Source organism: Cervus canadensis, chromosome 5 (genome assembly GCF_019320065.1).
Source record: "Cervus canadensis isolate Bull #8, Minnesota chromosome 5, ASM1932006v1, whole genome shotgun sequence".
Classification (NCBI taxonomy): Eukaryota; Metazoa; Chordata; class Mammalia; order Artiodactyla; family Cervidae; genus Cervus; species Cervus canadensis.
The window spans coordinates 57,034,608-57,106,156 of record NC_057390.1 but is presented as its reverse complement, the minus strand read 5'-3'; the positions used below and the strand labels follow the sequence as shown (position 1 = coordinate 57,106,156).

Below are 71,549 nucleotides of genomic sequence, written 5' to 3'. Positions count from 1 at the left end.
GACAAACTGGGTCCCCAGGGTGACCCCGAGGGGAAGAGCTGCCTTGCAGGTTCCTCTCTTGTCTCCTGACCTTGTCACGACCTGGGCATGTCCTGGTGGCTCCCGACAGCAGAGTACATCATGAGAAATGCTGGGCTAGAGGAAGCACAAGCTGGAATCAAGATTGCCAGGAGAAATATCAATAACCTCAGGTATGCAGATGACACCACCCTTATGGCAGAAAGTGAAGAACTAAAGAGCCTTTTGATGAAAGTGAAAGAGGAGAGTGAAAAAGTTGGCTTAAAACTCAGCATTCAGAAAACTAAGATCATGGCATCTGGTCCCATCACTTCATGGCAAATAGATGAGGAAACAGTGGCAGACTTTATTTTGGGGGACTCCAAAATCACTGCAGATGGTGAGTGTAGCCATGAAATTAAAAATACACTTGGTCCTTAGAAGAAAAGCTATGACCAACCTAGATAGCATATTAAAAGCAGAGACATTATCTTGCCAACAAAGGTCCATCTAGTCAAAGCTATGGTTTTTCCAGTAGTCATGTATGGATATAAGATAAAGAAAGCTGAGTGCCGAAAAATTGATGCTTTGAACTGTGGTATTGAAGAATACTCTTAAGAGTCCCTTGGACTGCAAGGAGATCAAACCAGTCACTCCTAAAGGAAATCAGTCCTGAATATTCATAGCAAGGACTGATGTTGAAGCTGAAACTCCAATACTTTGGCCACTTGATTCGAAGAATGGATTCATTGGAAATGACCCTGATGCTGGGAAAGATTGAAGGCAGGAGAAGGGGACGACAGAGGATGAGATGGTTGGATGGCATCTCCGACTGGATGGATATGAGTTTGAGCATGCTCCAGGAGTTGGTGATGGAAAGGGAAGCCTAGTGTACTGCAGTCCATGAGGTCGCAGAGTCGTTCACAACTGAGTGACTGAACTGAACTGATACAGCAGAAATGGAACTCAAGCCAGAATTTTGAGCTCCCAAATTAATGCTATTTCCATCGTCCTCATCATACTTGTTTGCATCATACTACACTAGTTGTTTTTTAACAAATAATCATAGCATGTTTGAGGCTGCTGCTGCTGCTGTTGCTAAGTCCCTTCAGTCGTGTCCAACTCTGTGCGACCCCATAGATGGCAGCCCACCAGGCTCCTTTGTCCCCAGGATTCTCCAGGCAAGAACACTGGAGTGAGTTGCCATTTCCTTCTCCAATGCATGAAAGTGAAAAGTGAAAGGGAAGTCGCTCAGTCATGTCTGACTCTTAGAGACCCCGTAGACTGCAGCCTACCAGGCCGCTCCGTCCATAGGATTTTCCAGGCAAGAACACTGGAGTGGGTTGCCATTGCCTTCTCTGATGTTTGAGGCTACACAGACATAATCTGATCCTTTGAAGAGAAATCAACCCTAGACTTATAGATCATGGAACACCTAAGAAGCTTCATTTTCTAGGGCCAGTGTCCTGAGTGAGACTAAAATCTCCTAAGGATCACAGGATTTAAGAACTACGAAAAATTATCACTGAATCTATTGCTCAGGTAACCATCACTTTGTGGATGCTAAGAAATTATTTGTGAACAAATATTGAAAGAACTTCACCTGCATAATCTAAAATACAGAAGTAAAAAAAGCCCAGCATTGTAGCTTATAACCTCTGAAGTTGCTCTATTGGAATACTGCTTCCATTTATTTACAGGTTTACCTTGGGATTCAGGTCTCTTCGTGCTTCATTCCCTTGTCTCCTAACAAAAAAAGATAAAGGCATTTACTTCATAGGATTGTTGAGAGTATTACATGAGATGAAATGTGTAAAGGGTTTAGCACTGCAACTAGCACATTAGCACATAACTGAGCTAATAACTGATTGTTACTAAAATGTTCAGGCTCCCAAAGAGTCAGTGCCTATGTTATGCAGGAGAAGCTACTGTAAAACAAAGGCACTGTATTAACTGCACAGGAAGTCCTGACTTGGCAGGCAATCACAGGTCCAAAAATTTTAAGATTCTTTGGTATTTAACCAGTTGTGTATTTAAATATCTAACTGCTACCTAGTATCAATCAATATAGAACAATCAACTGAAACATCTAAATCAAAGAAAAGCAGTCACAAAGCAACAAAAGTGAAGAAAAAAAAAACCCACAAAACACCAAATGGGACTTAATTAAACTTAAAAGCTTTTGCACATGACTGCCTGGTGGTACAGTGGCTAAGAATTCACCTGCCAATGCTGGAGATATGGGTTCGATCTCTGGTCCTGGAAGATTCCACAGTCTGAGCAGCAACTAAGCCCATGTGCCACAACTTCTGGGCCCAGGCCCTAGAGCCAGCAAGTACCTACTGAGCCTGCATGTTGCAACTACTGAACCCCGTCTGCCTAGAGCCTGTGCTTCACAACAAAAGAAGCCACTACAGTTAGATTTCCACACACCTGCTCTCTGGAACTAGAGAAAGCACATGCACAGCAACAAAAATCAAATGCAACCAAAAAAATTAAAATTATTTTAATTAATTAAAAAAAAAAAAAAAGCTTTTGCACCACAAAGGAAATCAACACTCTACTGAATGGGAGAAAATATTCGGAAATTATATGACCAATTTAGGGCAGAAGACCTGACTAAACATTCTTTCAAAAAAGACAAATAAATGATCAACAAGCACAAGAAAATATGTTCAACATCGCAGGGGCCTCCTGGTGTCTCAGATGGTAAAGAATCTGCCTGCAATGCAGGAAACCTGGGTTCAATCCCTGGGTCAGAAAGATCCCCTGAAGAAGGAAATAGCAACCCACTCCAGTATTCTTGTCTAGAGAATTCCATGGACAGAGGAGCCTGATAGGCTACAGTCCATGAGATCACAAAGAGTCAGACACTACTGAGTGACTAATCATCAGAGAAAGGCACACTAATCATCAGAAATATGCCAACCAAAACCACAACGAGCTATCATCCCATACCTATCAGAAAGCTAGCAGTAAAAAGAACACAAATAACATTCGCAAAAATATTGCTGAGAAGGTAAACTGGTATAGCCACTGTCGAAAACACCATGGAAGATTCCAAAAAATGAAAAAATAGAACTACTGTATGAGCCAGCAATTCCATTCCTCAGTATATATCTGAAAAAACTGAAAACACTAACTCCAAAAGATATATGCACCCCAATGTTTATAGTAGCATTATTTACAACAGTCAAGATATGGAAGCAACCTAAGTGTCCATCAACAGATAAATGGATTAAGAAAAGGTGGTATATACACACAATGGAATCATACTCAGCCATAGGAAGAATGAAATTCCCTCATTTGCAACAATATGGATGGATCCAGAGAATATCATGCTAAGTGAAATTAGTCAGAGAAAGATAAATACTATATGTTATCACTTATATGAGGGACTCTAAAAAATAAAACTGGTGAATGAAATAATAAAGAAACAGACTCATAAATATAGGAGGGGAAAAAAACTAGTGGTTACTACTGCAGAGAGGGAAATGGGCTGGGAAGAGAGGCAAGACAGGGGTGTTGCTGTTCAGTCACTCAGTTGCATTCAATTCTTTGTAACCTCATGGACTGCAGCATGCCAGGCTTCCCTGTCCATCACCAATTCCCAGAGCTTGCTCAAATTCAGGTCCATCCAGTCAGTGATGCCATCCTACCATCCCATCCTTTCTTGTTCTCTTCTCCTGCCTTCAATCTTTAAGGGACTTAAAAAGCTACACGGATTATGTTATACATACACTGAAGAATAGCAAGGAGAGATAAGAAAGCCTTCCTCAGTGATTAATTCAAAGAAATAGAGGAAAACAATAGACTGGGAAAGACTAGAGATCTCTTCAAGAAAATTAGAGATACCAAGGGAACATTTCATGCAAAGATGGACACAATAAAGGACAGAAACAGTATGGAACTAACAGAAGCAGAAGATACAAAGAAGAGGTGGCAAAAATACACAGAAGAACTACACACAAAAAAAAATCTTCATGATCCAGATAATCACTATGGTGTAATCACTCACCTAGAGCCAGACATTCTGGAATGTGAAGTCAAATGGGCCTTAGGAAGCATCATTATGAACAAAGCTAGTGGAGGTGATGGAATTCCAGTTGAGCTATTTCTTTCTTTCTTTTTTTTTTTTTCATTTATTTTTTATTAGTTGGAGGCTAATTACTTTACAATATTGTAGTGGTTTTTGCCATACATTGACATGAATCAGCCATGGATTTACATGTGTTCCCCATCCTGATTCCCCCTCCCACCTCCCTCCCCATCCCATCCCTCTGGGTCTTCCCAGTGCACCAGTCCTGAGCAACAGATGTATAGAACAGACTTTTGGACTCTGTGGGAGAAGGCGAGGGTGGGATGATCTGAGAGACTAGCACTGAAACATGTATATTATCAAGTGTGAAACAGGTCACCAGCCCAGGTTGGATGCATGAGACAAGTGCTCAGGGCAGTTGAGCTAGTTCAAATCCTAAAAGATGATGCTGTGAAAGTGCTGCACTCAATATGTCAGCAAATTTGGAAAACTCAGCAATGGCCACAGGACTGGAAAATGTCAGTTTTCATTCCAATCCCAAAGAAGGGCGATGCCAAAGAATGTCTAAACTACTGCACAATTGCACTCATCTCACACACTAGTAAAGTAACGCTCAAAATTCTCCAAGCCAGGCTTCAACAGTACGTGAACCATGAACTTTCAAATGTTCAAGCTGGATTTAGAAAAGGCAGAGGAACCAGAGATCAAATTGCCAACATCTGGTGGATCATTGAAAAAGCAAGAGAGGTCCAGAAAAACTTCTGCTTTATTGATTACACCAAAGCCTTTGACTGTGTGGATCACACAAATTGTGGAAAATTCTTAAAGAGATGGGAATACCAGACCACCTGACCTACCTCCTGAGAAATCTGTATGCAGGTCAAGTAACAACAGAGAATCTGACATGGTACAACAGGCTGGTTCCAAATGGGGAAGAGTATGTCAAGGCTGTATATCGTCACCCCCTTTTTTTTTTTTTTTTTTTTTGATCGTCACCCTTCTTATTTTACTTATGTGTAGAGTGCATTATATGAAATGCTGGACTGAAAGAAGCACAAGTTGGAATCAAGATTGCCCGGTGAAATATCAATAACCTCAGATATGCAGATGACACCACACTTATGGTAGAAAGCAAAGAACTAAAGAGCCTCTTGATGAAAGTGAAAGCGCAGAGTGAAAATGTTGGCCTAAAACTCAACATTCAGAAAACTAAGATCATGGCATCTGGTCCCATCACGTCATGGCAAATAGATAGGGAAACAATGTAAAGAGTGACAAAATTTTATTTTGGGGGGCTCCAAAATCACTGTAGACGGTGACAGCAGCCATGAAATTAAAAGACGCTTGTTTATTGGAAGAAAAGTTATTACCAACCTAGACAGCATATTAAAAGGTAGAGACATTACTTTGCCAACCAAGGTCCCTCTCTTCAAAGCTATGGTGTGTCCAGTACTCATGTATGGATGTGAGAGTGGACTATAAAGAAAGCCGAGTGCAGAAAAACTGATGCTTTTGAACTGTGGTGTTGGCAAAGACTCTAGCGAGTCCCTTGGACTCTCTGATGCCGGGAGAGATTGAAGAAGGAAGGAGAAGGGGACGACAGAAGATGAGATGGTTGGATAGCATCACCGACTCAATGGGACTGAGTTTGAGTAAACTCCGGGAGTTGGTGATGGACAGGGAGGCCTGGTGTGCTGCAGTCCATGGGGTCCCAAAGTATCGGACACGACTGAGCGACTGAACTGAACTGCCCAATCTCTTTTCCGACTCGCTTTCAAACGAATAAAACTGAATAAAATACAGGTCTCTGCTCAGTCGTGTCCGACCCTGCGACCCCATGGACTGTAACCCACCAGGCTCCCCTGTCCATGGATTTTCTCCAAGTAAGAATACTGGATTGGGTCGCCATTTCCTTCGCTAAAAATACAGGTCTACCGCCGACAAAAACCCAACCCACCCGGGAGTGACACTTCCAACTGCAGTTAACAGAGGGGTCCTCAGGTCCGAGGAGTGGTTAGTGGGGACATGAGGTGTCCCGCCACCAGCCTTTACAATCGCAGGTGGGCCTTTCTGCCTCCCCGGAGCTCGCTCTGCGCGCCCCCGCCCCAAAGGACCCCGAACCAAGAGCCCCGGCCAGTGGCCAGCTCCTCGGCGCTGGCCCCCTCACCCGGCGCGCGGCGGGCAGCCTGTGACGTCACGGCGGCGCCGCGCCTCCAGGAAGGACCCCTTCCCCGGCTCCTCCTTCTCCCGGCGCCGGCGCCGCTTTCTGGAAGCTTCGTGAAGGCGGTGGACGCTTACGGTTGGTCGCTGGTCAGCCGCAATCCGCGTCCATCCGTCCTTCCCAAGCTCACGCAGACCCATCTACGGTTGCCATGCCCGAGAACGTAGCCCCCCGGACCGGGCCGCCCGCCGGGGCTGCCGGGGCTGCCGGCGGCCGCGGGAAGAGCGCCTATCAGGACCGCGATAAGCCGGCCCAGATCCGCTTCAGCAACATCTCAGCAGCCAAAGGTATCGCTCCCCGGCCTGAGCCGCTGCCCTCCGGGCCTGCCTGTGCACTCTCACCCCCATCCTTGGGTGGGCTGTTCGTTCAGGTGACCCGCTTTGGGCCTCTCATAGAATAAGCTCAGTGCAGGGTTCCTTTCCTGTCCGCCGTTATTCCCGACCCCGAGCATGGAAGCCTTTGGACTGGCCCCGTTATGCGTCTTAGATGCCCATAATTTGCCGTCCCGGGGCGTGCTGCTTTCATCTTACTTAAGCAGCCGGGGCCCTCATGCAGCGGTCTATTGGTATAATGTTTGCATAATACTTTTCAGCCTTTTTGTTTTTATTAAAATAGGGAAATACTTTCTGGGTGCAGCTATTGAATTCGGGTAAACTCTCCTCACCTTAAATTGGGCCTGGGTCCATTGTACTGGGAGCTGGGAAACCGACCGACCCACCTTGTTTGAGAATAATTACGAGGCTGCGTTGTGCTTTGATTTCCTCTCTGCACGTACAGCCAGCAAATGGAGAAGAGTTTGACTTTTGGTGGCATTCAAGAAGTCCTGGGTTTCGTTCAGTTACTTTACTTCGTGGCTTTGTGAACTTTAACCAAAATTTTTTTTTTTAACCAAGGTTTTCTTCCGTATAAAATTGAGGATGGAAAAGTTCGCGTAAAAAAAAAAAGTTGTGAGGATTAAGAGACGTCGGGTTGAATTAGAAGAGTCTAGAAGCAAAAGTGAGAACAGAGGCTTAGAGTTCTTGTCCGTTATGTGTTTGAGTACAGGCAGTATTTCATTTGAGTTAGAGCATCAGGTGCCTGAAGAAATGACAAGTGACATCGGAAAGGTAGAGTGGGGCCAGGTTCTAAAGGCCTAGTGTCCTTTGTTGTTCTGTAGAGGGTTTAACACGACTCCCGCAGCTGCAGATTGTTTTTCAGTTTGATGGGATAATAGCTACCTTGGAGGGGTGCTGTAAGGTTTAAATAAGAGCATATGAGGAGCCAGGTGTATATGTATGTATACATACAGTACAGCCTTACATATATTTGAGTTATCTGTCCAGGGGACTGAGGGTATGGTGCTGCTACTGCTGGGAGAAACCAGGTACACTGAAGGAAGGATGGTGGAAGAAAAGAGAATAGATTCTGGTTCGGGCTTAAGTGAGTTGAGGACGTCAGAATGACTAAATGGTAAATTTAGGAGTCGTTTGAAAGTTCAAGAGTCTTTACACGGAAATGAAAGTTGTTTGATAGTTATCTAGAGAGCATAATTGAGGCCTAGATTTATTTCATTAGAAACAAGGTGTTAGATAAATTCTGGGGCCATGTTGGGGGGCCGGAAAAGCTATAGAATGCGGTAGATTTTCAACAAACAAGATAACAAGATGGGATGTTTACTTGGGCAAATTTGGAAACATCCCTGCACAGAGAATTGAAATTGGACAAGAGAGGTATGCATATAGGAAGAAAAGGCCACCTACTTGTAAACGTGACCCTCACATCTTAAGTGAGGAGAGCTCCTGGAACAGAGGGGCGCTACTAGACTGTCCGAGTCAGACAGAGCCCTGCAGACTGGTGGGAGAACTGTTGCCAGATGCATCTTCAGTGTAATTCACGGAGCCAGTTTTTTCTTTTGTTGACGATGTCAAAAGAACACACACACAGGTAGCTGTGGTAGTTGTAGTACTATTCAGCACAAGTCGTTTAACAGATAATACTGTGTACTTCAAACACTTTTGAGGAGGTAATCAGCAAAAAAAAATTTATTTTTTGAATAGTGTGTCTTTCTAGAGGCTTCCTGGAGATGACTGTAAGGGTGTTCTTAAAGTGAATTGGTCTGCTTGTAGAATCGTTGCCTTGTGGGTCCACTAAAATCACCTGAAAGGGTAATTAATGATGGCTGAATAAATAGGAAATGCAGCCCCCAATTATGAAATAATTAAGTAGAACTTAATTTTTTAAACTATACCAAATATTTTCTCTTATGCTTTTTAAGATTATTTATTGTTAACACAACCCACTGAAAGCATTATTCTAGTTGTGGAATATACAAAAGCAAATAGGGCCGTAGAATGTGCTAGGAGATCTAGCTTGTCCTGTTAACTGCTGCTTGTTTTGTTTCAGAGGATGGGGAAGTTAATGCAGTCCTCATTCAGAGCACATGACTGAAGTTATATTGATACTTATAGGAGGATTAGGTGGCTTCAAAATTTATTCTGCCATGTGCAGGGTACAAATGCTATGTATAGTGACTTTAGCAACAAAAAGTGAAGTGTCATACAATTAAAGGAGTAAAATAATTATTTCTGTCTTCAGTAGATTTTTAGGTATAGAATTTTCTTTAGCAAACACAGTGAATTGTTATGCACCTTATTCTAACTAGGACAAAATGATCATTTGAGGGTAGAAGAAATGCTTTTCTCTTTAAAGAGTCTTTTTTTTTTTTTTCTATTTACAGCTGTTGCTGATGCTATTAGAACAAGCCTTGGACCAAAAGGAATGGATAAAATGGTAAAAGGTTCAATCATTCATTACTTGCTGAGTGCTACTGCAAGCTCTCTAGAGAGGTTAAGATGTGCCGTTTAAAAAGTAAAGTGTTAGGCTTTGAGAGTTCAGAAAGAGATAGATTACTTTGGGATGAACGGGACCTAGTTATAATTCATGTTTTATGATGATTCTTTATAATATCTTTTGTATCCCTTTTTTAGTGTCTCAGTTCCTTCACTTTTAAGTAGGAAAAAACCCAGATATTTCACCTGTAAACTTGAACTGTTACTGCATGTTCTTAAATCATTACACCAGGGTAAGGGAAAACAATTTGAAATAAAGCATTATGCAAACATAAGTTAACTTCTGTACAAGAAGTATTAAAATTAGTAGAGCTTTTAGGGTTTCACATTAAAACTGGATAAAGAAAAAATTTTTTTTTGAAATACAACCTTTAAAAAACTATACTTTGCAGATTCAAGATGGAAAAGGTGATGTGACCATTACAAATGATGGTGCCACCATTCTGAAACAAATGCAGGTGTTACATCCAGCAGCCAGAATGGTAAGTGTAATTTTTAGGTGAGAGTTTTTTGGTTTTCTTTAAGTGTGTTATTTGATACTAGGTAAACAGTTAAATTTGTTTTATTTGATCACATGGTAAGTTTAAACATGGTGAAAGTTTTTCTTTTTTATGCTAATCAGGCATGTTTTTAGGATATGTTGTATGCCTAGCATTATGTTCTTCATTGAAAATCAGAACAAAACATGATACTCCTTTTCCACAGCAACGTGCCACACACATAAGGAAGAGAGAAAAACATTGTACTGTTAAAAAAAAAATTTGTACCAATTATTAGTTCAGTGGTTGTTAGCTGAAAGTAGAATTTTAATTGTTTGCAAAATAAATCTTGTGTTTAAACTTTCCCTGATACTTATTTTTAAAAACAACTTTTAATTCAACTACAAATCATAATGGTGATTCTAGTGTCAAGTGAGGAGTCAAAATATCAGCAAAAACAAATTCCTTAGAAATTCCTGTTAAAAAAATCCCTTTTGATTAGGCAAAGGTGACTGAAAATGAGTCAGGTTGTGCTTCATACAGGGTCAGTTTAGATAAACTTGGCCAAGGATTTCAAACTAACAATCTCCTCTTATCTGAATCCTGCACTTCATAGCTTCTGAATCTACAGAGTGCCCCTAGTTCTTGTAAGTAAAGGGGAAGAAAAACAACCTGTAGTCTGAACTGTAAATCATAGCTTCTTATAAAGTGTGTAAGTAGAATTTTGCATGCCACAAATATATAGGTCATCATTTTTAAAGGAAACCAAGGTGGACAAAAAATCAGAAGAAAAGTGTATTGACTCTTACAGTGCTGATAAACAAGGTCTATAAGTGAACATGATGGTGAGTGTCACTGATGTTGTGGAGTTAGAGATGTTACTGGGTTCTCATGAACCAGTTCTTACTGAGCAACTTGACATGTTCTGTTCACCCAGTTGGTGGAGCTGTCCAAGGCTCAGGATATAGAAGCAGGAGATGGCACCACATCAGTGGTCATTATTGCTGGCTCTCTCTTGGATTCCTGTACCAAGCTTCTTCAGAAAGGTGGGTAGGACATAAGACATGCTTTATTACTGAATAAAGGCAAAACTTATTAAGTAATATGAGATTGACAATTTAATTTGAAACAGCTAATTTTGCTGTGTTTATTATGTGGATTAAAAATTTTTTTGCTTCTGGGTCTCCCCCCACCCCTGGCTTTCCTTCTTTCCTTTTGAATGGAACGTCATAAAATTTTGCTTTTGAAAAATGCCTGGTTGGTGGTGTTACTAAACAGGCTATAGATGAGAAATGGGAGAGAACTTAGGATAGAAAGTAAGGATTCTTGTTTTGGTACATACTGCCTAAATGTAGTTTTGATTCCCCAGTCACTTACTATTATGTAGATTTGTAGAATCTTTGTAAAGTAAAAAGGTTTTAGTCTTAAAACACATAGTATGTAATTTTATCTATTTCAAATTAAATAGAAATAAATTATTAGACATATTGGCAGTTAAAGTTATTCAAACCATTATTAAGAATAATTTAAAATTTGACTGCTTTGATGTTGCAATGAACAAAGAAATTTTAAGTCATGTCAAGTATGAAGTTTATCTGTTATTATTAATTAACTACCCTTTCACAAATGACAGGGATTCATCCCACCATCATTTCTGAGTCATTCCAGAAGGCTTTGGAAAAGGGCATTGAAATCTTGACTGATATGTCGCGACCTGTGGAACTGAGTGACAGAGAAACTTTGTTAAATAGTGCGGCCACTTCATTGAACTCAAAGGTGAGACAAGCACAATGGGATCATTGTAAAAGTACAGTTAAGTTCATCAGGAACTGCAACTCTTATTCTGTGGTTTTTGATGCTGTTTAGTTCATAAATATTAACTCAAGAGTGGGTAGCTAAACTAATTTGCATAACTGAATTAGTTCAGGTAAAACTAACTCAGGTCAAGGCTTTTAGGTAAGTTGATTTTACAGATGGGAAAAGAAAGTGAAGTTAACTAACTTATCCAAGACCCACTAATGAGAGGTAGAGATGAGACTTGAACCCCAGATAGGGCTGCCCATCATGGTCCATCTTTTAACCATGTTGCTGTTTTTTCTTATCAAATATAAAGCATTAATGTTATTTTCCATTTCTCGGAAGTTCGTGTCACCTATTCTCTGTTATGTTGTGTGTCACATGCCCACTCCGTTCTTTTTCCTATTCATCAGTATTTTTTGAATGTTAAATGGAAATCTAGATCGTATTAGTGATATTAAGTTATAGTGTTGATAAATGTCCCCAGAACTAATTTAGACAGAATATCATAATGGTTACAAGCATTGGTCATAGAGCCTAGACTGCTTGGGTTCAGTGCCAGCTCCACTTAATTAAGCTGTATGGTTTAGATTTTTCATCGGAAGATTGAGTATATGAATGTAAAGTGTTAAAGCTACTGCATGACATAAAATTCATGCTCAATATGTTCTAACCATTACCTATTTTTATCAGCTCCTCAGCAATAGGGGTTCACATACATAACATCTGATCATAAATTCATTTTAAATATGAAACCTCAGCATAAAATTGTTCTTCTGGATTTCCTGTTGAATTACTAGTAATCTAGTCAGTCCTGACTATTAATAAAAGAGGAATGCAAACATATATTTTTATATGGTGACAGTCAAACTTGAGTAGAAAAGATAGTTTATATGTACTGTTTTCTTACATGTACTCCATGTGTATGCTAAGTCACCTCAGTTGTGTCTGACCCTTTATGTTCTCCACCCCACCCAAAAAAGTAATTGATATTACTTCTTGAATATCTTTATCATTAAAGAACTAGGACTTTCTCTTACAACGTTTTATGACACTAACTTTTTTTTCTTTTTAATGCTAGGTTGTGTCTCAGTATTCAAGTCTCCTTTCTCCAATGAGTGTAGATGCGGTGATGAAAGTGATTGACCCAGCCACAGCTACTAGTGTAGATCTTAGAGATATTAAAATAGTTAAGAAGCTTGGGTAAGCATCTCTAATTATAACTTTAATAAAAATTAATTTTCAAAGTAAACATAAGCTGTTTCTAAAATAGTTAAATGAAAAATGTAGATGAAAGTCATGTAAGTTTAGTTGTTTTATTTTCATCACAGCTTATATTAATGTGGAAATTTCAAGAATTAGTTTATATTCCCTAGTGATGGCAGACCAGTGGTGTGATCAGAGAGGTTCAGGAATGGGCCATTAATAAATATGAGTGAGGTTGAAGCACATTTTATCAGACTGATGATTTTTAATTTGTTTTTAGTCTGTTAAACTTGGAGATTTCCCTCCCCTCTTAACTGTCTCTTCATTTTTTTTTTTCTTAGTGGGACAATTGATGACTGTGAGTTGGTGGAAGGTCTGGTTCTTACTCAAAAGGTAGCAAATTCTGGCATAACCAGAGTTGAAAAGGCTAAGATTGGGCTTATTCAGTTCTGCTTATCTGCTCCCAAAACAGATGTAAGTAAAACAAAATGAAGTTATTCCTTAGGTGTTTGACTTTCTAATAACAAAGATTTTTGCTGATTATTATAAAAATAGAAAATGCGGATATTAATACTAGTGATAGAAAGCAAGGATTTAAAAATAATTAGTAAAATCAAGACAAAAGTATAAAATATTGGATGCCACATGTGATAAATTCAGTTTCAGTTGGCTCTTTATTGAAATTGAGTATTGACTTCTCAAATGAAGACAAATAATGATAAGGATATGTATGAAACAGTAAAATTCCGCTATGTGAAAGTGGGAGTGTAAGGGGGATTTCCAGATTCTTTGTCTTTATGTTTGCATAGTGGAACTTTTAAACCAGTTTGTTGTTTTTATCCCAAAAAGGTGATTTTTTTTTATTTAACATATTCCCATATCTCTTAGTGATAAGTACCATTCCCTAAAGGAGTGACTGATCTTTGTCACCTGATTCAGGTTTGCTCTTATTTCATTTTGTATTAGCATATAGGTTCCTGTTGAGTCATTTGTTTTGCAAATTTTAACCCGTATAAAAATCAGTGTTCTTTTATAGGTCTTAAATATAATAGTACTTGTCTTTAGTAATTGCTTTCAGCATATCAATATTTTTTAACCAGAGTCAAAGGGACGCAATTGAAGTTATTTCAGTAACATGTAAATTTTTATGAGAATTGACATATCCATGAAATAGGGTATCATTTTTACATATAATGATTTCCAAAACATTGTAAAAAATACCAGTAAGGTGTATAGATAAAAGTAAAAAACCTGAGTTATGTTTCAATGTATATTCACTTTTCTAGACTTTTTCTGTGTGTGTCTATGTAATCTCTAGTTTGGGGTGATTTTCATTGGATTTATACTATGCATAATATTTTCATTAAAATTCCCAGTTTTTTCTTAAGAACTCTTAAAATTCAAATTATTAATATGTTCTTTTTCTGAACAGATGGACAATCAAATAGTGGTTTCTGACTATGTTCAGATGGATCGAGTGCTAAGAGAAGAGAGAGCTTATATTCTAAATTTAGTGAAGCAAATTAAAAAAACAGGATGTAATGTTCTTCTCATACAGAAGTCTATTCTAAGGTATGGGGCATATTATTTTGTTCACCTGTTAATAATTGATTTTGGATCCCTTCTAGCAGTTTTTTAAGAAGCATTAGGGGTGGGTTAAACCACTAGAAATCTGGAACAGATCTGCATTTTAGGGCATTGTTGTATTCTGGTAAATGATCTAAAGTGAATTCCCTTCTTGTTACGATGATCTAAGTGTGGGATATAGGTCCTTCTTGACCAAGATCCTTACTATCAAGTAAAAAGCTACCTAATATAGCTAAAATTTTAGAGGTATTTATTTAAGCCATGCAATAGTTTGCCTTGAAATTTTAGAAGTTCTTTTGGGGGAAATTCTGGATAGTCCATGGATTGAAAGAATTCTCCAAAGTTTGAACTGATGCCTTCTTGAAGAAACTGATGTTTCAGTGTTTTCTTCTAATAGGTAGACACATTCTCATGTACTCTATATGTTATGCCAGAAAGTATTGTGGATCTCTTGATATAGACACCTTGTTGAAGAGTTGGAATACCTGGTTCTAAATTCAAGTTACATAATAGCTAGTAACCTCAAGTAAATTGCTCTCAAAACTCAGTTTACTTATCTGTAAAACAAGGGTACTGATATCTACCTTTCAGTATCAGAGGGTTGTTGGGGTGCGGGGGTCATTCCAGATAGTTTGTGTAAAAGTGTAAATTTGTGGGTCTTAAACATAATTTAGCATCATACTTAATTCTAAATTCATGAAGTATCAATTGTTAACTATCAGAACAATGATGACAATTACTTTTGTGTGTGTTATAAGTAGTGTCATTGGGGTACATTTTAAATATTATCCTTTAGAAATCTTATTTAAAAACTTTGAGCTCATAAACTTGGTCAAGCTGTTTAAAGCATCTCCTTTCACAAATAATTAAATAATTAGCCACTTAAACAATACGAAAACCCTAAGGAATTAAATAGCAAAATTTCTGTTCTAAACCAGTGTTGACGTAATCACTGTTTCTGTATTATAGAGATGCTCTTAGTGATCTTGCATTACATTTCCTGAACAAAATGAAGATTATGGTGGTAAAGGATATTGAAAGAGAAGACATTGAATTCATTTGTAAGGTAAAATATTCCTAATATCTGTATATGTGAAAATGTTCACTAGTCAGACATCTGAGTTTGTGAATGTGACTATTATTCCTAGACGATTGGAACCAAACCAGTTGCTCATGTTGACCAGTTCACTGCTGACATGCTGGGATCTGCCGAATTAGCTGAGGAGGTCAGCTTAAATGGTTCTGGCAAACTGATCAAGGTAACTATTAAAATTAAGTTTCTAGTTGCTTGGGATTTGGGGGTGTTTTTTTTAATCCTTCAAATAACCTAATTCCAGAGTTTGTTTACTAAAGATTACAGGCTGTGCAAGCCCTGGAAAAACAGTTACAATTGTTGTTCGTGGTTCTAACAAATTGGTGATTGAAGAAGCTGAGCGTTCCATCCATGATGCTCTCTGCGTTATTCGCTGTTTAGTGAAGAAGAGGTAATATTAAATTACTAAGTAATGTTTTGATCATTAAAACTTCCATATTTTGATTATTAAGATTTTAAAGATTTTTAGTATTATTGAAACTTTAAAGATTATTAAGCTTTTAAATAAATTATTATTTCTGTTGGATGAAATAAGCTAAAAATACATTTGTGAATTTCAGAGCCCTTATTGCAGGAGGTGGTGCTCCAGAAATAGAGTTGGCCCTACGGCTAACTGAATACTCACGAACATTGAGTGGTATGGAATCCTACTGCATTCGTGCTTTTGCAGATGCTATGGAAGTCATTCCATCTACACTAGCTGAAAACGCTGGCCTGAATCCCATTTCTACTGTAACAGAACTAAGAAACCGGCATGCCCAAGGAGAAAAAACTACAGGCATTAATGTCCGAAAGGTAATTTAGACTTTAGTTACTGCAGAAAATGTTGATTAATATAAAATACTAAAAGCTTCATAATTGTCTGTGGAATGAAGGGCTTTGTAATTAGAGTAACCTTCAATTTGGATACAAAACCCACAGGTTATTTAGTGTATGCTAGTAAGTGAAAATGAAGATGATGCCTTGAGTGAGAAGTAGTATTTTGTTCATTAACCCTGCCATTTTATGATTGTACAACTTTAAATCTGTGCTTCCGTTTTCTTGGTTGTAAAAACAGGGACTATTACTAGTTCCCTCATGGGCCTGTGAGGATTAAATGGATTACTAAACAGAAAGTTCTTAACAAAGATGCCTGGTGTGTAGTTAACCATTGCTTCTGTTGTGAGCACCAGCCTGGTGTAGTTACCTAGGGTAAACACACAGAACAGTAGTGATTTCTCCTGTTGTATTGTTTTACTAACGTCTCCTTTTGTTGAGAAGACAGGTAACATGTAATGGGAAAAAACAATGCAAGGTGATTTTTTTTTTTTTTTAATGGTAGAAGCACGTAGAACTCGAGGGCACTACCTGGTTAGGGAAAGTTTTAGGAAGCTCTAACTTTGGTTTGGTAAGGGAAAAAAAAGTTTCAGATGGGGAAGCAGTGATTTTCAGGTAAGAGGGACCAAAAAGTTAATTCATTTTGTCTAGAGAGGAGGGGATGTGTTGATCATATAATGGACTTTAAGATTGGAAAGACTGGATAAAAGCTAAAATGAAGAGTCTCTTGAGTTGTTGATGAATGGGTGGGGTGGCTGGGTGTTTGTTTTTTAATTCCAGTAGTTGGGAGTTTTTGTTTTTTGTGTGTGTTTAAACCAAGAGGATAAGGTGATGAAAAGAGTATCATTTAAGGAGGGTAGAAAGGAGACAGGATTGCCTATTAAGACCATCAGCAGTAATCGGTAGGATAAAGGTGAGGGAATAGTGGCAGTAAGAGTCTAAAAGTGGAAAGTGAGGATGATGTAAAGACCAGGTAGATTAGACTTGGCCAAATTCAGAATTAGCAATCAGATGATTTAAAACCTCATAACTTTTTTCTTTAATTGAGATAGTTGATTTAGAGTGTTAGTTTTGAGAGCTTCCCTGGTGGCTCAGTGGTAAAGAATCTGCCTGCCAATGCAGGAGACATGGATTCAATCCCTGGGTTGGGAAGATCCCCTGATGAAGGGAATGACAACCCACTCCAGTATTCTTGCCTGGAGAATCCCATGGACAGAGAAGCCTGACAGGCTATAGTCCATGGGGTCGCAAAGTGTCAGACAAGACTGAGCAACTCAATAACTATCTGTTTAATTTTTGCTAGTAATTTTTAAATAAAAGATACAAGGAATTGTTTTGGAGTTCAGATTGGGAGAGTCCAGCATTAATTGAGTTTTTCCAGATTTTAGTTGAAAAACAGCCTATAACTTAGGGAAATGCTTAGTAGAGAGGATCTGACTCTTGACTAGACTACAGGAAAACTAAGTTTGAAAGGCTTTGAGGTTTACTGGTAACCGTGTAGTTGGTGATGTGTATCATTATAAACACTAACAGCAGCTTGTACTGGCTTGCAGGGTGGCATTTCCAACATACTGGAGGAACTGGTTGTCCAGCCTCTGCTGGTGTCAGTCAGTGCGCTGACTCTGGCAACTGAAACTGTCCGGAGCATTCTGAAAATTGATGATGTGGTAAGTATATACAGGCTGTGAATTTCCTACAAGGGCAGAAAGGCATATTTTTGAGGAGTTGGGATGGGGGCAGTAAATGTTAGTTTGCTAGTCATCAGGGTGAAAACAGTTCATACTTCTAGTATTTTCTCGCCTATAAAAATAAGGAAGTTTGGATAACCACTGTAAACATCTTCCATCCTTAAAATTGTGTCCTTACAGGTTTTGACATTTTTCTCTTTTCAGGTAAACACTCGGTAATCTGGTTAACACTGGCTGACTGGCACGTGGCCACTAGTGGTGCAGCTGGAGTGAAAGAGCACCTTGGCATTCCTTGTTGTTTCTAAGATTGTTTCTTTTATGAATTTCTGGGCCTGGTCTTCCAGTTGGCATTTGCTTGAAATTGTATTGACACAGTTTAATGAAAATATTAAATATATGGTTTCAAAAAGCAGGTTAATTTATTGCTGTCTACTCTGCATTATTCCCACTCTCTCCCAACATTCTGTTATTTCTGATTCACTTGAGAAATCTGTGTGAGGAGGGAAAAAAGGAGTTAACATTTGTCTGTTAAATTCTTAAGGACTTAATGCTGGGTACTTTTAAGTTTTATGTTAGATTGTGGTTTTTGTTGTTTTTCTCCTTTTTGGCTGCGTGGCATGTGGGATCTTACTTCCCCGACCAGGGATCAAACCCACACCCCCTGCATGGGCAGCACAGAATCTTAAACACTGGACTGCCAGGGAAGTCTCCAGTTTTGTGTTCTTTAATAGAAATATTGAGAAGGAATAATGGCCCAATATGCTCATCACCCTGATAAACCCCCATTTTCAGTAATATATATGCTGTTTGAAAAGTTAACAGTAGAGAAAGACTGAAAAATGAACGTCTTTCTCATTCTTACCCCTTTTCCCAAGAACAACCACTGTTGTGTTAATTGGGATTCCTTCTAAAAATAAAAATATGCATATATGTAACAAATTTTGTTTGTATAAATCTTTTCTCTGGTTTAAAACATCTTAAGAGTACTATAAAATTTAACTAGTTCTGTCCTTGTTTTAGTCACCATCTAGTCAACTTATATAATCAACACCATCTAGTCACTATAGCTTAGTGGTCTTTTTTAAACTTGTCAAGCACTCCTTTATAAGCTTTCATGGCTTCTGATTGCCTTTGGATAAAGGCCAGACGTTTAAGGTGGATCACAAATTGAGCCTTACATAATCCATGATTACTTTCACCATCTTTTGTATTATATATAGAGTATTATGAAAGCAGTAGATGGGGGGGGGTGGTACTCGTAAAGGTTTTGGAGAACTTCAGCCAATCAGTATGAAGTTCCTTTGTATCTGACAACTCCAGTAGTTAATTAAAATGACTAATCTGGTAAGTGGTAAATTCAGATAAGTCTTTGGATGGTCTGGAATTTAATAGTTCAGTAATTATTTCTCTTTTTAGTGGGTATTAGGAGCTTGCTGTTGGAAAATAATCATTTTACAGCTGCCATAAAACAATGATTTATAACATAAAAACTTTTAAGTCAAAATACTGTAGCCAGAATTACTCACATTGAAACTTTTAAGAGTTATTCAGCACCCTTATGTGTGTCTGTGTCTTAGGCTATACCTGTGTAAGTATGTTTATATTTAAAATTTTGTAAAAGGAATGCTAACAAGACAAATGTTAGTCATTAAGTTTGATGTAAATTAAGCCACTATTTAGGGTTTGATTGGGTTTTACAAGTTTATAAAATTTATAAGTTAATGTTTTGGGAAGCACTGGTGCTTAATCACTGAAAGGCCAAATGACAAATCTCAAAAATAGTGGTCTGATAGATAATTCTAAAGCAATGAAAGGAAAATTATCCTGTTAAATATTTAAGAGGTACGCTTTTAAATAGGAAGGATGACTATCCTAATGAGACAAAGGTTTTGCATACTTTTTTCCTCTTGAGTACTATTTATTTTTTCACTCTCATTTTCTTTATTTTTTTAGCCACACCCCCATGGCTTGTGGGATCTTAATTGCCTGACCAGGGAACTCAGGCCCATAGCAGTGAAATCGCTGAGTCCTAACTACTTGACAGCCAGGGAATTCCCACCCTAGGTTTTCATTAAAAAACAGTTCACAGAACAGTATGAACACCCTATACCCTCCAACTATTGACATTTTGCCATGGAAGTCGGTTCTATAATATGATATATCCCTAAAATCTTGATACACAAAATTGTGCAATAGAAACCACAGGGCTTAGAGAAGAAAGGTGGTTGGAGACAACCCCGAGACTTCATCAACACAAAAGGAACCTGATCAAATAGTTTCACAAACAGTAAATGGTTAAGAATTACATTTACATATGCCGCTTGAAAAACACCAGAAAATTGAAGTGGCTGTTGGAGCTAATGTCATTGCAAAGTAGTAGAAGGAGGGTTATATGAAACCTAGGTTGCAACACTGGATGTATTGAGTTTGGCTTATAAAGGTTAACGTCTCAGGTTTTTGAGGTGTGTGTGAACTTCCGTGTGTCATGGGGCAGTTTGATTCATTCAGATGGATGCATTTTTGTGTATTCACATTTTTCTTGAGATCAAGCAAATGTGAAAAACATGTTGCTGAAGTTGTTCACTTCCCCACTCTAAAATTTCTTGTGTTTTGATGGTTTTGACTATAATGTATCAGGTGTGGACCCCTTTTTAAGTTTATTGAGCTTTTTAAAGGTACAGAGTAATAGTACCATCAGTATTGCTGAATTAAGATAGGGATCAAAGGTTCAGTTAGATACACTGAGTGGCTAGAAGTTGTAGGACAGAGTAATAGAAAACGAAGCTTTACAGAAATAGTTCCCAGAGACGTGTAGAGGTGTAGTCGAGTCTTTGAGTGTTTCTGTAAACACTCAGTAAAACTATATAGAGTTCACAGAAAAACCAGTGAAAAGTAGTAGGCTGAGTTTACGGTGGCCTTGGAATAGTTTAAATTCTTATTAGATTGGAGAAACCTTGTAATAGGGAATGAGTAGAGCCTTCAGAAGAGTACAGCCTTAATAGCAAGACTGAATTAGCCATAAAGACCACTCTGGACTCTTCACAACACAGGATATCTCTAAAGGATCAAACCAACCCCAAGCAACATCTGTATCTGACCAAAGCTTAAAATTCTTAAAGGATATAAATAGTAACAAAATTCAGTGTCTGGCATTCAACAAAAAAATCAGTAGTGTGAATGGATACAGAAGATATATATACAATGGGATACTACTTGACCATTTGCTAAGTGAAATAAGGGACAAATACTGTATGATATCACTTATATGTGGAATATAGCAAACTAGTGAGTATCACAAAAAATTTAGAATAATGGTTACCAGTGGTGAGAGAAGGAAGGAAGGCAATATAGGGGTGGGTAAGTAAGAGATATAAATTATTAGGTATAAAATAAGAGATACATTGTACAACAGCAATATAGCCAATATTTTATAATAACTGTGGTGTAACCTTTAAAAATTGTGAATCATTGTACACAGGTAACATTGGATAGCAACTGCACTTCAGTTTTTAAAAGGACATCAAAATATGAAAAGTCAGTCATGCAAGTAAAAGCACAGTTGAGAGTAAAGACTGACAGTGAAAGACTGAAGGCTTTTTTGCTAAAAAAAAAAAAAAAAAGAAGCCAAGGATGTGAACTCTACCACCCCTATTCAACATAGTACTGGAAGTTCTAGCCAGAGCAGTTAGGCAAGAAGAATTAGAGGCATGCAAATTGGAATGGAAGAGGTAAAATTGCCTCTGCAGATACAATCTTATATGTAAAAAGTCCCAAAATTCAACACACAAGCTGTTAACGACTAATGAATGAATTCAGCAAAGTAACAAGATACAAAATCAACACACAAAAATCATTTGCATTTTTATACAGTAACTGAACAATCTGAAAAAAATTATAGAATTCCATTATAGCATCAAAAAAATACTTAGAAATTAACCAAGAAGGTGAAAAATTTGCTCAGTGAAAACTACAAAACACTGTTGAAGACAAATGGAAACAGATCCTATGTTTATGGATTAAAAAACTTACTATTGTTAAAGTGTCACTATATCCAAAGTGATCCATATAATCCCTTATCAAAATACCAATGGCATTTTTTCACAGAGCTAGAATAATCCTAACATTTGTATGGAACTACAAAAGATGTCCAAAGCACTGTTAAGAAGAATAAAGCTGAAGGTATTATGCACCCTGATTCCAAGCTATGCTATAAGCTACAGTAATCAAAACAGCGTGGCACTGACATGAAGACACACATTTAGACCAATGCAATAGAATAGAGAGCCCCGAAATAAACCCTCATATGTATGGTCAAATGAGTTTTGACACGGGGGCCAAGGCCACTCAATGTGGAAAGTTCAGTCTTCAGCAAACAGAGCTGGGAAAACTGGATATCTACATGCAAAAGAACTATATGGGACCCTTACTTAATACCACACACAAAAATTATCTGTAAGTGGATCAAAGACCTAAATTAAGACCTAAAACAAAAACACTCTTAGAAGAAAACACGAAACAAAAGCTTCACAACATTAGATTTGGCAATCACTTCTTAGATTTGACATAAAAGGCACAGATAACAAAAGAAAAAGACAAACTGGACTTCATGATATTTTAAAATTCTGTGCATCACAGACACTATCAACGGTAAAAAGCAACCCACAGGGAGAAAATATCTACAAATCCCATATTTGATAAGGGATTACTACCTAGAATATAAGTCGGACACCACTGAGCGACTAACACCTTCACTTTTTCAATTTTTTCACCTAGAATGTCTAGAAAGAACTACCAAAACTCAACAAAGCAACACAATTTAAAAATGTGCTAACAAAGACAGAAATATAGATCAATGGAACAGAATAGAAAGCCCAGAGATAAATCCACGAACCTATGGACACCTTATCTTTGACAAAGGAGGCAAGAATATACAACGGAAAAAAGACAACCTCTTTAACAAGTGGTGCTGGGAAAGCTGGTCAACCACTTGTAAAAGAATGAAACTAGAACACTTTCTAACACCATACACAAAAACTCAAAATGGATTAAAGATCTAAATGTAAGACCAGAAACTATAAAACTCCTAGAGGAGAACATAGGCAAAACACTCTCCGACATAAATCACAGCAGGATCCTCTATGACCCACCTCCCAGAATATTGGAAATAAAAGCAAAAATAAACAAATGGGACCTAATGAAACTTAAAAGCTTTTGCACAACAAAGGAAACTATAAGTAAGGTGAAAAGACAGCCCTCAGATTGGGAGAAAATAATAGCAAATGAAGAAACAGACAAAGGATTAATCTCAAAAATATACAAGCAACTCCTGCAGCTCAATTCCAGAAAAATAAATGACCCAATCAAAAAATGGGCCAAAGAACTAAACAGACATTTCTCCAAAGAAGACATACAGATGGCTAACAAACACATGAAAAGATGCTCAACATCACTCATTATTAGAGAAATGCAAATCAAAACCACATGAGGTACCATTACACGCCAGTCAGGATGGCTGCTATCCAAAAGTCTACAAGCAATAAATGCTGGAGAGGGTGTGGAGAAAAGGGAACCCTCTTACACTGTTGATGGGAATGCAAACTAGTACAGCCGCTATGGAGAACAGTGTGGAGATTTCTTAAAAAACTGGAAATAGAACTGCCATATGACCCAGCAATCCCACTTCTGGGCATACACACTGAGGAAACCAGATCTGAAAGAGACACATGCACCCCAATGTTTATTGCAGCACTGTTTATAATAGCCAGAACATGGAAGCAACCTAGATGCCCATCAGCAGATGAATGGATAAGGAAGCTGTGGTACATATACACTATGGAATATTACACAGCCATTAAAAAGAATTCATTTGAATCAGTTCTAATGAGATGGATGAAACTGGAGCCCATTATACAGAGTGAAGTAAGCCAGAAAGATAAAGATCAATACAGTATACTAACCCATATATATGGAATTTAGAAAGATGGTAACAATAACCCTATATGCAAAACAGAAAAAGAGACACAGATGTACAGAACAGACTTTTGGACTCTGTGGGAGAAGGTGAGGGTGGGATGTTTCAAGAGAACAGCATCGAAACATGTATATTATCTAGGGTGAAACAGATCACTAGCCCAGGCTGGATGCATGAGACAAGTGCTCAGGCCTGGTGCACTGGGAAGACCCAGAGGAATCGGGTGGAGAGGGAGGTGGGATGGGGAACGGGATGGGGAACACATGTAAATCCATGGCTGATTCATGTCAATGTATGACAAAAACCACTACAATATTGTAAAGTAATTAGCCTCCGACTAATAAAAATAAATTTTAAAAAAATGTGCTAAGAACTTGAATAGACATTTCTCCTAATAAGATATATAAATGTCTAATAAGCCCATGAAAAGATGCTCAACAGCACTAATCATTAGGCAAATGCAGATCAAAACTACAAGATAACACCTCCTACCCTTTCAGATGGCTACTATCAGAAAAGAAAACAGGAATTACCCAGCGGTCCAGCAGTTAGTGCTCCACACTTCCACTGCAGGGGTCACAGGTTCAGTCCTTGGTTGAGGAACTAAGATCCTGCAATCCCACAAGCCATGTCGCATGGCTAAGAAAAATTACTCCAACACAGCTTAAAAACAACTTAAAAAGTTATTAAATACATTAATGCACTATCACATATTAATATTTAATTATATATTAGTATACTTTATGTATTGATATATCAACTTATAATTAATATATGATTTATATTTAACATACATTTAAGTGGTTTCAAAGTAACTTTAATATGTATATTTCATATATACTTTAAATATATATGTATTTTATCATTTCTGTCATGAATTCTACTGTAACCCATGAACTGTTTTTTGGAAATATTTTAGTCTCCAAAATGAAAGTGAAAGTCACTCAGTCATGTCCAATTCTGCCACCCCACGGACTGTGTAGCCTGCCATGCTCCTCTGTCTATGGAATTCTCTAGGCCAGAATACTAGAGTGGGTAGCCGTTTCCTTCTCCAGGGGACCTTCCTGACCCAGGGTTGGAACCCAGGTCTCCTGCATTGCAGGTGGACTCTTTACCATCTGAGCCACCAGGGAAGCCTAGAGTCAACAAACCAAAAGGCTTTTTCTACCTTTTTAAAAAAGTTACTGTCTAACTTCATTGCACTAACTGATCAGAGAATGTTGACTGTACAATATTAATCCTTTGGCTTCTCTTGTGGCTAGCTTTATGGCTTAGTGCTATGGTTTCTTTATACAAAGTTCCATGTGTTCCTAAAATAATACATACTATCCACTGGTTTTATATATATATTTATGTAAATTTATTTCTATTATTTTATAATATATGTGCTCAGTCGTTCAGTTGTGTCTGAGTCTTTGCAGCCCTGTGAACTGTAGTGTAGCTCCCAGGCTCCTCTGTCCATGGGGATTTTCCAGGCAAGAATACTGGAGTGGGTTGCCATGCCCTCCTCCAGGGTATCATCCCAATCCAGGAATCGAACTCACATCTCCTGCCTACACTGGCAGGAAGATTCTTTACCACTAGCTGCACCTGGGAAGCCCTTTATAATATATAAAATATATTTATATATTTTATAAATATATATATTTATATTTTATAAAATATGTATATTACTAAATATGTATGTTCAGTTCAGTTCAGTCGATCAGTCGTGTCCAGCTCTTTGTGAACCCGTGGACTGCAGCACACCAGGCCTGCCTGTCCATTGCCAACTCCCAGACTTTACTCAAACTCATCTCCATTGAGTTGGTGATGCCATCCAACCATCTCATCCTCTGTCGTCCCCTTTCCTTCTGCCTTCAATCTTTCCTGGCATCAGGGTGCTTTCAAATGAATCAGTTCTTCGCATCAGGTGGCCAATTATTGGAGTTTCAGCTTCAGCATCTTCCAAAGAATATTGAGGACTGATTTCCTTTAGTATGGACTGGTTGGATCTCCTTGCAGTCCAAGGGACTCTCAAGAGTCTTCTCCAACACCACAGTTCAAAAGCATCAATGATTCGACACTCAGTTTTCTTTAAAGTCCAACTCTCACATCCATACATGACTACTGGAAAGACCATAGCTTTGACTAGATGGACCTTTGTTGGTAAAGTCATATCTCTGCTTTTTATGTGATAGTTGGTCATAACTTTTCTTTCAAGGAGCAAGCGTCCTTAAATTTCATGGCTGCAGTCACCATCTGCAGTGATTTTGGAGCCCCCAAAATAGTCTGTCACTGTTTCCACTGTTGCCCCATCTATTTCTCATGAAGTGATGGGACCAGATGCCATGATCTTAGTTTTCTGAATGCTGAGTTTTAAGCCAACTTTTTCATTCTCCTTTTTTACTTTCATCAAGAGGCTCTTTAGTTCTTCTTCGCTTTCTGCCATAAGGGCGGTGTCATCTGTATATCTGAGGTTATTGATATTTTCCCGGCAATCTTGATTACAGTTTGTGCTTCATCCAGCCCAGCTATTCTCATGATGTACACTGCATATAGTTAAATAAGCAGGGCGACAATATACAGCCTTGACATACTCCTTTCCCAATTTGGAACCTGTCTATTTTTCCATGTCCAGTTCTAAGTGTTCCTTCCTGACCTGCATACAGATTTCTCAGGAGGCAGGTCAGATGGTCTAGTATTCCCATATCTTTCAGAATTTTCCGCAGTTTATTGTGGTCCACACTGTCAAAAGCTTTGGCATAGTCAATAAAGCAGAAGTATATGTTTTTCTGGAACTCTTGCTTTTTCAATGATCCAACAGATGTTGGCAATTTGAACTCTGGTTCCTCTGCCTTTTCTAAATCCAGCTTGAACATCTGAAAGTTCACGGTTCACTTATTGCTGAAGCCTGGCTTGGAGAATTTTGAGCATTACTTTACTAGCACGTGAGATGAGTGCAACTTGTGGTAGTTTGAGCATTCTTTGGCACTGCCTTTCTTTGGGACTGGAATGAAAACTGACCTTTTCCAGTCCTGTGGCCACTGCTGAGTTTTCCAAATTTGCTGGCATATTGAGTGCAGCACTTTCACAGCGTTATCATTTAGGATTTGAAATAGCGCAACTGGAATTCCATCATCTCCACTAGCTTTGTTCATAGTGGTGCTTCCTAAGGCCCACTTGACTTCACATTCCAGGATGTCTGGTTCTAGGTTGGTGAACACACCACCGTGATTATCTGGGTCATGAAGATCTTTTATGTACAGTTTTTTGTGTGTGTGTCCTTGCCTCCTCTTCTTAATATCTTCTGCTTCTGTTAAGTCTATACCATTTCTGTCCTTTATTGTGCCGATCTTTGCATGTAAATTTCCTTTGGTATCTCTAGTTTTCTTGAAGAGATCTCTAGACTTTCCCATTCTATTGTTTTCCTCTATTTCTTTGCACTGATTGCTGAGGAAGGCTTTCTTATCTCTCCGTGCTATTCTTTGGAACTGCATTCAAATGGGTATATTTTTCCTCTTCTCCTTTGCCTTTCACTTCTCTTCTATTCATAGGTATTTGTAAGGCCTCTTCAGACAGCCATTTTGCTTTTTTTGCATTTCTTTTCCATGAGGATGGTCTTGATCCCTGTCTCCTGTACAATGTCATGAACCTCCATCCACAGCTCATCAGGTACCCTGTCTATAAGATCTAGTCCCTTGAATCTATTTCTCACTTCCACTGTATAATCATAAGGGATTTGATTTAGGTCATACCTGAATGGTCTAGTGGTTTTCCCTACTTTCTTCAATTTCAGTCTGAATTTGGCAATAAGGAGTTCGTGATCTGAGCCACAGTCAGCTACCAGTCTTGTTTTTGCTGACTGTTTAGAGCTTCTCCATCTTTGGCTGCAAAGAATATAATCAATCTGATTTCGGTGTTGACCATCTGGTGATGTCCACGTGTAGAGTCTTCTCTTGTGTTGTTGGAAGAGGGTGCTTGCTATGACGAGTGCGTTCTCTTGGCAAAACTCTATTAGCCTTTTCCCTGCTTCATTTTGTACTCCAAGGCCAAATTTGCCTGTTATTCCAGGTATTTCTTGACTCCCTACCTTTGCATTCCAGTCCCCTATAATGAAAAGGACATCTTTTTTGGGTGTCAATTCCAGAAGGTCTTGTAGGTCTTCATAGAACCATTCAACTTCAGTTTCTTCAGCATTACTAGTCGGGGCATAGGCTTGGATTACCACGATAGTGAATGGTTTGCCTTGGAAACTAACAGAGATCGTTCTGTCATTTTAGAGATTGCATCCAAGTACTGCATTTCAAACTCTTTTGTTGACTATGATGGCTCCTCCATTTCTTCTAAGGGATTCCTGCCCACAGTAGTAGATATAATTGTCATCTGAGTTAAATTCACCCATTCCAGTCCATTTTAGTTCGCTGATTCTTAAAATGTTGACGTTCACTCTTGCCATCTCCTTTTTGACCACTTCCAATTTGCCTTGATTCATGGACCTAACATTCCAGGTTCCTATGCAATACTGCTCTTTACAGCATCGGACTTCACTTCCATCACCAGTCACATCCACAACGGGGTGTTGTTCTTGCTGTGGCTCCGTCTCTTCATTCTTTCTGGAGTTATTTCTCCACTGATCTCCAGTAGCATATTGGGCACCTACTGGCCGGGGGCTTTATTCTCCAGTGTTCTATCTTTTTGCCTTTTTGTATTGTTCATGGGGTTCTCAAGGCAAGAATAATGAAGTGGTTTGCCATTCCCTTTCCAGTGGACCACCTTTTGTCAGAACTCTCCACCATGACCCATCCGTCTTGGGTGGCCCTACATGGCATGGCTCATGGTTTCATTGAGTTAGACAAGGCTGTGGTCCATGTGATCAGATTGGTTAGTTTTCTGTGACTGTGGTTTTCAGTCTGCTCTCTGATGGAGAAGGATAAGAGGCTTATGGAAGCTTCCTGATGGGAGAGACTGACTGAGGGGGAAATTGGGTCTTGTTCTGATGGGCGGGACCATGTTCAGTAAATGTTTAATCCAATTTTCTGTTTATGGGTGGGGCTGTGTTCCCTCCTTGTTATTTATCTGGGCCAAACTATGGTGGAGGTAGTGAAGATAGCGCAACCTCCTTCCAAAGGTCCCGTGCATGCCCTGCCACACTCAGTGCCCCCAGCCGTGCAGCAGGCCACCGCTGACCCACGCCTCTGCCGGAGACTCTCGGACACTTACGAGCAAGTCTGGTCAGTCTCTTGTGGGGTCACTGCTCCTTTCTCCTGGGTCCTGGTGCACAGAAGGTTATGTTTGTGCCCGCCAAGAGTTTGTTTCCCAGTCCTGTGTAAGTTCCGGCGGCTCTGTGGTGGGGTTAATGGTGACCTCCTCCAAGAGGGCTTATGCCACACCCAGGTCTGCTGCACCCTGCCCCTGCGGCAGTCCACGGCTGACCCGTACCTCCACAGGAGACACTCAGACACAGGTCTGTCTCAGTCTCTGTGGGGTCTCTGGGTCCTGGTGCACACAAAGTTTGTTTGAGCCCTCTGAGCGGTTCTGGCAGGTATGGGGTTTGATTCTAAATGCGACTTCACCCCTCCTACCATCTTGCTGGAGCTTCTCCTTTGTTCTCTGACGTGGGGTATCTCCTCACAGTCACTCGAGCACCGAGCAGCTGCTGCTCCAGTGCCTGCTATATTGCTGGGGATTCTCTGCCCTTGGACTGGGGGTATCTTCTCACAGTTGCTCCCGCGCCACGCAGCCACCACTCCCAAAATATATATGTACATATTACTAAATATGTATACTCTAAATATGTATATTCCCAGGGCTTTCCTGGTAGCTCAGCTGGTAAGGAATCCGGCTGCAATGCAGGAGACCCTGGTTCGATTCCTGGGTTGGGAAGATCCGCTGGAGAAGAGATAGGCTACCCACTCCAGTATTCTTGGGCTTCCCTGGTGGCTCAGCTGGTAAAGAATCTGCCCCCAATGCGGGAGACCTGGGTTCCATCCCTGGGTTTGGGAAGATCCCCTGGAGAAGAAAATGGCTACCCACTCCAGTATTCTGGCCTGGAGAATTCCATGGACTGTATGGGGGTCCTTCCATGGGATCGCAAAGAATCAGACAGGGTGGAGCGACTTTCACTTTCACATAGACATGTGTTCTCTGTTTGTAATTGTGCTCTTCAAATCGTCTACACCCCTCCATATATACATAAATGTATCAAAGACACATCAAGACATCCAGGACTATTCAGAGCTGTCTTATTCACAATGGCAAATGTGGCAGCCATCTAACTTAGTTGCTTAAATCTCCCTTAAAGACAGGCTCTGCTGTGAGGACTGCAGTCAGTTGACACTGCAGTGTACAGGGGCCTGTCAGTACTGCCTTGAGAGAGCTGATTGTAAAAACTTCAGGATATTTTCAAACTGGTTGTTAAACATAGCCATTCTTAAAAATTGTTTTGCTAAATTATAATTAAATAAAGTACATTCAAAACAAAGATAATTTCACAAAACTCTTCACTTCCTCTTCTGTTACTACATTTTCTTATACCTATGCTCTCGAGACTATTACTCTGTGTGGTGGAAAAACTGTGTAATGGTGTCCTATTGGGCATCTTTCCCCAAGTTCATGTTTAGTGATGTGACACTGGTAACTTGAAATTGACCCTTGTAGTAGGGGGGACACCATGGAAATCAGCCTGTGCTACAAGTTGGACTTTAAAACTTAAAGCAATAAGGAAAATGTTAGTAATGCAGAAAAAACGTAGTGTGTGGTATCCAAAGCTATCACATTGTGAATAGCACAAAAATTTAAGGAAAAATTTTCTAGTGTTAGAAAAGTATTCTAGCAAGGAAGTTGCTCACAACATTGGCAAACAAGTGAAATTCTAATGTACATGTTGGTTGTTTCACTTTCATTTTAGTCATTAATACAAACAAAAATATCAACCAGCATTCATCAATCAGTTGCAACCATAGGTTGGCTATAGATACAAGAGTTCAGCAAAAACCAGTGAAAGTATTCTGGAAGAATCAATTGTGGGGGATTTACAGTAAAAAGTATGTATTATTTATAACTTGTATGCTACAATTCTTTATACCACTGAAATATATAAGCATAATCACACATATACACTTTCTCCCAGAGAGACCGTCATCAACCATTTACCAGCTATACCACTGGCTAACAAACAGGCTGCAACCATAGCACGTTAGGGTTTTCCCAATTATACCATCTGAGAACCTGCTTTTCAAAGGGAGTGCTAGCCAATGATGAGTTGCAGGACTGGTAGTGTTTGGCCATGTCTGCTCTATGTGCAGTCTTTGTGTTGGAGTTCTTTTTTTAACCGGTCTGAGACTTTTTCAGGCCTTCACTGTAGTTTCAGCCTCCTCCTACACAATTATTCTTTCCCTCTCTCTTATCTAAGGTGTCAGAATATATCTTGTCCTGAAAAAATTCCTATTCCTCTCCTTTTATCTTTCACAGAAACTTCCCCCAATAACTCTCTTTCACTTCTAACTCCTTCTTGGTGTCATCTTCCTCAAGGATCCAAACTGACAGCAAACAAATAGTAAATAAATGGAAACAACGGATAAGTGAATAAACTTAAGAAAGCGATACAGACAATGTTAACGGTGCAGATTGGGATTCCCTTGTGGCTCAGAGGTAAAGAATTCGCCTCCAATGCAGGAGATGCAGGAGTTACGGGTTCAATCCCTGGGTGGGGAAGATCTCCTGGAGGAGGGCATGGCCACCCACTCCAGTATTCTTGCCTGGAGAATCCCATGGACAGAAGAGCCTGGTAGGCTACAGTCCATGGGGTGGCAAAGAGTTGGACACAACTGAAGTGACTGAGTACAGCACAATGGTGCTGATTAAATGTAACAGTATATCTTGTCTCTGTTAATTATGAATAGCACAAAATAAAGAGAAAAATTCTTCTAGTATTGGAAAACTATTATCTTAGCAAAGAATACTATTCAGCAATTAAAAAGGAACAGACCACACCTATATACAACATGGACGAATCCCTAAGAACCGGTATGTTGATCAAAAGAAGTTAAGAGAAAAAGGACTAAATGCAGTATGATTCCATTTATATGAAGTTCTAGAACAGTCAAGGAAATGTGAAATGGGGAACATACAGGGAAGGGGCACAAAGGACCTTTCTGGAATGACTGAAATGTTCTGTACCTTAATATGATTTACGAGTGTATGCACTTGTCAAAAGGCATCCAACTACACATTTAAGATCTATTCATTGCACTGTATATATTTCAATACAAAGGTGAAAAAATAATTCTTCCTATGATGGTATAAGATTTGTCATTTTCTTCTTGTAGATCTGTCCATTTCTGCTCCATATATTTTGAGGCTATATTATTAGATATCTGCAAATTTATGTGTATATATAGCTGAATCACTTTGCTGTACATTAACACAACATTGTAAATCAACTATTTTTCAATAAAAACAATTTAAAAGATAACAGCAAATTTAGAATATTGCTCACGAGTGGAAGCTTTTTTGCTTTTCTACATACACATACAATATGCTTCTTTTCCACTCTATTCTAATGTTCTATTTTCAGTGCTTCAGCATGCTGATTTGAGGTCGGGGTCAAATCACAAGAGGGTCACATGCAGCCACAGAACTCGCTATATGCAAATGCCTGGAAGTCCCTTCTGTGGTCACTTGCGGCGTCCATACCTCATGGGCTTGTAACTCTAGCTTTGGCTAAGAATCCAGCCAGTATCTGTTCCAGTGGTCGAAGCAAATCCTCAGCCAAAACAAAAAGCAGCCTGCAGAAGGTGAGGGAGTACGGCGTTTCGCAAGTGTTTACATTCCTGACGGGCGAACAAGAAATATTTGGCTCAGACCTCAGAGAAGGGGTCTTGATGTTGCGCGCTGCATACCCTATCTTTGTGGTGGCGACAGCAGGTTGCAGGGCCAGGAGTGGGAGGTGGCTGCGGCCTCAGCCTCAGGTTTGGCTGACACTGCACCACGCCTGCTATTTTAAGGTTAGACCTCTCATACAGGCGCGCGGTGTAGCGAGAAGGCGTCATTTGAAGCGCCCAAACGGCGCTTGGAGATGAGGCTTTGTGGCTACCGCTGGGCGTTCACGCCTTCCGATCCCCACCACTATAAAGCGGAGGAATCCAAGCAGCAAATGTGTGGGTCACACACCTGCACTGTCAATCATTGGTGGGTGGACCAGGCTCCACCCAACTCTAGGCTTTTATTGGTCAGACGAGAGGGATAACTAGCACCTCCTTCAGACTGGTCGGCTTCTGCTAGCTTTCAAGTCAGGGTAGAAAGTAACTCACTGCTTCCCATTCTCCGGCTCGCTGGAGAGCCATGTTAGGTCGCGGGATGCAAACGTTACCATTGTCCCGAGACCGCAACACAATACCACCCCCGTTTTCCTCTGCCGCTGCCGCCTCCTCCAAACATATTATTTCAATGAATAAAAAGCCCCACCACTACCACCACAAGTCGTTTCATTAGTGTAATGTGAGAAGTCTGCGTTTAGGGGGTGAAATCGAAGAAGAGGGACCAGGTGCCCTACTCCGCCGACCAATCCTCTAAACCAGCAAAGACTCAATACTAACTTCCACTATCCAAGAGGCCCCGCGGCGGGCGCAGGTTTTAAATGATTTTTGGCCCCTCGCGGCCCCTGTAGCGTCCCTAGTTACCGGGGCCCTAGTAACCACCACCCTAAGCAAAGAGCAATCGGGCGCCTGCGGCCACGCCGGCTTCCCCGCCCCGGGCCAGCGCGGGCGCTCAGGCCTCGGCGGCGCGGTGACGGCCGCTATGCATCGAGCGGCGAAGTTGGCGGCCAGCAGTCTCCAAACCCCGGTCAGTCCCAACACCGGAGCGCGGGTCGCCCAGTACGAACGCAAAGACCCCTTGAATTTCCTGTCGGCGGCGGCGGCGGCCATGGAGGAAGAGGAGGAAGAAGAAGAGAAAGAGGCGGCGGCACGGCTGGCGCGGGCGCCGGTAATGCAGGGGCGGGAAGTGGGGTGGGGCTGGGCGCCGGGTGCAATTGGAGGCTGATCGGCGACCCCCGCTGGTGAAGCGCGGGCTGGGAAATGCGCACCCTGCCCTGACCCTCCGTACAGGTGAGCCTGGCCCACCATGTCCTCTGGGCCCTCACGGAAAATACTCAAAACCGAGGCGTTGAAAAGTCTTTTAATTTTAACCAAAGAGATTGTTGTAAGAATTTCTTGGAGGGCATTTACATTACGCTATTTCTAGAGAGTGAAAAGTACAGAACTTTATTCCTTATGCCCCAGCAACTGTTGGGAGTAGATATGTGCTTTTCTTTTTTTTTTTTTTTCTTTTTCTTTTCAACTTGAGGAAAACTGTGCTGTCCTACAGAGAATAATCCAAAAAATGCAAGTGAATCAGCTGTGTTGTCAGGTGTGTTTTGTTGTCACTTCGATGTCTTGGTTATTAGTGCATCTTAATACAATACATAAGAGATGATGTTTAAAACCAGCAGGGGTTCAGTGGGTAGGTGGGAAACAGAGTTAAGCCTCCAGAGAAGCAAATTACTGAGGCTCCAGTGTTGCCACACGGCTCTTCAGAGTGGGGGAGAAACAGCTTTTTCACGGATCAAGTTTCAGTGTCAAGTGTTTTGTGAACACCTGTCTACAAGGTAGGGGGCCAAGTCTGCCATCTGCTCTGTTCACTTAAAAGATGAGAACTTTGAATTTTAACCAGCCATCTGCAGATATAAACCTTCTTAACCCCAGGTAAAGATTCTTTTGTTGTTTTTAATATTTATTTATTTGGCTGTGCTGAGACTCAGTTGCCTCCATGAGACCTTTGTGTGGATTCTTTAGTTGTGGCATGCAGAATCTACTTCCCTGACCAGGGACGGAACCCAAGGTTCTTGCGCTGGGAGTGCAGAATCTTAACCAGCAGAGAAGTCCCCCAAAATTCTTAATACTGTTTGCTGAAAGCATCTTAGATTCAAAACATGTGATCTAGTGAAAGTCACTCAGTCGTGTCCGACTCTTTGTGACCCCCATGGACTATAGAGTCCATGGAATTCTGTAGGCCAGAATACTGGAGTGGGCAGCCTTTCCCTTCTCCAGGGGATCTTGTGGTCTAGGGCTATTAGAAATCACTGGATATTTTGGAATTCTAATCTCTTTAATCTGCACTAAAACTGTTAATGAGTAAATCTGTAGTAACACCTTTTATGGGCAGTATTTTACCAACAGATAAACTACTTGAGGTTATCCAGAGTAAAACAGATTGAGACCCTGAACTTGAACCAGCATGAGTGACCTACAGCCAAATTCATTCATGATGAAGCTTCAAATTTCAATAGCCAATGAAGGAGGTGGACTGATGTTGAAAAATGATTTGAATGAAGAGAAGGATTTGGAGCCCTGGGTTAGGATCTGTTCATTTGGTAGTTAATATTAAGACGTAACTTCTTTCAGTCTGTTTCCTTATCTATAAAAGAGCTTTAAAATAACTGTCTTTCTTGTCTCACTGGGCTATTATGAGAACCAAATGAGAGAATATGTCATAGCTAAAAGACAGTTTGTATAAATTACTAATAATAATAACAGCTGCCAGTGAGGCTGTTATTTGAACACCTATTCCAAAGAGAACAAGAGATTAAGTTCTCTTCTGGCTTGCTGTAGTGGAAAAGTCAGTCATTTCTGTGATTGCAGGTATACTTCCAGAGTACCCTATAAAATTGCAAATTTGTATTAGAAACATTACCTTAGGAGAGATCAGTTTATCTAATGAGCTAGTTTCTAAGGGACAGTATCTCACTAAAAAAGAAAAAGGGAAGCTAAGTTTTGAGTGTAACTCTATTCTGAGACCATGGTACTTGAAGGAACCAAAAGCAAATCTGGATCAGCTGCCACTGTAGTAGTGGTAAAGAAACCCCTGCCTGCCAGTGCAAGAGATGTAAGAGACGTGAATTTGATCCCTGAGTCAGGAAGATCCCTTGAAGAAGGGAATGGAACCCATTCCAGTGTTCTCTCCAGGAAAATCCCATGGACAGAGGAGCCTGGCAGGCTACAGTCCATAGGGTCACAAAGAGTTTGACACAACTGAAGTGACCTAGCATGCAGCACGTAGTAGTAGACCTGTTGGAGACACAAGTGTTGGCAGACAAAGCACTGGAAACGCAAGAAAGAGAGTGCAGCAGCCAAGCTTTACCTTCCTCACAGTTTGGCTTGATCTCATCTTGATTTTTAAACGCTAGTTTCTCTCAACTTTGTCGTCTATAAAATGGAGTTAACTCAGCTTACCATAGCCATCACACAAAATTGATTATGGAGAACTGTCGTAGTTCAGTTAAGTTCAGTTACTCAGTCATGTCCGACTCTTTCCAATCCCATGGACTGCAGCACGCCAGGCCTCCCTGTCCATCACCAACTCCCGTAGTCTACCCAAACTCATGTCCATTGAGTTGGTGATGCCATCCAACCATCCCATCCTCTGTCGTCCCCTTCTCCTCCCACCTTCAATCTTTCCCAGCATCAGGGTCTTTTCCAATGAGTCAGTTCTTTCACATCAGGTGGCCAAAGTATTGGAATTTCAACGTCAATCCTTCCAATGAACACTCAGGACTGATCTCCTCTAGGATGGACTGGTTGGATCTCCTTGCAGTCCAAGGGACTTTCAAAAGTCTTCTCCAACACCACAGTTCAAAAGCATCAATTCTTTGGCACTCAGCTTTCTTTGTAGTCCAATTCTCACATCCATACATGACTACTGGAAAAACCATAGCCTTGACTAGACGGATCTTTGTTGGCAAAGTAATGTCTCTGCTTTTTAATATGCTGTCTAGGTTGGTCATAATGTTCCTTCCAAGGAGTAAGCATCTTTTAATTTTTTTTCCAACAATAATTATGATATCTATTTAAAGTAATACATTTACAGCCCAAATAGTTCTACATTGTACATTTCAGGTTTAACCAACTTCATAAAAATACTTGAGAACAGCTGTACCCACAGATTTAGACTACTGTATTATTTCTTTGCCCATTCTTCTCTCTCTTTTCTTTCCCGAATAACCTCTTTCAGATACGGTTCAAGGTAGAATTTATCCTCCTCATGTTTTGTCCACTGCTCTTTAGGCAGGATCTGCTGCCTCATGCTGAGGTCCAGTGCTCTCTTAATGTGAAACACTCTGTCATTATAAAGGTTCTCAGGAAGCCTTCTTATGGCTTCTTTTACATCGTCATTTTCATATATTGTGTCATCTTGCATTAAGCCCAGTTTATTGAACCCGGCAGCGTTGTAATACCATTTTCAAATACCCTCCAGCCACCTGCTTGATGCAACAGCTGGCCAGCCTGCCATGTTGACCTGACGCAGAAGCATTGCATCTTTTAATTTCTTGACTGCAGTCACCATCTGCAGTGATTTTGGAGCCCAAAAATAAAGTCTGCCACTGTTTCCCCATCTACTGTCATAGCAGGCCCCTTTAAATCCTTTGGCTTGCCAAAGCCACTCCCCCCAAGTCCCCATGGCTCCATATACACCCCTTGCAGGACTCTGTGCCCATATAAGGGCATTAAGGCATATTCCTTGAATCTAGCCTCAGTTGGAGATATCAGTTCACAGGTCTTGCTTTGTGGTTGATGATGATATGGGTAAAGCAATATTCTGTAATTCACAGTTAAAATTTCATGGATTTTCCTAATGGGATGGCCTTCTCTTTTTCAGCAAATTTTGAGCATTTATTAAGTGCCAGTAATGGACTGTTCAGAAGTGAGTGCTAGCAGACATAGCTCATGTTGTCACACTGCTTCCAGTCTGATGGGAAGTTGGACAATAAAAAATGAGCAGTCAAATGATTATAAGACAGGAAATGTTGGGAAGGAGGTGAGCAGGCTACTATAATTAAAAATGCAATAGGCGGGGACCTACTTCAATGAGTTAACATTTAAGCTAATGCCTGATAGATGAGAAGGAGCAACCATTTTTTAAGACGGGGGTGGGGGTGGGAAAAGCATTCCAGGCAGAGGGAGCAGCATGTGCAGAGGCCCAAAGATAGAAAGAGAAAGAGTTTTGTGTGATTAAGAATCTGAAAGAAAGCCAACAGGACTGGAAAAGGGAGAGGGGAAGAGAGCAGAAGATGAGGTCGGAGAGGAAAGGAGGTCCTTATAGACCAAGGTAAGGGGTTTAGTGTTTACTGCAGGTGCAGTGAGAAGTCTGAAGACTTTTAAGAGATCTAGCATGTTTCTGTTTACAGTTTTTAAAGATGACTCTGATGGCTTTGTAGGGAATGATTGGAGGGTTTGACAAAGAAAGGAGATTGGGTAGGAGGCTGTTGCAGTGATTAAGGGGCCAGAGGCAGTGACTTGGACCTAGAGTCCAGGCAAGAAGTGGACACAGATTGCATAGGACTTATGTGAGGCCAAGGAAGAAGTCAAGAGTGCTCATTCCCAGATTTCTGATTTGCCCAGCTGTATGGAAGATAAAGCCATTTACTGAACTGGGAGTAACTTGGAGAGGAATAGATTCAGAGGCTGGGTGGGAATCAAGGTTTCAGTTTTGAACAGGTAAATTTAAGATATCTGTGAAACTAGCAAGTGAAAAGATGTAGGAAGCAGTTGGGTCTATGAAACTGTAGAACTGTGGGGCATGGGTTGGATATTTCTATCTGGGAGTTTTCAGCATTTTTGAAACAATGGAGTCATTTAGGGGCAGAGTGCAGAGAAAGAAGAGAAGGGGCCTAGTGTAGAGCTCTTAAAACCCTCAACAACAGTCAAGTCGAGAAAATGGAGCACAAGAGGTTAAGATCAGCTCCCGTGGTAGAATTATTGCTGAAGTGTGGAAGTTTCCAATTCATTGGTTTCAATGATGAGGGAAAAGGTCAGATGCTACTAAGAGAAGGGACATTTCATCTCTGAAGCAGGTGGGAAGGCGAAAAGGGGCACAATAGTGGGCAGTTTTGTAGGTGGAAAGATGAGGGAACTTCCCTGTGATGGTTTCTTTTTTCCTGAAGAAATAAAGGAGTTATCATTTGCAGTTGGGGGGGTGGGGGTGGGAGCAGATGAACAAGGAACAGGTAGGCAGGATAGTGGGGGCAGTGTGAGAGCCACTTCCAGGAGCACAGGAGGTGCCAGGCTGACCATTAGAAATTGTTCAGTTTTTAATTTAGTATTACTGTTCACAAAACATTTTCTTTTTGTTGTTGTTACATTTTAATTACAGAAGTAATTCATGAACACATTCTCCTTTTAAAATTTCAAATGTTATAAGACTAAGGCACTTTACTACTTCTCCCCACAAAAAGAGAGTCTGGCTCCCCCCTTCCTCCCCATTAATAACCACTGTGTTTTATTTTGTTTTGTTTTTTAAGTACTTGTTTGTTTTATTTGGCTGCACCTGGTCTTAGTTGCAGCATGCAGGATCTTTAGCTGCAGCATGTGGGATCTAGTTCCTTGAACCAGGGATTGAACCCAGGCCCTGTGCATCGGGAGCCCGCTGGACCACCAGGGAAGTCCTAGTAGTCACTGTTTTGAATCAGATATATACTCTAGGCCTTTTCCTATCTCCTGTGTATATAATATTTTAATATATGGTAGCATTTGATAGATATATGTTGTTCTGCCACTTGCTTTTTTCCTCTTAGCATTTACATGTAGATCTGCCTCATTCCTTACAAATCTCTTTAATGCAAAAAACAATTTTTAATAAAAATTCCAGAATTGTAGATGATAGCTTTAACACAGATAATGATGAATGCTGATTACTAATGAAGCAACATGTGTTGGAAGGAGTCATCATCTAAATGGGTCAAGCCAATCTAGGGAAGATTATCCTCTAATCTCATGGCTGTGTGTACAACATTCCACAAAAAGCTCAACAGTTAAAGGGAAAGGGTGCAGTCTTAGGCTCTTGGAAAATAATGTCCTTGGCCTAGGTTATCTGAACTACTGTTTGCTTCTATGTGGAGAAGACAATGAAAGATGAAATTAGAGTTGAAACTCGCTTATTAACCATTTATCTGTTTTGGGTAAAACACTGTGAGATCAGTTTATCTGAAAAGTTCAGTTCAGTGTTCCCAGCATTAAGCTGAAGTGGAGTGACTACTGTGCAGTCCGTGCTTAAGTATAATCATCAGGCCTGTTGCATCTCTTTAGAAGTTATGCATCCTTCTATATCGTTTTCAAACATCTTTTCCAGGTTCAAATAAATTTCATCCTTTTTGTGAAAATGATTGTTATAAGACCTTCTTTTAAGGAATGGTCTAAAAGAATGAATGGTGAGTCTGTGGATGCTTTTGCCTAAAAAACAATTCTTTGGAATATCCACCCAATTTTAATGATAGCTTTTGGAAGATAAGGCCTTTCCTTAATACTCAGTAGAATATAGCTCTTTAGAGCAGCCAGTATTTCTTTGATTCAGTCTTTTGTGAGGGAATACCTGTCCATTCCCCTTGGGAGGACTTAATATTGTTTTAGCTGGACATTTGTTTATCTAGTAAACCCTGATTGAGGGTCGTTCAATGACCATACACTCTTCTAGGCACTGGGGACACAACAAAGCAAATGCTTGCTTTCGTGATGCTTACTTTTTGGTAGGGACAGGCATGTAATACACAACTACATCAGCAAATATGAGTAGAATGTCAGTTGAGGGTGAGTACTTATGAGACAAATAAAGCAGAAAAAAAGGGTGACAGTGAGTCAGAGGAGAGGTTGTCATTTCAAAAACCGGTAGTCAATGAAGACCTTGTGGAGAGGATGACATTTTGAGTAAAGCTCTGAAGGAGCGAGCAGGTGGGCTGTGCAGATATCTGGAGGCAGAGCATCCAAGGGGGAGGGAACAGTAAGCCCTCGAGGTGATTCTGCTGATTCTGTGAGCACTAGAGAACCTGCAGACTGGAATCAGCCCCTGCTGCTAGAGTGAGCTGCTGCTGCCCAGAGGAAGAACACTGCTGGGGTGATGTTGTGTTGTTGTGCTTAGTCGCTCAGTCGTGTCCAACTCTTTGCGACCCCATAGACTGTAATCTGCCAGGCTCCTCTGTCCATGGGGATTCTCCAGGCAAGAATACTGGAGTGGGTCGCCATGCCCTCCTCCAGAGGATCTTCCCAACCCAGGGATTGAAACCAGGTCTCCCACATTACAGGCGGATTCTTTACTGTCTGAGCCACCGGGGAAGCTGGGGTGATACAAGCAGACGGGTGGAGAACGAACAGGAAGGAATAGTCCCTTCTTTCTCCTCCAGCCTTGCAGTCTCCCTCTAGCCCCACTTTTGGCAGAATCTAGCGGGAAGCCTCTGGCAAAGCAGAAATGTGCTTTGCAGAGTCCCATCCCCAGCATCACATAGCAGGGTAGAGAAGGGTGGCTTTGGAGCTGTGAGACAATAGTTTAACAACTGGCTCACATACTTTATGTTTCTTAAAGCTGAAGTTCCAAAGTTCTTAGCCTCACCACATGACTAAGAAGTGCAGAACCTAGGCTTGAATGAGAATTCTGACACCATGTCTGTACTCTTTCCCCCAAGCCACATGAACGTTCCAAACTGCAAAGTGTCCGACCCTTTCAGCTTTGAAGGGTTTTAAGGGGGCTAAAACCAGGTGACCAGGGAGGGGTCGGGAGCCAGCTATATACAGAAACAGAAACCGCCTCAGTTGCTCTAACCTCCCTTTCCGGGCTTTCTGCCTTAAATTGCTTTGTGCATTTTCACTTTCCTTATAGCCTGCAGCTGTGTACTTTCCACCATGTCCACCCATCCACCCACAACCCCATCTCCACTGCTTTTACTGTCATTTCCTCTTTCTAGAGTACCTTTTCCCTCTTTCCCCATATACTTTCTCTGATCCTCCAGTTTTTCCATTCTTTGGCTCAGCTCAAATATCACCTCCTCCAGGAAGTCTTTCGGTATCTTCCAAACTCAAATAAAACCAAAGCTCCCTTCCTTTAAATACGGTATCACTTTGTTGCTGAATCCAAGTTCGTTTGCCCCGTGCACAGTGAAGCCAGACAAACTGACACATTAGAGCTTGGAGCAGAGAAAGGTTTATTGCAGAGCCAAGCAAGGACAATGGGCAGCTTGTCCTCAAAAAGCCCAACTACTCTGTTGGGGAAGAGGTTTTTATAAGCAAAATTTAGGGGGTGGGCTTCAAGGGTATGTGACCTTTTCTCTGATTGGTTGATGGGAGATAACAGGGTGGTGGTCAAGGAAGCTCCATCATCAGCCTTCCAGTTTCAACCATTCTGGGATCCATGTGCTTCTGCTCAGCCTGAAGTTACCATCCTCCACCTGGGTGGGTGCCTTAGTTTCTGTATCAGATTGTTTTGTGTTTCCCTTAAGGAGGAACCAGGACCCTGCTCCTTTCCCACACTAGTTCTTGACTGCCTCTCCTTTTTTTTTTCTGCAGTCCCTCACTCCTCTAATTAGTAACTGTTTGCATCTGCTCTTTGAAACAAGGACATGGAAAGACTTCTGTGTCCTGGAGGGCCTCACAGGATTCTGCTCAATTTCAACCTGATCTTTGTGATCTTTCATGACCGTGGTCCATTTCATACTTTTTTGTACATTATTTTTAAAAATTCGTTATTTACTGTATTTTTGGTGGCACTGGGTCTTTGTTGCTGCTTGCAAGCTTTCTCTAGTTGTGGCAAGTGGGAGCTACTCTTCATTCATTTCATGGGCTTCTCATTGCAGTGGCTTCTCCTGTTGTGGAGAACAGGTTCTAGGCTCATGGGTCTCAGTAGTTACAGCTCGTGGGCTCTGGAGTGCGGGTTCAGTAGTTGTGGTGCACGGGCTGAGTTGCTCCGTGCCGCGTGGAATCATTCCAGACGAGGGATTGAATCCGTGTCCCCTGCATTGACAGCTGGATTCTCAACCAGTGGACCACCAGGGAAGTCCTATCACTGCTTATTTGGATGCTAGTGTTTGCCAACATTTCCATCCTCAAGTTCTTGCCTCTCACTGCCCACAGAAAGCCTTGTCTACACCCAGGGCTGGACCTGCATTTCTGTGTGCATTGCTGGCTCCTGTATTTCCATCTCCAGCCCAGCCTTCTTACCGAGTCTCCAGATATATTTACCCCTGTGTTTCCTGGACATTGGGCTGCCCTACTATCCCCTCACATTTAGTGTGTCTTAGACAGAGATTAATATCCTGTCCCTAAAAATACTCCTCTTGCCTGTAGCCCCTCTACTGATAAATGGCAGACCATCATTTACCTAGACATACAGCACTCCAAACAGAAAACTTTTTCAGTTTCTTGCCCACAGTCCAGACCATTGTCAGGTTGATGACTCAGCCTCTTAAATCTCCCAATAGCCCATTAACCGCCACCAACCTTGCTTTCTTTCCCTCCACTTCACTTGCTACCAGAGAGTCCTTCTGAGTGTTACTGACTGTCACATTCTGCTCACATCCTTCAGGGCTCCTAGTGCCTGTGGCTTGGCCCACTGGGCTTTTGGTTGGGGCTCTTCACTTGCCTTTTTCACCTTGTTTTCCCTCCTCCGCTGTGCTCCATATATGCTCTTCCCCACCCCCTCTCAGACTGTATACCTTCCTCTGAGCACAGCATGCTTGTTACTTCCACTTGCAGCTAAAAAACCCTCCTGCACTTGGGAGGAGTGTGGTGTGTCTTTGGAGTCCAACAAGTATGGTATTGGAGCCCAGCTCTGCTGCTTACTAGCTGTGTGACCGTAGACAGGTCACCTGACTCCTCTGAGCCTCAGTTTCCTCACCAAGGACAGAGTACCTGCCAGTTGCATCATCATGAAGTAACATGGGGAATGTTCGAGCCCTCGGCCTCAGTTTCTTTGTTTTTCACAAACCTTGTCCTTATCCAGCCTTGTGTATCCAGTCTTTCTGATATCTGCAAATTTTGCCTCTTCTTTCCCCCTGTCAGAATTAGACGCTCTTTCTGTGAGCTCTCAAAGGTCCCTGATATCGTGACATCCATGGTCACTTCTCTGTCTCCCTGCTCAGCTTGGAGCAAATCTTGGACAGGAATCAGGAGTTCTGTCTCATTCAGAGTCTGCTATTGATTATTTATCTGCATGTCCTCTTCTAAACTAGCTGGAAGCTTCTGGAAGGTGGAGTTGTCTTTTTTTTTTGTTTTAATGCTACACATTTATTCAAAAGGTCAGAAGTTTAAAAAGACTAAACATATTGGCAAGAGTAGGGAAGAACCAGAAGTCTGAAACTCCTCTGGTAGGAATACAAAAGGAAACAACCATTTTAGTTCACAGTATGTGAACTAAATGATGATGTGCTCAGTCACTCAGTTGTGTCCAGCTCTTTGCGACCCCATGGACTATAGCCCACCAGGCTCCTCTGTCCATGGAATTTTCCAGGGAAGAATACTAAAATGGGTTGCCATTTCTGGAAGGTAGAGTTTTTACCTGATTTGTATCTTTTAGCAGCTAGCTAAATACTGAATGTCTCTAAATATTGAATGAGTGAGGAAATTAAAAAAGTACTCATTCCCACAGCTAAGATGGTAATGGTGAGGAGCACATACAAAAAACAGCAGAGGATATCAGAAAATTCTCTTAATTGAGTTGTATGACTCAAGTGGGCCTTAAGAAGCACCGCTGTTAATAAAGCTAGTGGATGTGATGAAATTCCAGCAGAACTATTCAAACCCTAAAGGATGTTGCCATCAAGGTTTTGCATTCATTATGTCAGCAAATCTGAAAGACCGAGCAGTGGCCATAGGACTGGAAAAAGTCAATCCTCATCCCAGTTCCCAAGAAGGCTAGCACCAAAGAATGTGCTGACCATCGGACAATTGCACTCATTTCTTATGCTTGTAAGGTCATGCTTAAAATCTTGCATGCTAGGCTTCAGCATTATGTGAACCAAGAACTTGAGGATTTCCAAGCTGGGTTTAGAAAAGGAAGAGGAACTAGAGATAAAATTGCCAACATTCACTGGATTATAGAGAAAGCAAGGGAATTTCAGAAAAACCTCTCTGTTTCATCAGTTGTGCTAAAGCCTTTGATTGTGTGGCTCATGACGAACTGTGGAAAGCTCTTAAAGAGATGAGAATACCAGACCATCTTACCTGTCTCCTGAGAATCCTGTATGTGGGTCAAGAAGCAACAGTTAGAGCCCTATATGGAACAGCTGATTGGTTCAAGATGGAGAAAGGAGTATGACAGGGCTGTCTGCTGTCACCCTGTTTGTTTAACCTATACGCTGAGCACATCTTGAGAAATGCCAGTCTGAATGAGTTACAAGCTGAAATCTAAATAGGTGGGAGAAACATCAACAACCTCAGATATGTGGATGATAACTACTCTAATGGCAGAAAGCGAGGAAGAACTAAAGAACCTTTTGATGAGTATGAGGAGGCGAGTGAAAGAGCCAGCTTAAGACTAAATATTACAAAAACTAAGATTATGGCACCCAGCCCCATTACTGCATGGCAAATAGAAGGGAAAAAAGTGGAAGTAATGACAGATTTCCTCTTCTTGGGCTCCAAAGTCACTGTGGTCAATGACTGTGGCCATGAAATCAGAAGACAGTTGCTTCTCGGCAGGAAAGCTATGACAAACCTAAACAGTATGTTGAAAAGCAGAGACATTACTCTGCTGACAAAGGTCCACATTGTCAAGGCTGTGATCTTCCCAGTTGTCTCATACAGTTGTGAGAGCTGGACTGTAAAGAAGGCAGAATGCCAAAGAATTGATGCCTTCAAACTGTGGTGCTAGAGAAGACTCCTGAAAGTCCTTTGGACAGCAAGGAGATCAAACCAGTCCATCTTAAGGGAGATCAACCCTGGCTCTTCACTGGAAGGACTGATGCTGAAGCTGAAGCTCCAGTATTTTGGCCATCTGACTCGAACAGACAACTCATCTTAAAATCCCTGATGCTGGGAAAGATTGAGGGCAGAAGGAGAAGAGGGCATCAGAGGATGAGATGGTTGGATGGCATCACTGAAGCAATGAACATGAACTTGGGCAAACTCCAGGAGATGGTGAGGGGCAGGGAGGCCTGGTGTGCTGCAGTCCATGGGGTCACAAAGAGACACGACTGGGCGACTGAACAACAGCAGCAACATGACTCATAAAGCAATTCTCCAATTTATTTGGTAATAAGTTTCTGCACACATGTTCTACTGAAGGAAACTTGTTTTCTTTCATTTGTTTTCTCTTAAGTTGTCCCAAGTGGTACAACACTGGCCTCGTCTACACTGTTTCTGAGCCCATTAAAGTGTTATATCTATGATATAAGTATTATGGACAACTGAATCTTCTGAATTTTCTGTTGGGAGGCACTACTCAGGTTTATTTTCTAGAGTCTTATCAGGTTGGCTCTCTAATTTTCTTTGGCAAATATACTTTTTTCATTTTGAGTCTATTTCAGGCAGTAAGCTAAATTTAAAACCATAGTAACCTTTTATGCATCGTATCATAAACAATTTCATTTGTTTCTCACCTGAGAAAATATGAAATTTTTATATACTTGTGAAGGAAATGGGGTTTTACCTCTTTAAAGTTCCTTCAGTTAAAAGAAATTGAAAGGTATTTGAAGGGAGTGAGGGGGAAAGGATCAGTCATACCCTTGTAGACATGTATATAGAATAACCACCCTGTGTGTTCTTGTTCTCTTGTCACCCCCACAGTCCTTGTCACCATGGGAGCTGTTCTTATTGCCCACAGGAGTGGCTATTCTGGAAGTCCCTCCTACCTTCACCTCCTACTGTTCCTGAGGTTCCTCCCAACCCCCACCCCATGCACATGGAGGAAAGTTTCTCTCTGGCTTCTTGATGAGCCCCCGAGAATTTTGTCCCCTCCAATCCCACTTTCCCCAGAATTCTCATTCAGTTTTCCTCTCTTCTGAAACACCCTTGGGGCCCACACTGCAAAGCCCAGCTCAGAGAGGGCACTGGGCTATGGTTGCTTGGTCTGCAGCAGGAGAAACCGTGCTCTTCTTCTCAGATAAACCTGCGCTGAGAAGGAGGCTCTTTATAAAGGGTGCTTTGGTTTGATTCTGCCATAGTGTTTCTTAGTACATAATTTGAGAATCTAACCACCCTTTAAAAGATGGATTAAATAGTACTTATTTTCTGGCAACTTGGTCTCTCTATCTCCCTCTCTCTCTCACTTATTCTTAATAAAATATTTATTAGGAGAAAACATATATAGCCCACAAGTAACTTATAATATGTTATATGTACATAGTCCACAAGTAAACATATAACCTCGTTAAGTGGACTTTTAAAAAAGTAGCATTGGGAATAAGTGTCAACTTAATTTGTCTTTCAACTCCAGACATCATATAACAGGTTTTTTTCATCCTACCAGGCTGATTTTAACACCAGCATGTCTAGGGTGAATGAACAAAAACATATAAGCCATGAGGATTTTGTGGACTTTTCTGATATTTACCACTCTAATGAAGAGTATTTCAGGAAACTAGAAGAGCTGAAGGCAGCCCATATAGAAACTATGGCAAAGTTAGAGAAATTGTACCAGAATAAATTAAATTTAAAGGAAATTCAGCCACCAGTCACCAGAGAAGAAACTGCTAGTGTCTCTTCCAGGTAAGTTTGCCCATATTGTTATTTGTGAACTGTAAGGTAAAATGTATACTTAAAAGTGCAAAACAAATTATTTCAGAATACTTTCTCTCAAATATCCCTTTGTGCTTTTAATGATATACAGAGGTGGGTTTTTATTCAGATTGTTTGATGGCATATCAACCTACGAGGTAGCTTCTTGCTTTGAGGGTTATTTGGTGGCCACTTTAGTCTTTTCTCTCTGATGCACCACTCTTAGACATGTATCAAAATATTTAGCGTGGGCCATTTTCAAATGTTGAATATTAAAATTCAGTTTTAAATGTCTTTTTTTGTAATATGTGGATTAACATGAGCTCATTGCAGATATAACACAGATTGTTCAGAACTAAGACATAAATCTGATTTGTTTCCAAAATAGTCATTTTTGCCATAAACCTGCTTCTTTTGAAACTTGAGGCGACTCATCCAGTTATTCAGCACTGATGGTGCATCTCCTGTGTCCCAGATGTTGCCTAGGCACTGAGGACTCAAAATCAAGATGCCCTCAAGGAGATCAAAGACAATCTGAGATCCAAAAATACAACATGGTGTAACAGAGTATCATGGAGAGAGAGGAAGAGCAGTTGAACATGTCAGGGTGTCAGTGGAGGGATACAGGCAAGTGAAGTATCATATCGGAGTTCAGTCTTAAAGGAGAAATAGCTGAAGCAGATGTAGGAAGCAAGGAGTGGCCTTCTAGGCACCAGGAACCATGTGTGCAAAGGCATGGTTCCTTGAGAAATCACCACAGTATGGGAGAAACTTCCTATGATTGGATCTGACTTAAGAATGGTGACCTGGATAGGGAGAGGCAAGAGGTGAAACTGGAAAGTAGGCAGGAGCTAGTCTTGAGGGGCTTTATAATCTAAGCTTGGTAACAATGGCAAGTCATGGGAAAGTTTCAGGAAAGAAAATGATGTGATCAGATGTATATTTTAGGATGGTGACTCTGGAAAACATGTGGAGAATTCAATAGTGGTTAGATATAAGGAAACTCTGCTGTCTCAGGTTCCTCTCCTGTAAAATGAGGGAGTCAACTTAGATCAATTTCAGGCATCTCCCAGGCTCTGTTATAAAAGAATTTGATAGTTTTCATCAGCCCTGTCCAGTTCCTATTTTAACTGATTTTACCTTGATCTTAGAAATTATGTAGTTTTTAATTTTTCTATTTGGTCACATACAACTGAAAAGGTAACTTGATTATTCTCCTCACTTGCTTAGGTCTGTATCGGAGAACTCCTATCACCCTGTCTCATTAATGACATCAATTTCAGAACCTGATCTAAGTCAGTCTTCCTCCTTGATTGTGTCTTCCTCTGAAGAAGAGTTGCCCAGCTTAGAAAAAAAGTATTCTGAGAAAAGCAGTATGATGACCTATGCTAAGGAGCTCATCAACAACATGTGGACAAACTTCAGTGTAGAAGATTATATCCAGTTTGAAGATGTCAACCTGCCAGCACTTGAAAAACAAAGAAAGAAACCGAAAGAATGGGTGCCAAGGATTACAGTACCCGAGCCTTTTCAAATGACAGTTAGAGAGCAGAAGAAAAAAGAAGAGAACATGAAATCGAAATCAGATATTGAAATGGTACACAAACTGCTCAAGAAGCAAGAAGAGGAGTCAGAGTGTAAGAAAAAATTTCGAGCCAACCCAGTTCCTGCGTTTGTCTTTCTCCCCCTTTATCATGATATAGTCAAGCAAAATGAGATGCGGAGGAAGGCTATGAAGGAGAGAAACAAAGAAGCTCTTTTGGCCTCTCAAAAGCCCTTTAAGTTTGTTGCAAGGGAGGAACAGAAGCAAGCAGTTCGGGAAAAGCAGCTGAAAGACTTTTTTAAGTCTAAAAAGAAAACAAATCGTTTTAAAGCCAGACCTATACCTCGCTCTACTTATGGTTCAACACTCAATGACAAGTTAACAGAAGAAGCACTCTATAAAAACATTAGGGCGCAGCAGAGAACTCAAGACTTTTTACAGAATCCATCCCCTCTGCCTTACAGTCCGGCTCGCAGGAGTTTTGCTACAAGGAAGTCCAGGGGTCCTGAACAGGCTGAGAAGTCCAAGTATAAACACAGGGTTAGGTGCCAGACTGCTGATTCTGAAGGCCTACCTGAGAGGTATCAGAAACACCACTCAGAACAGAAGTGTCCCAAATTCCTGACAGTCTGTGAACCATCTGACCTTCAGGCAGCCTCACATTCATCCACTAAAAGAGAGAAAATTTTGGCAGACATTGAAGCAGATGAAGAGAATTTAAAAGAAACACGTTGGCCTTATCTGTCTCCAAGGCGCAAGTCACCAGTAAGGGATACAAACACAAAGCCTGCACCTTGTAGCTGCAACCCTCCAACGCCCACGGTGTCCTCCCGAGGAAGAGAGCAAGCCACAAGGTAAATAACCAACACAATGATGACCGACTCACGGTCGCCCTAGTGATTTTGTGTTGGGGGATTTGAGAATACAATGCTAAGTTATCTGGTAACATATTTTACTATAAAATATAGAACGTTTTGCCACGTGTGCTATGGTGGCTCTGATGGTAAAGAATCTGCCTGCAATGCAGGAGACTGGGGTTCGATCCCTGGGTCAGGAAGATCCAAGAACTAAATATATTTTCCATTTTATGAATCTTTGGGGCTAGAAAAGGTTACGGTCAGCCTACCGATTTCTAGTTACAACTCAGATCCTTCTCAAACGGTTGCCCTTTTTTTTTCAACCATTGAATTACCCTGTGCTAAATTTTTACTAAACAACATTCTCACTGGCTTAAAGTGAATTAAGCCTTAGTTTGTTGCCTTCAGGAGATCACTTGAGGAAAAGAAAATGTTGGAAGAAGAGAGACATCGGATCTTAACTAAGCAGAAGCAAAGAATGAAAGAATTGCAGAAACTCCTGACAATCCGGGCTAAGGCTTATGACTCACACGAGAGTTTAGCTCAGATGTCTAAATCCAGAATAAAAGCTCTCAGGTATCACGAGAGAAACCTGACCCTCCAGATCACTGGTTTTCAAACTTTTTTTTTTTCATCAGTGGACCCCCCAAATATATGAATGAATGAAGAATAGTGTTAGTGTTTCAGTTTGTGGATTCAAGTTACTATCAATTACTTATAGTTAACTTAGGCACACACACTCTAACACTCACTCACTTCATGGTAAGAACCAACATGCATACTCACCCCACAGTGAAGACCATGATGCCGTATTGATGGACAGAAGCATTTTATACTGTGGCCATGGTTCACAGTTGTAATCCCTAAACTTTTTATTTATATTACTTTTTTTTTGTACAGTGTGATATTGAGAAAAATCTTGATTCACACAAAGCTCTTTTTTAACAGCTTGCTGTGTAATCTCAAAATGTTCTTCAGCAAAGAAATATGTCCAAGACCTTTGTTCTAAGGTCTACACAAAATCTGATAGCACAGATTAGCACATTGATGTTAGCATCAGTTATGTGATGTGTCAGTTAACATGTGTGTTAAGGGTTAGTGGTATGTGACACTGGAATTCTACAGCATGAAGTTTGAAAATCAGTGTTTCAGAGGAATATTTTTATGTTGCAACATAAAAATGTTCATGTTTAAGTAGTAAATTATCTCCCTCACAGCTGGGTAAGTAATATGATTTATTAACTTTTAATCTGATTTATAAGTACCCCCAAATCTATATTTGCTTTTGTGATTATTCCTTTAAATATGTATATTATATATAATAATTATTATATTCCTTTATAATGTATATTATGTATATATACCTTATAATGCGTATCAGTGTAACTCATTGATAGAAGGAGCTTGATTTGATGAACTTGAGCAAAATATTCTCTAGAAATATACTGTTCATCCTTAGAAAGTAAACTGGATTTTCCATAATGCTAAATTGTGTATATTTAAGCATAATTATTATTTTATGGTATAATTATTTTTTCTAATCCAGGAAGTCATGATCTTGGTAGAATGAGTGTATTTTACATAGAGAAAATAGCATAGTTTAATTCATTATAGGATCTGGGTTCAAACAGTGAGTATACTTACTGTGAGTTTTTGTGTTTTGGTTCCTGTTTCTCTATATGTGCTATTTCCATACTCCTTGTTTCTCCCTTACCCTACTCCCATTTAATTAACTGTGCCACCAGCCTATAGGAGATCTCATCTAGGGAAAAAAGAAGAGCACTATCTAATTTTCAGAAGAAATTCCTCAAAGAGAAGATACATAATTTGGACCAAATTTTTTGGTTTATAAATGAGATGAGAGGGCATCGATTAATCTCCCGAGGCCAGTTTGAAGCCCCTTAATCTATTCTTGTTTTGAAGATTTCAGGAATCTCAGCATACCCAGACTGTCCCCACAATGTAAAATGTGTGCTCTCAAAACCTAGAATTTGTATTCTGCATCCCTTAAAAATTTACCAGTCTAATGGGAAAAAAAATTTACCAGTCTAGAAAACAAATTGTGATAAACTGTGCTCATGATTTAATTTCTGATTTGTCATCTAAGCTAAATGTTATATGTGCAAGTTCTTGTTTCTTTTAAAAATTCCATTCCTTTTATTTGATTTTAGAAAGAGTGAAAAGGAAAGGATGAGAGAATACCGACGAGAACTAGAAGAAAGAGAAGAAAAATTAAAAAACAGGCCGCTGCTATTTGAAAGAGTTGCTCAGGTTGTGTTTGTTGGAATTTGAGAGCTATTGTCAGCCTTTTTTTTCTTTTAACATCTCTAGCTCCTAATTTTCATAATCCATTTTTCTTATGTGTTATGTAATTTACTGAGACATTATTATTTCTGTGACAGCGTCACCACATCAATCCAGTAAGTAATTTGCTTAAATCTGAGCACTGAATCTTGATGAGGTTCGTAAGCTTGATAAAGAACATGCTACTAATCCATTCATTTTCAAAATAATAGTTTCACAACCTGTTTTTAATGGCTAGTCTTTTTTCAGTACCAACTTGGCCAAATATTGAGGTTGAATTGGAAGACTTTGAAGAATTAAAAAATGAAACAAAATGGCTAACTGAATCAGATTTATTTCTGCCAGTTTCTTTTTCCAGTTTTATTGGGATAAAATTGACATTTGGCAGGTATAAGTTTAAGAAGTACAGTATAATGACTTGACATTCATATATTAGGAAATGATTATTACAGTTAGTTAACACCTATCAACCTCATTGTTACCAAAAAAATTGTTTTCCTTGTGATGAGAAGTCTTAGGATTTACTCACTTAGCAACTTCCACATATTCCACACTGCAGTGGTAACTGTCATCATCATGGTGTACACTACACTTTCAGTACTTTCATATCTTATAAGTGGAAGTTTCTACCTTTTGACACCTGCATACAATTCCTCCAGTAATCACAAATATGATCTCTTTTTCTATGAATTTGTGTGTGTGTGTGTGTTTGGATTCCACACATAAATGAGATCATACAGTATTTGTCCTTCTCTGTCTGACTAATTTCTTTTAGCTCTGTGCCCTCAAGGTTCATCTGTATTGTTACAAATGGCAGGATTTCTTTTTTTGTGGCCAAATAGTATTCCATATCTACCACATTTTCTTTATCCATTCATCTTTTGATGGTCATTTGGATTTTTTCCATGTCTTGACTATTGTAAATAATGCTGCAGTGAATTGACATAATGATTTCATTTCCTTTTAATAAATATCTGAGAGTGGAATTGCTGGATTGTGTAGTGGTTCTATTTTTAATTTTTTGAGGAAACTCCATACTGTTTTCCATAATGGCTGTGCCAATTTACTTTCCCATGAACAGTGCACAAGGGTTCCCTTTTTCTCTACATCCTCACCAGCATTTGTTATGTTTTGTTTTTTTGAGACCAGCCATTGTAACAAGTGTGAGGTGGTATCTCATTGTGATTTTGATTTGTATTTCCCTAATGATGGTGATGGTGAGCACCTTTTCGTATGCCTGTAGCCATTTGAATATCCTCTTCGAAAAATGTCTTTTCATATCTTTAGCCCATTTTTAAATTTTATTTTTTGCTAATGACTTTCATGAGTTTTTTTTATATATTTTGGATATTAACCTCTTATCAAATAGATGATTTGCAAATATTTTCTCCCATTCAGTAGGTTGCCTTTTTGTTTTGTTGATCAGTTTTTTTTGAGTCTATAATTTTTAGTTTTAGCTATAATTAGTGAAATTACTTCCTTTTTCTAAAAATTGAAGTATAGTTGATTTACCATGTTGTATTAGTTTCTGGTATACAGCAAACTGATTCAGTTGTTTTGTATATATGTATAAATACACATATATATATATCCTTTTTCAGATTCTTTTCCATTATGGTTTATTACAAGACATTAAAATAGTTCCCTGTGCTTTACAGTAGGACCTTGTTATTTGTCTATTTTATGTAAAGTAGTGTATATCTGTTAATCCCACCTCCTAATTTACCCCCCTTCCCTTTCCCCTTTGGTAACCATAAATTTGTTTTCTGTGTCTGTGAGAAGGACTCCCTTTTTATTGGGGGAAAAAAAGCTTGGTGCTACGAACAAGGAATCATGATTTTACTAGATTAATACTCAGTTTTACAGTCTTTCCCTTAAGAGAAATTTGTCGATTTCAGGTGATCTTTTTTGTATCCATAAGGGAGAAGCTCCCATGGGCTACGTAATTTAAAAATAGACAAAATCACTAGAGGTTACAGGTGCTGTGTTGTGAATTTCAAGCTGTTACATTTGGAGCTTGCTGCCAGCAAGTGTCTGGGACAGATGAGTGTCCTATAGGACTGTCCTTGTCAGAGTCTCACTGAGGACAAGGGACATTCGTTGTGGCATATTACAGTCTCTCAAAGTTATGGGAACCCTTTACTTATTGATTTGGATATAATTTTATGTAACGCTTTTCACTTTAAGGGATTTTTTTTCTCACATCCCAGTTTCAACTTTAGGGGAGAAAAATGATCATAAGCTGTTCTACGTTACTCAGCATAAAGTGATTGATTTTTGCCTCACATAGTTTTCTCCGGCTCTCTACTGCAGGTTTTACATCCACTCGTCTGGATATACCTACCCAGATTTCTCACAGGCATCTTATATTCATCTTGACACAAAGTAGACCTTCCTCTCTGGGTTCGTGTTTTTGTTGGGCTGCAATTTAGATGACTGGAAACCACTTTTCCCCCCACTTTTTCTCAGCTGTCCCTGAGACCTGAGAAGTTCCTTTCTAGACAGCTTTTGGATCTGCCTTTCTCCATTCCTGATGGGGAAATGCTAGGTGAAGCCGCTGTTATTTTCCGTCTGAGTTGTTATTATGGTTTGACTGGTTTTCTTGCCTTGTTCTTTGCAAAGCCACTCGCTCTGTCTTCTCTTTGCCATTCCCATTCCCTTGCCACAGTGTTCACCCCAGTAACAGTGACAATCATCCATTTCACTGATGCCATTTGTTCTCGTTTTCCGTAAATGGTATCAAGGGAGCTTGACATTGGCTTCTCCAAACAGTGCCGCAAGATGGGTATTCTTGTATTGCAGAGGAAGAAACTGAAGTTGAAAGAAAGTAAATAACTTTTAAGGTTGATAGTTAGTAAGTAATAGAACTAGGAACCCAAGTCAGCCTGCTTCCAAATGCTTAGCACTAAGCTGTCCTGCTACCCCCCAGAAGATAAGTCCACAAGTCTTAACATGGTGTACCGAATCCTCTCTTACCTGATCCCTGTTGACCTCTTTAGTTCATTGACCACTGCATGCCTCCACTCCCTTCTGTGTACACCCTTTACTTGCAGACTGTACCACACCACTAGTTTCAAACTGGACATCTTTTTTTTGGGGGCGGGTGACATCTTTTTAAATATTTATTTATATATTTGGCTGTGCCAGGTCTTAGTTGCAGCACTCGGGATCTTTGATCTTTGTTGTGGTGTGTGGGATCTTTTTAGCTGTGGTGTGCGAACCCTTTAGTTACGGCATGTAAACTCTTAAGTTGCAGCATGTGGGATCTAGTTCCCTGACCAGGATTTGAGCCCGGGCCCCCCGTATTGGGAGTGCAGAGTCTTAGCCACTGGACCCACCAGGGAAGTCCCTCAAACTTGAAATCTTTATTCAGGCTGTTTCTCAACACCCATATAACTTCTTCATATCTTTCCTCTGACTCTTTCAAGGCTTAGTGTAAAATCACTTCTTGCACTGTGTCCCCAGGTTGAGTTGCATGCTATTTGTTCTGTGTTCTTTTATTACCCTTTGTGCATTTCTGTCTTTTTTCCTATATATTGTGTGCAAATTATCTGTTTAATGCTCTCCCTTCTCTTTCAGCTAGTTACTTTTAAAATCTTTGTGTTGCTAGCTCCTAAGACAGCATACGACACAGAGGACATGTTCATAAACATTTGTTGAACCCGAACTGGACTATTTCTCCCTGGGATTGTACCAGGCCTAGAACACTACCCTGACATAGTAGTGATGAGTCTCAGCAGTAAGAAGCAGTTCTGCAATGCTGTGAATTCCCAGTCTTTCTAATCACCAGAGAAAATGTGGCAAAATAGTGGTGTGTGTGAAATTAAACCCGTAAAGAAGTGTTAAATATTGAAAGTGTAGGTTAGTTTCATAGCTGATATTTTCTTCAACCAACTTCAGCCAACACATATGCTGTCCTCTCCCCGTATACCTCTACCTCCCATGATGGCTTGTCACAAAATAAGTAGTCAGTAATTATTATATAAAGGAAAGAATTGCTATAAAGTAAACTTAGGCTTATAAAACTAAGTATTTTTTTCCTCTTCAAACTAGATTAGTGATTGTAGACAAATTGCCTGAAGAAACAAAGATAATTTGTTTTTTGCAGTATCTTAGATACAAAAATGAAATAATCATTCAGTTATTTTAACCACTTTTATTTCATAGTCTTTACAGTTCTTTTGCATGGTGAAATTTGAGGGGGACATGTTTGTTTTAAAAAAGAACAGTTACACACTATTCACCTTGATATGAAATATTAGAAGATAATAAGTTCTATATACAGAGTGACTGGCAGTGACTCACCATTGTTTTGGTTTTGTTAACATATATTGGTACTTCTTTTCTTGCAGTTACTATTACTGCTAATTAATAGCTAGCTGTTAATTAATAAATTCACTTACAATGGTATGCATTTCCCATTTATAAGTGTTAATTATGGTCATGCTGCTGTTGAGTTATCCCGCTAGCAGAGTTAGCCTGTGATCCAGGACAGAACAAACCATGTTTTCCTATTTCTTAAAAATCACAGGATTTATTAACTGAATATGTTAAATCAGATTTTAAACCAAATATTGGGGCTTCCCTGGTGGCTCAGCTGGTAAAAAATCTGCCTGCACTGCGGGAGACCTGGGTTTGATCCCTGGGTTGGGACGATCCCCTGGAGAAGGGAATGGCTACCCACTCCAGTATTCTGGCCTGGAGAATTCCATGGGCTGTATAGTCCATGGGGTCGCAAAGAGTCGGACATGACTGAGCGACTTTCACTTTCAAACCAAACATTAAAGCGTTAAATCAAATTCAGATGAAGGCTTAAGAGCAGTAACATTGACTAGTATCATTTAAATCTTTTATACTTCGTTTGCTTAAATCAGAATATATTCTTTTTAGCACATTGAGTTAGGTCTGGGGTTTCTTTATCCTGCTTTACAGTCTTTGGGGGCATTCTTCTCAGGTCACTTTCCTATGCCTTTCAGTTGCCCAAGGCTTGTCTATTGGTATTCATAGCCTCTGGTTGCATTTTTACTTATTTGTCTAAAAATCATCATTCACAGTGGGTGCATTTTGAGCAGTTTTAGTGCTTCTTTTTGAGTTTTCTAGAGTGTCAGAAAATGCGCTAGTGATAATTTTATCCATTGTAATCAGCCTTTGCCATTTTGGTTTCTCCAATGGAACACTAGACTCCAGGGTCCTTCCTTATCCTGGAATCCTTGGGTTAGGAAAATATCTGACACTGCTTTACTGAAGTCAGGCTTCAGGCCACCTTGAATGACCACTACCACTTAGAGGAAGCAGTGAAGAAGATGCAGGAAAGGATTAGGAGACTAGCTTTTCCCTCTCAGTATATTCTGTGACTTTAAGCGAACCACTTAACCTCAGGAAGGGTGGACCAAGTATCTTGGTTTCCTCTTCTGTGTTAAATTTTGGGGTGAGACCGAGTGCTCTTCCACACTCTTTTCAGGATGGGATGCCATTGGTGCTTTGGGACTGGGCCATTCCTCATCTCTTTCCTTTAGTTTCAGGTTCAGATAGTGATTTTTGGCCCTGTGCTAGTTCACACCCACTCATAGGAGGTAAAAGTGGACTAAAGTCAAGGCATTCGTGTGAACCTCAGTCATCTTGTGAATCTGTAAAGCCTGTGGTATCAGGAGCCAAGGCACTCATGTGAACCTCAGTTATCTTTTGCCTCTGTAAAGCCTGTGATCTCAGGAACTGTGATAATTGATTTGCTTTAGGTATGAGAGGGTCATCATGACTTCCACAGGCCCCAAAGCCAGGAAGTAACATTCTGGAGATTTGAACCCAGTTCTAAATTCATGTTTTTCCTGCTGTATGCATTGCTTCCCCCACAGAGTAAAGATAACAACACTGATGATTTTATACTCTGCAGTGGATTAGAGACATGGCTTGTAAAGAGTAAAATTTATAGTAGGCACATAAAGAACCCTCTGACAACTATCACATGATCTTATTTTCTTACTGATTTTTTTTTTCAGTTATCCTTGAACAGTCATGAAACAGTACAGTGTAAAGAATAATTATAGTTCAAAACTCATGTGACCGTTACCCATGTTAACAAATATAGCATTAGAGCTTTGCCGGTACCCCAGAAACACTGTGTGCCCTGCCCAGATCAAAACTCTTTCACCTAGAGGTAACCACCGTTTTAACTTTTGAGATAAGCATTTCCTTGTTTTTCTTTACGGTTTTACCAGCGATGGACCAATCCCTAAGCAGCATAGTTTAGTTTTGCCTGTTTTGGGTCTTTTATACTATGTGTGCTCTTTTGTGGTATGCTGCTTTTGTTCAGTGTTTGTGAGGTCCATCCATGTTGTAACATACAGCTCGAGTTCATTTTCTGCTTTATTTTAGTCTGTTATATGAATGCACCAGAATTTATTTATCCGTCTAGTGTTGATAGATATTTAGGTTGTTTCCAGTTTGGGGTTGTTACAAACATTACTGTTCTTAGCATTTTGGTGTGTCTCTTTGGGCACATAGGTTGGAGTTTCTCTAGGCACATACCTAGGAGTGGAATTGCTGGTCAGAGGGTATGCATATTTTTCAACCAGCTGTGATGATTGAATTTAATTTTCACTGGAGCTTTTAACATTTTTAATGGAAACTTGCAGTCTTTTGTCCTCCTCTAAAAAGGTTTGTCTTTCCTGTAGAAAAATGCAAGAACGGCAGCAGAAAAGCATTATTCTAACACTTTAAAAGCACTAGGACTATCTGATGAGTTTGTTTCAAAGAAAGGCCAAAGTGGAAAAATATTTGAGTACTTCAGCGATCAAGAGATGAAAAATTTCACAGAAGATAAAGAAAGGTAACATATATAAGATGTCTGAATGGTTAACCTTTGAAAAAATTCTTTACTTGCAGGAAAGCATAAAAATCTGTTCTATAAGATTTTAAAAGGTGTTTTATCTAATGGAACACATGTGAACTATATAAAACATACTGACATTTTAACATGTTTGACACTTCAAAATATTACATGGTGATGAAATATTTTTTAAAGTCAAATCATGTAAATTTCTGACATAGATAATGAAAACAATAACATGCTTTCAAATGAAGTTTGAAGAGTCAATCTTTATTTTCCCAACTGGTACTTGTGTAGACTTTTCTTGATAAATTGGAGCTTATACACTTGAGGAAGACTGGCTGCAGGATGGCATACATTGCAGAGGGTTTGTTTACCTTTAAACCAAATCATTTTTCCTTTGAAAGATTGATAAATTTCTTCCTCTAGCTTTAATGAAGAAGAAAAAATAGAAGAAAGAGAGAATGGGGAAGAAAATTATCTTACTGATACCAACAGCCAAGATTCTTGCAAGGAAACAGATGAAGTCAATGAAGAGAATGGAGAAGAGAAATGTGTTGAAGAATAAAACTGAGTCATTTGGCAGGGTCGCCTTTCTGTTCCCCTGCTGTTGTTGGCAGCATTGGGCATCAGAAGCTGTGCTTGTGGTGTTAAGGACATCTATGAGAACCCATCTGTTATGTGCAGGACTCTTGAGCGAAGTCCTCATTTGGCCTGAAAAGGTCAAATCCAGCTAATGGGTCATTTGATTGTTTAGAGTCAGGTTTTGCCCTCCAGTTTTTAAAATCACTATATATGGTCTGTTTGCAACTTTGATCTTCTGTTTTTAAAAAATGTTTGAGAATCACAGCTGTCACAAACTGATTAGATATAAAAGTATACATCACTTCATTATTTTGGGTAGAAAAATTGCTTAACATTGAGAGTAGACAGACGTATTGACCTTTGGTGATTTGTTTGGAAAAAGTGTTCTGGAAAGCATGAACTGAAAAATAAATATTTTTAAATTGTACTATTTGCTCCTTCTTTTTCTCTTCAATACATCTCACAAAATGAATCCTCAAAGTTATTTTACTAGGTATTTTAAGTTTCTTATCTGAGCCATTTTTTAAAAAGTGATAAGACGTAGGAAAAAACCGATAACTTGCACATTTACATTCATTTATGCACTGAGAGTTACTGTTAAATTATCCACACCATCGTCACTTTTTCTTTTACCTACTTTCATTCCAGTTTATTTTTGAAACATAAATTATTAGAAACTTTTTTTTTTAATTATATGTTTACTTACTTATTATTTTTATTTGTCCACACCAGGTCTTAGTTGGGGCATGTGGGATCTAGTTCCCTGACCAGGGAATGAACCTGGGGCCCCTGCATTGGGAATACAGAGTCTTAGCCACTGGACCACCAGGGAAGTCCCCTAGAAACATTTTTATACTAGTTTTTTAACTCTGTTTATTATGACAGGTGGAAATAATTGTAGCATCTGAGTTATAATCTTAATTAGAATTAAATATCACCCCTGTTTTATAGATGATGAAGTTGAACATAATAACTTATTCAGGATAAGTCTCCAAAGTAATTCAGATTTAACCCTTTAATACATACTGTTGTAGATACTTATCTTTCTGTGCATAATGCCAATTTGATTTTATGAATCTTATTTTGCTCTTTGAGCAAACTTTTACTTTAAAAATTCAAACCAGTCATAAAGATGTGATTGGGTGAGATGTTTTTAGAGGAGAAAGATCTACCTCCTTTAAAGATGATGAACTAATAAAGGTGTGTATAATAGCACTGTTTATCAACTGTCAGTTTATGCCTTAACCTACAAAAATGAGGTGGTTTTTCTCAATTATGGGCAAATGCTTACACCTAATTCCTTTCCTACATTTTGTGTTAAATTCATTATCATTAGATTGAAAACTCTCCTTGAGAGTTAGCACTGGTTAAAAATGCATCTTTCTGTTCCTTGAATATTTTGCACAGGATTGTCAATATAGTAGGTACTTAATAAAGGCTTGAATAAATAGATGAATATAGTTTTAAATTTTACTTATAATTACTTCAAAATGAGTACACATAGATTGAAAACATTTCCCTTTCAATTTATTGAGAACCTGTTAAAACACAACCCACAAATTGTAACACTTAAAACATAACTTGTTTCCTAAGGATTTACTCCGCATTCTATTTCTTCTGTTTTTTAGGCAGTGTTTAGGACTTGGTTTCAGAATCAAACTTGTTTTCTTTAAAAATGGGAATTGTATAGTCTGTGGGGTTGCAAAGAATCAGACATGACTGAGCAACTTCCACTTTTCTCCACTTTACCTATCTTGGGTGGCTGTGGGAAAGACTGGCATAATATACGGAAAAGTTCTTTGTAAGCTAGGGTATTCAAGTGATAGTGTCAGAGGACAGAATAGTCCTCAAGGAACTTTTAACTTTAACTAGACATTCTTTTATTTAAATGAGTTACAAAATTATTTAGATATTATTTTGTTAGAAATTTTATTTGAATCGACACAGATAATCATGATGATGTGATCACTCACACTCACCTAGAGCCAGATATCCTGGAATGTGAAGTCAAGTGGGCCTTAGGAAGAATCACTATGAATAAAGCTAGTGGAGGTAATGGAATTCCAGTTGAGCTATTACAAAGCCTAAAAGATGATCTTGTGAAAGTGCTGCACTCAATAGGTCACCAAATTTGGAAAACTCAGCAGTGGCCACAGCACTGGAAAAGGTAAGTTTTCATTGTAATCCCAAAGAAGGGCAATGCCAAAGAATGCTCAAACTACCACACAATTGCATTGATCTCACAAGCTAGTAAAGTAATGCTCAAAATTCTCCAAGCCAGGCTTCAGCAATACATGAACCGTGAATTTCCAGATGTTCAAGCTGGTTTTAGAAAAGGCAGAGGAACCAGAGATCAAATTGCCAACATCTGCTGGATCATCAAAAAAGCAAGAGAGCTCCAGAAAAACATCTCTTTCTGCTTTATTGACTATGCCAAAGCCTTTGACTGTGTGGATCACAATAAACTGTGGAAAATTCTGAACGAGATGGGCATACCAGACCACCTGACCTGCCTCTTGAGAAACCTGTATGCAGGTCAGGAAGCAACAGTCAGAACTGGACATGGACCAACAGACATGTTCCAAATAGGAAAAGGAGTACGTCAAGGCAGTATATTGTCACCCTGCTTATTTAACTTATATGCAGAGTACATCATGAGAAACAGTGGACTGGAGGAAGCACAAGTTGGAATCAGGATTGCCAGGAGAATTACCAATAACCTCAGATATGCAGATGACACCACCTTTATGACAGAAAGTGAAGAGGAACTAAAGAGCCTCTTGATAAAAGTGAAAGAGGAGAGTGAAAAAGATGGATTAAAGCTCAACATTCAGAAAACTAAGATCATGGCATCCAGTCCCATCACTTCATGGCAAATAGATGGGGAAACAGTGGAAACAGTGTCAGACTTTATTATTTTGGGCTCCAAAATCACTGCAGATGGTGACTGCAGCCCTGAAATTAAAAGTCGCTTGCTCCTTGGAAGGAAAGTTATGACCAACCTAGACAGCATATTAAAAAGCAGAGACATTACTTTGCCAACAAAGGTCTGTCTAGTCAAGGCTGTTGTTTTTCCAGTAGTCATGTATGGGTGTGAGAGTTGGACTGTAAAGAAAGCTGAGCACTGAAGAATTGATGCTTTTGAACTGTGGTGTTGGAGAAGACTTGAGAGTTCCTTGGACTGCAAGGAGATCCAACCAGTCCATCATAAGGATCAGTCCTGGGAGTTCATTGGAAGGACTGATGTTGAAGCTGAAACTCCAGTATTTTGGCCACCTGATGTTAAGAGCTGACTCACTTTAAAAGACCCTGATACTGGGAAAGATTGAGGGCAGGAGGAGAAGGGGATGACAGAGGATGAGATGGTTGGATGGCATCACTGACTCACTGGACATGGGTTTGGGTAGACTCAAGGAGTTGGTGATGGACAGGGAGGCCTGGTGTGCTGCAGTTCATGGGGTCGCAAAGTCAGACACAACTGAGCTTCTGAACTGAACTGATATTTGAACCATGTACTATTTTTTTCTTAAGAAATTGATGTATAGTTGGTTTACACTATTATATTCATTTCAGCATACAGTGTAATGATTCAGTATTTTTATGGATTATACTCCATTTGAAATTTGAAGAGAAGCAAAAAGCAAAGGAGAAAAGGAAAGATATTCCCATTTGAATGCAGAGTTCCAGAGAATAGCCAGGAGAGATAAGAAAGCCTTCCTCAGCGATCAATGCAAAGAAATAGAGGAAAACAACAGAATGGGAAAGACTAGAGATCTCTTCAAGAAAATTAGAGATACCAAGGGAACATTTCATGGAAAGATGGGTTCGATAAAGGACAGAAATGGTATGGACCTAACGGAAGCAGAAGATATTAAGAAGAGGTGGCAAGAATACACAGAAGGACTGTACAAAAAGGATCTTCATGACCCAGATAATCACGATGGTGTGATCACTCACCTAGAGCCAGACATCCTGGAATGTGAAGTCAGGTGGGCCTTAGAAAGCATCACTATGAACAAAGCTAATGGAGGTGATGGAATTCCAGTTGAGCTATTTCAAATCCTAAAAGATGATGCTGTGAAAGTGCTGCACTCAATATGCCAGCAAATTTGGAAAACTCAGCAGTGGCCACAGGACTGGAAAAGGTCAGTTTTCATTCCAATCCCAAGGAAAGGCAATCCCAAAGAATGCTCAAACTACTGCACTGTTGCACTCATCTCACACGCTAGCTAAGTTATGCTCAAAATTCTCCAAGCCAGGCTTCAACAATACATGAACTGTGAACTTCCAGATGTTCGAGCTGGTTTTAGAAAAGGCAGAGGAACCAGAGATCAGATTGCCAACATCCGTTGGATCATTGAAAAAGCAAGAGAGTTCCAGAAAAACATCTCTTTCTGCTTTATTGACTATGCCAAAGCCTTTGACTATGTGGATCACAATAAACTATGGAAAATTCTGAACGAGATGGGAATACCAGACCACCTGACCTGCCTCTTGAGAAACCTGTATGCAGGTGAGGAAGCAACAGTTAGAACTGGACATGGACCAACAGACATGTTCCAAATAAGAAAAGGAGTACGTCAAGGCAGTATATTGTAACTCTGTTTATTTAACTTATATGCAGAGTACATCATGAGAAATGCTGGGCTGGAAGAAGCACAAGCTGGAATCAAGATTGCTGGGAGAAACATCAATAACCTCAGATATGAAGATGACACCACCCTTATATCAGAAAGTGAAGAGGAACTAAAGAGTCTCTTGATGAAAGTGAAAGAGGCGAGTGAAAAAGTTGGCTTAAAGCTCAACATTCAGAAAACTTCAGATCATGGCGTCTGGTCCCATCACTTGATGGGAAATAGATGGGGAAACAGTGGAAGCAGTGTCAGACTTTATTATTTTGGGCTCCAAAATCACTGCAGATGGTGACTGCAGCCATGAAACTAAAAGATGCTTACTCCTTGGAAGGAAAGTTATGACCAACCTAGATAGCATATTAAAAAGCAGAGACATTACTTTGCCAACACAGGTTCGTCTAGTCAAGGCTATGGTTTTTCTGGTGGTCATGTATGGATGTGAGAGTTGGACTGTGAAGAAAGCTGAGCACCGAAAAATTGATGCTTTTGAACTGTGGTGTTGGAGAAGACTCTTGCGAGTCCCTTGAACTGCAAGGAGATCCAGCCAGTCCATCCTAAAGGAGATCAGTCCTGGGTGTTCATTGGAAGGACTGATGCTGAAGCTGAAACTCCAGTACTTTGGCCACCTCATGCGAAGAGTTGACTCATTAGAAAAGACCTTGATGCTGGAAGGGATTGGGGGCAGGAGGAGAAGGGGACGACAGAGGATGAGATGGCTGGATGGCATCACCGACTTGATGGAGATGAGTTTGAGTAAACTCCTGGAGTTGGTGATGGACAGGGAGGCCTGTCGTGCTGCGATTCATGGGGTCTCAAAGAGTCGGACACGACTGAGTGACTGAACTGAATTGAAGCTGAGTGTATCCCAGCAATGGGCTTGAATGCCCGTCATGCTGAGAAAGATACTGCACAAGACTGAATGCTTAGTATTCAGTATCCACATATGATGAGGTTTGCTATTGATCACAGTGGACATAAATGCTTATTTCAATCATCTGGTGTAACTTTGAATTTTTTTACTTACTCCAAACAAGACTGGTTAGACCGTCATTGTTTTTGCCTCCTTGTGTAGCTGATTAAGAGCTCATACCAGGTATGGGAGAAGCGCTCTTATATTTTTCTGTCCCTTGTGCTTGTGTTGAGAGTATTAGCCTCAGTCAGAGGTGTCTTTGCAGGGTTTTCTTTTAAAGCCGCTTGTCTGTTTTGTGAGGATTAGTTTTGGAAAGCTGCTGATACAATCTGTGAAGCTACCTGCCAGGGCACACACTGCCTGAGTTGCATAGCCACAATAGTCATAGGAACAAAAGTAGAGGCCGTGTCCTGGACTGGCACTTGGCTGTGTGAGGACCAGACCATGTGAATAGCCACGGACAATCAACACAGTCAATTTGGTAAAACTTTTATTTCTTTTTTCAAACAAAATGAGCAGAAATGTTCTAGTAGTTGCTTCTTTCCACACCAGATGGGGCATCTTGCTCCCTCCTGCTCCTGTGTGTTCATCCCACTTCGGAAATACTGCCCTGGCTCCCTGCTTCCTCTTGCTGAGGTCAGTCAGTGTGGCTCCATCCAAGAGTGATTGTAGAGATGGGGTCACCAAGGCAAGTAGGGCAGAAAATAAAGAGTCGGTTGTTCAAAGTCAAGGAATACACACAACACATATCATTAGACTTGCTGATGAATGCACTTTGCAGTGAGTCGGTGGAGGCAGGGTCAACCAGAACTCCCCGGTCCACCACTGCCCCCACGTCCAGTGATATATAATTGCAAGGCCCTGTGGAAAACTTTAAAAAACCATGCCAGCATGCTTCACAGCACCCTTGGAGAGCTGAAAGGAACCTGCCGATTGAATCAGCCTCAAGGAGGGGACGAGTTATGACGAATGTCCTGGTGGCCCATGGTTCTGCCCCAGGAGGGCACACACAAAGGGTCAGAAGCCTAGTGTGTGCTACACCCGCCCTCTGAAAGGTGAGCATGTGCAAAGGTGAGGAAATTAATCTGCTCAGACACTTGAAGATAAGAAGATCTTACTGCAGAGGGTGACAACAGGAGGTAACAGCTGAACATTATGTAATATATTTTGTATAGAGAAGGCATTTTTAAAAATTGCTTTAATGTTATATTCTAATTCTAATCATATCCTTTAAAATATCTACTATTGCATGCATTTCAATTCATGTTACAGTAAGCATTTCAGTTACTCAAAGTTTTCCTTAAAATAGACAATGGTTTAATTACCATTTGGAACTGACATCACAACTAACTAGGAGAATCCAAGTCTTACAAAGATGAGCGACAGAGATGATAAATGAGAAGAGAGGGAGGAAGGAGAGAAGACAAGACATGGAGGTGAATGCATTGATCAAGGCATTCTGTAAAAAGCAGTTGAAATCTAACAGAACTGATAATAAGTGGCCAAAGAGTTCAAAGTGCAAACTATCAGGAACCTAGGAACTCAGAGAAAATGGAGATAAATTCTGGATGAACCTTAGGTGCTTTCCGGTTGAAAAACCAATGAACAAACCTCTGAATCTCAAACACTGGGTACCACAATTCAATTATGTCTCCAAAAGAAACCAGAAAGTTTCGCAAAGAGTTGTGCTACCTCATTACATCTCCTGTAACAGAAATTGTTTAGACTTAAAACCAACAGTTTCAGTTCAGTAGTCCACATCCCAACACATCTTTAAAGCAGTCATTTTCTCACTGGCAGGTGACCCTCCAGCCATTCTGAGCCACTTCACAGCCTCAACAAACCTTGCCCCCCTTGTCTCTCTGGCTGCATTCTGCTTAACCTTTCTGGAGCTCTGCTTTCTTCCCCTGCCTGACTCCCCAGGGGTCTGTGCATCTTTACTCCTGTCATTTTTTCCAGGGGTCTTTCTGGTGCCTTTAACATTACCTTGACATGTAGCAGCTCTGACTCTCAAGCATCATACACACCTGCCAACTCAGAACCTCCCCTTGTTCTGTTGTAATTGATAGTGATGGTTAATCCTTGAGGGCCAAACTTTTCTTTCAACTTTCAATCCCCAGGACTGGCCCATCACCCTTCATACAGGAAGGGCTCAGTCTGTGTTATTGAGTGACTGATTAATGAATAAATCTAAAATATGTTTCAATAAACATTGAATAAACATATTTCAATAAACATATAAAGCACAATATGTTTCAATAAACAATTTCAATAGTATGACTCTAAGAATAACTTTTTTTCTAAAATTGTTACACTAATCTTTATTTGAGCATAACACAAGGGTTTTCACTACCAACTTGTTCTTGAAGTGTGGAATTTAAGCATTTTTTAAATATTAATTATTTTAGTTTAGTTTCTTTTTTCTTTTTTGCTGTGGCGGGTCTTCATTGTTGCACGTGGGCTTTCTCTAGTTGTGGTAAGTGGGGGCTACTCTTCATTGTGGGTCATGGGCTTCTCATTGCAGTAGCTTCTCTTGTTACAGAGCACAGGCTCTAGGCGCTCAGGCTTTATTAGTTGTGGCACACAGGCATAGTTGGCTCTGTGGCATGTGGGATCTTACCAGACCAGGGATCGAACTGGTGTCCCCTGCTTTGCATGGAGGATTCTTAACCACTGGACCAGCAGGGAAGCCCCTGAGCTGCTGCTTTTAAAGCAGGCCGTGTTTTACTGAAGGCTTCTGATTCTTTTATTTTAACCAGAGAGCTAGCCTATAAATAATCTATATAAGATAATCAAAATGCTCCAAAATGCTCCTTTATTCAGTCAATAAGAGCTTAATCTAGGTACTGAGAACACATCAGTAAACAACAACAAAAAGGAATCCCTGCTCTCATGGAATTTACATTCTAGTTGGGGGTGATAAGCAGGTGGGGTGGAAGGGGTGGGATGGGGAGGGAGGTTCAAGAGGGAGGAGACATGTATACCGCTAGCTGATTCATGTTGATGTTTGGCACAAACCAACACAATTCTGTAAATCAATTATCCTTCAATGAAAAATAAATTTTAATAATGTATATTAAAACATTATGTCAGCTGATTATTCAAATAAAGAAAAATAAAGCAAGGTAAGGGGGTAAAAAGTGACTGGAGAGAATTTGTCTAATTAGAGTCAAGGAAGGCTTTTCCAGTAAGGCGGCACTTGAGCAAAAACATGAAGAAAGTAAGCACTGTTATCAGTTCAGTTCAGTCACTCAGTCGTGTCCAACTCTTTGCGACCCAATGGACTGCAGCACACCAGGCCTCCTTGTCCATCGCCAACTCCCAGAGTTTACCCAAACCCATGTCCATTGAGTCAGTAATGCCATCCAACCATCTCATCCTCTGTTGTTCCCTTCTCCTGCCTTCAATCTTTCCCAGCATCAGGGTCTTTTCAAGTGAGTCAGCTCTTCGCATCAGGTGGCCAAAGTACTGGAGTTTCAACTTCAGCTTCAGTCCTTCCAATGAACACCCAGGACTGATCCCCTCTAGGATGGACTGGTTGGATCTCTTTGCTGTCCAATGAACTCTCAAGAGTCTTTTCCAACACCACATTTCAAAAGCATCAATTCTTTAGCACTCAGCTTTATTTATAGTCCAACTCTCACATCCATACATGACTACTGGAAAAACCATAGCCTTGACTAGACGGACCTTTGTTGGCAAAGTAATGTCTCTGCTTTTCAATATGCTGTCTAGGTTGGTCATAAGGTGTGTGGATAACTGCAAAGGGCATCTAAGATAAAGGAACAGCAAGTACAGTGGCCCTGAGGTGGGAGTGAGCCTGGGGTTTTGAAGAACTACAAGGAAACCTGTGAGGCCAGAGCAATGAGGGACAGAGAGTTGTAAGATGCGAGGTTAGGAAAATAGTGGGGCCTAGATTCCCTGGAGCCTTCTACGCCACAGTAAGGCCTTTGCATTTTGTTTTAAATGAGATGGGAGTGCTCTGCGAGTGCTGAGAACTGAAAAGGGACTTGAGTTTGAAATGGTCACTCTGGCTGGTGCATAGGAGACCAGTAAAGGTGGTTTCAATGATCCAATCATCCAAGTGAGAGATGATGATGGCTTGGATCAGTGTAGTAATAGAGGCAATAATGAGAAATATTCAGATTCTGGATCATTTTAAAGGTGACATTAAAAGGAATTTAAGGTGGAATGTGAAAGAAATTGATGAGTTCACGGATGAAGTTTCTAGATTGAGCCACTAGAAGATGGATTTGCCACTTGCTGAAATGGGAAAGATTTGGGATGAAACAGGTTAGGGAGGTGGGCTTCCCAGTTGGCACTAGTGGTAAAGAATTCACCTGCCAGTGCAGGAGATGCAAGAGATGCATGTTCAATCTCTGGGTCGGGAAGATCCCCTGGAGGAGAGCATGGCAACCCACTCCAGTCTTCTTGCCTGGAGAATCCCATGGATAGAGGAGCCTAGCAGGCTACAGTCCATAGGGCTGCAAAGAGTTAGACATGACTGAGGTGACTTAGCACACAAGAATTATTTTACAACTCAAAGGCAGAGGTAAGTAAAACATTTACTGGTGGTGGGAAGGGGGGCATCTGTTAACAAGGAAAATGCTGAGAAGGCAGCCAAGGAGAGGCAACAACCCTCAAACTCAGCACACTAACAAGTTTAACCAGTCTCTGCAGCCCTGGGGACCTTTTCATGATTTGTATACCTTTTAGGCCAGATATGGAGTTACCATGGTTCTTAAAAAGGAACTAGAGGATCAAGCCATTTGAAAAGTCTTATTTAAAAGGAAGTCAACATGTTATCTTTTTACAATTACCTTGTGATCAGGCATCATCCATCCCACCCCACCCCATACACCCATCTATCCTGTTGTGCTTTTCACACCTCACTTTTTTTTTTTTTTTTTGGCTGTGCCTTGTGGCTTGCAGGATCTTAGTGCCCTGACCGGGAACTGAACCTGGGCCTAGGAATTGAAAGCACCAAGTCCTAACCACTGAACGGCCAGGGAATTTGTTTTAATGATGTAGTCCCTTCTCCTCCTCCAGGAGTAACAACTTACCTTTCCCCTCTAAGCCTACCTGAACTTATTCTTATCATGCATCCCAGATACAGTAATGCTGTAGTTTCCTAGGCAGCACATTCTATGCCTAAAAGAAAAAAAGAGCCTACCTTAAATCCTGGGTTCAGCTCATAATTAGAAAATGTTTTCCATTGTCTGTAAACAGTTACTAAGAAGCTTTAAATATGTTTACTGTTAATAACAAAAATCTCAAAATACTTCCTTTGAAAACAAGGCAATTTTTGCTCTCCCTCCTTTCAGTGGTTGTCAGATGGCAGCTGCCCCTCTCCTTCACTGAGTATCCTGGGATCACCTTCCAAATAAATACTTGTACCCAAATCTTCATCCCAGGGTCGGCTTTGGGGAAAGCCCAAACCAAGACAGTGGTCTTCTAAACATCTGGAATGTCTAGCAGCATTGGGTCTGCACTTCACCTGGCAACAAAGGGTGATGTCAGAGGCAGCTGACTCTTTCATGGCCATGTGTCCCCCACTTTGGACAGCCCTCCCTGGAAGTGGCCGAGCAGGCATCTCAGTTTGGAGCTCTGCACATGTGAGGTACAGGCATGTGGAAATCTCCTTTTTGTCTTACATTTTCAAGCAGTTGGAGAAGAGACACAATGAACAGATGTACTTCAAAACTATAGTGTAATCTATGCCATGTGTGTAATTGAAAAACTAAATATGTAGTTAAGAAATACTTCCTTTAATAAGTATTCTGTCATTTTCATACTCTGTCATTTTTTTCTTCTTTCTATATGTTTTTTTCCTGGTTCTTTATTTTCTCAAGTTGGGGTTTCAAGAGTTTCATTTCAAGAACTAACTTGGCTTAATTTTTGTCTGGGCTTTGGGTTAGCTTGCATGCTTTCAGGAGAATGTTTATTAATAATGCTTCAACTCCAATTAGCAAGCTCTCCTGGAAGAGTGAACACTCCACTGTCATTTCTAAAGTAATTCTACAACCTCACAAAATCTGATTTCCATAAAAGAATGTGAAAATCATCTCAGTTAATTTAAGCACCAATTTCATCTGACAAATGTGAGGTTTGATTCTTTCAAATAAAGATGTGGAAAGCAAAATTGCCTTCACGTGAAAAATACACATGATTTAAATTTTTTCAAATCAATTACTCATAACACTTTCCCTAGAGATTTGCTTCTAAATAAAAACTGAGAACTATTATTAAAATTTCAAGACCATTAGTCTTTCCTCTGATTTTAAGACACGGTTCATGTTGCCATTCCCCAGATGTTTAATGTGAAGATTTCACAATGACACTGACAGAATAATAGGGAGCAACTGCAGTCACTGCCATATCTGAAGCCTGCTCCATGTAAAGTAATGCCAGATTCTTAAGCAGGGGCTAGAAATAGTAACATGAGTTTTAAAATAGAACCTCAACATGAATTTATTTAAGAAGTGATGGCTCCTTCAGAGGAATAGTTCTCAAGTATATTTTGAGCCACTATGGATAAGAACATACTTAGAACACTCCTTCTGGTTTGAAATTGATTTCTGAGCTTAGGGTGTATTCTTTTGAATATCTCAGTGGTGCCAAATATTTCTTCTTCGAGAACAAGTTAATTTTTTTTAAAACACTGACAAAAGTAATTTGA

General features: G+C 40.1%; 3 protein-coding genes and 1 non-coding gene across 6 annotated transcripts; 2 read left to right on the top strand and 2 right to left on the bottom strand.

The window, feature by feature from the left end:
• The first annotated feature begins 6,249 nt into the window (after positions 1-6,249).
• On the top strand, positions 6,250-18,686 carry CCT4 (chaperonin containing TCP1 subunit 4). Its single transcript, XM_043468853.1, has 14 exons — positions 6,250-6,544; positions 8,974-9,026; positions 9,478-9,567; positions 10,502-10,610; positions 11,198-11,340; positions 12,443-12,564; positions 12,909-13,041; positions 14,000-14,139; positions 15,124-15,220; positions 15,303-15,413; positions 15,508-15,638; positions 15,808-16,042; positions 17,617-17,730; positions 17,956-18,686. The coding sequence occupies exons 1-14, from the start codon at positions 6,409-6,411 to the stop codon at positions 17,968-17,970; spliced, it is 1,629 nt and encodes a 542-aa protein (XP_043324788.1). The 5' UTR covers positions 6,250-6,408; the 3' UTR covers positions 17,971-18,686.
• Positions 18,687-33,294: 14,608 nt separating this feature from the next.
• On the top strand, positions 33,295-59,753 carry FAM161A (FAM161 centrosomal protein A). 3 transcript variants are annotated; one of them, XM_043468851.1, is made up of 7 exons: positions 33,295-33,688; positions 46,964-47,202; positions 48,442-49,608; positions 50,020-50,187; positions 51,783-51,882; positions 58,587-58,741; positions 59,171-59,753. In XM_043468851.1, the coding sequence occupies exons 1-7, from the start codon at positions 33,503-33,505 to the stop codon at positions 59,307-59,309; spliced, it is 2,154 nt and encodes a 717-aa protein (XP_043324786.1). In that variant the 5' UTR covers positions 33,295-33,502; the 3' UTR covers positions 59,310-59,753. The 3 variants fall into 3 exon arrangements, with proteins under 3 accessions (XP_043324786.1, XP_043324783.1, XP_043324784.1); XM_043468849.1 differs by lacking the exon at positions 33,295-33,688 and adding an exon at positions 37,792-37,846; XM_043468848.1 differs by lacking the exon at positions 50,020-50,187 and having other exon boundaries at positions 33,322-33,688.
• LOC122441814 (cytochrome b-c1 complex subunit 7-like) lies at positions 36,562-37,035 on the bottom strand. The gene has a single exon (XM_043468852.1). It carries the CDS (start codon positions 36,935-36,937, stop codon positions 36,698-36,700), a length of 240 nt encoding a protein of 79 aa, XP_043324787.1. The 5' UTR covers positions 36,938-37,035; the 3' UTR covers positions 36,562-36,697.
• Positions 59,754-60,085: 332 nt separating the features above from the next.
• Positions 60,086-60,158, bottom strand: TRNAG-CCC. The gene has a single exon. It is a non-coding gene; the product is annotated as a tRNA-Gly (tRNA).
• Between the last annotated feature and the right edge of the window lie 11,391 nt (positions 60,159-71,549).

What these genes read in the sequence shown, in the direction of transcription:
- CCT4 (XM_043468853.1), top strand. Translation starts at nt 6,409, where the DNA reads ATGCCCGAGAACGTAGCCCCCCGGACCGGGCCGCCCGCCGGGGCTGCC. An exon ending in TACCAAGCTTCTTCAGAAAG is followed by an intron (nt 10,611 to 11,197) that starts GTGGGTAGGACA and finishes CACAAATGACAG; the next exon opens with GGATTCATCCCACCATCATT. An exon ending in ACATTGAATTCATTTGTAAG is followed by an intron (nt 15,221 to 15,302) that starts GTAAAATATTCC and finishes TATTATTCCTAG; the next exon opens with ACGATTGGAACCAAACCAGT.
- LOC122441814 (XM_043468852.1), bottom strand. Translation starts at nt 36,937, where the DNA reads ATGCAAGATGACACAATATATGAAAATGACGATGTAAAAGAAGCCATA.
- FAM161A (XM_043468851.1), top strand. Translation starts at nt 33,503, where the DNA reads ATGCATCGAGCGGCGAAGTTGGCGGCCAGCAGTCTCCAAACCCCGGTC. An exon ending in CACGGCTGGCGCGGGCGCCG is followed by an intron (nt 33,689 to 46,963) that starts GTAATGCAGGGG and finishes TCATCCTACCAG; the next exon opens with GCTGATTTTAACACCAGCAT. An exon ending in GGAAGAGAGCAAGCCACAAG is followed by an intron (nt 49,609 to 50,019) that starts GTAAATAACCAA and finishes TGTTGCCTTCAG; the next exon opens with GAGATCACTTGAGGAAAAGA.